Genomic DNA, 72089 nt, shown 5'->3' on the forward strand with positions numbered 1-72089 from the left:
TGCACATCTAGTAGATGCATAAGTGGGCGTGGCGCTGGAACGTCTAGGCAGCATTACGCAGGCCAAACGACATCATTTTCCACTCGAAAAGACCGAACGGCGTGACGATTGCTGTCTTCTGGATGTCCTCTGGTGCCACAGGAATCTGGTGGAACGCCCTGACCAGGTCGATCTTGGAGAAGACTTGCTTCCCGAAGAGCTTGAAGTGGAAGTCTTGGGAGTGCGGGATGGGATAGCGGTCGGCCTTGGTGATGCGATTAATTTGGCGATAGTCACCGCAGGCCCGCCACTGGTTGGGTGGTGGAGGTGGCTTGGGAACCATGTGGAGTGGCGCTGCCCACGCATTCTCCGATGGGCGGATGATGCCTTGGTCAAGGAGGTCTTGGCATTCTTGTTTGGCGGCGACCAAATTCTCTGGGGAGAGGCGTCGAGGCTTGCTGTAGACCGGCGGGCCGGTTGTTTGAATGTGATGCAGAATGTTGTGGGGGCGACTGGTGGTGGCCTTGCATGGAGACGTCAGCTGAGGAAAATCTTGCAGGATGCGTGTGTATTCGCCAGCTGGCTGAAGGGAAGATACTTTAGGAGAAGAGGCGTTGGTGGTGGTTCCTGGTATGCGTCTTGTTGCATGGTACAAGCAGTTATCCTTGGCGCTGACTGTCATTTTGTAGTATTGTAGGAAGTCGTAGCCAAGAATGAGTTGACGGACATCTGCGATAACGAAGGTCCAAGGGAACTTGTCATTCTGGAGGTCCAGGACGCTGTAGTGGCTGCCGTACGAGGCGATGGGTGTACCGTTGGATGCAAACAGGTCGTACGACGGAAGGCTTGTACCTTGGCTCGGGTCTCCCGTCGGAGGCATGATGCTGACGGCTGAGCCAGTGTCCACCAGGAACGATAGGCCAGTATGACTATCGCGCACTGAGAGGAGAGTGTGGGCCTGGTTAGCGGGGGAGGGAATGCTTACCGACCCCCGCGTCTGAAGTTTCCCGACCAGCTACAAGGTTGTGTACACTTGAGCGCCTTGTTGCCGAAACGGGTTTGGTACCAGCAGGGGCCACTATCCTCTCCCGGGACGGTGCTTCGTGGTGTTTGATGGTGTTCCTTCTCATCCAAAAACCGACTCGGCAATTTTTTAATTAATGTCGGTGATTTCTTGCTGTAGTTGATGCACACTTTTATCTTAGGCATTGTGCGATGAAAGCGTGGTTTCGTTCACTGCACTAATGTCTGAGGGACAGCTGGTTGGGGGTTGTAACCGTGAATCCCGCGATCACTAGCATCTGATTTCTCACTGCGCACTTCACTTATATTATGTATGACATCGTCACTGTAAATTATGCTCCTCACAGAGAGCGTGGCGTGTGTCGTAGCTTGTAAGGACCTATGGCGCTGGTACATCCTGTCGGCGATGGAGCAGTAGGCGTCGTCGTCCTTGTCGGCGGCTAGGGCTTCCAGATTTAACTGGAGGGCTTCCGGCATCTTGACGAGGTGTAATGACCGGAGGAGTTCCTTGGGCAACTGCACCTTTGCCCGTGTGTTAAGGGTGGCAATTCTCCTGAAGAGTTGTGATGGTCGGTCGTCTCCGAGTTCGCTGTGCTGGATTTCCTTGTACAGCTCGTTATCGGGCGTGGCGTAGTGTTTCCTCAAGGCAGTCTTGAGGGCTGCACACTTGCCTGTCACCGATGGTGAACTGACGACGTCACGGACGAGAGCAATGACGTCCGTCGGTAGCGCGGCGATGTATGCTCCGAAGGCTTGGTTGTCCGGCACGTCGGTCTGGGTGGCTAAGTATGCTCTCCAAGTCATGGGAGAAACTTGGAAGTTTAACTTGTGAGTTTGCCATCTTCCTGGTTGTCCTCACTCGGGGTCACCACTTTGTTGTGATATGGTTCGGACAAGCCAGGGAAATGAAACTCACGATAACACTACGCACTCTGCTTTTATTTAACTTAAACTCGTAAAAGGGAGAACTTAAGAGCAAAGGGGAACTTGAAGCTTGGAGATAACTGTTGCTTGGAGAGGAGTACTGCTTCAAGAGGAGAGCTGCTTGTAGAGGAGAGCGGTGACTATACATAAGGCCAGCAGAAGACACATTCCAAGAAGCAGCAGGGAAAATACAGCCCCAACTCCGTACCAGAGATAGCTACCATATATAGCTGCCTGTCCTTGAAAAGTCGATGCTTCTTGACCCTTGACGGGTCAAATGAAGCTTGCCATTTTGGAGAGCAGGTTCACTCACTCTTGTGGTTCTCGGGCCTGTGCAGCAGACCCAATACCGACTTTACCAAACCTCGTCACAGTCTGCGGTCTCTGCTGCTGCCTGCCGGTTGCCAAGGTTGGGAGTTACTACTTGGACATCTTTTCAAAGGATTGCAAAGGAAGAGCATGCCGACAGGAGACCATTTGGTCCATAACTAGGTCGGATGCTGGAAAAATGTTAATAAATAATAGATAAGTAAATAGATCAATAAAACTAATAAATAATGATAAATAGTCAACAGAAATAACAATACTCCATAATAAACAATAAATTAATAGATACAAATAAATGCAAATGGTAATTAAAGATAACAATGAATATGTAAATAAAACAAAATGGCAGGCACTACAGCATATTGCTGTGTTTATCTAAATAAATTTTAAAACTACGAATTGTACTACATTGCACTGCCTTTACAGGAATTTTATTCTAGTCTTGATGTTGACCTTAGTAACGATACGGTTGTTCATGAAGAGCTAATAAGTGAACTTGTGGAGTTGGGTATTGGAGGTAATGCACTTGATTGGTTCAAGAGTTACCTGTATTCAAGATCATACGCTGTGACAGTAGACCAAGTTTTATCAAGTAACTTATCATTACTTAGAGGTGTTCCCTAAGGGAACGTGATTGGGCCATTATTTTTTAGATATAACTAAAATTGAAGAGGATATACACAAGATATACTTATGACAGAAATAAAATCATGGGTGACTAGGATGAGGATAAGGCAGAAGTAATGGTTGGATCAAAAGGGAAACTGAAGCATTACGCAACTTTTGAATAAATCGCTATGAACAGAACACGCCTTACTTTTCATAAAAATGACAGAAATCTGGGCATTATCCTAGTTGAGAGTTTGACTATGAAAAAACAAAATAATACAATAAAGACTATCACATCCGCAATATTGCCTTCATAAGCAGACTTGATTATTTTAACTATCATAAAATACCAAACTATTTGCTGAAAATATTGCAGGTGATAATGAACAAAGCATAAAAAGCCACGAGGTAGATCTACTCCTTGCCTAATTTAGCTTCACTGGTTACCAATAAAGGCGAGAATTCAATATAAAATATGTTTATTGACCTACCAAGTAACGAGATTAAACTGTCCTAAATACTCGTATAAGAGACCAACTCACTGATTATGAATGACCAAATACCTCTGACAAAGCACTCAGATAATCCCAGAAGACTTCAGAAACCAAGAGTTAACTTGGGAATTGGAAAAATATTTCTTTGTCGCGGCTCGTGCCGCTTAAATTGTTTTTATCGGCTTAAGAAACCTGCACAGCGAAGCTATAGCGATAATCCCATACCACACTCCTGGTCATATGGCCATTTCCCGAAGGTTGAGTGTGGTTTGAATTTTCCGCCAAAATCATCTGAAATTTAAAATTCCCGGCTCTGTGCAGGCATGCGCCTTGTCGACCCCACCTCCCCCTCCCTACCCCCTCCCTTCTTAGCCGGCTCGCTTGAGTCGTCATTTCAATGAGATATGAAGGCTTCGCCTGTGGGAGGAGGGAGGGACCCTAAATCTGTGCAGGTTTCTTAAGCCGATAAGAACAATTTAAGCGGCACGAGCCGCGACAGAAATATTATCTGCTGAAAGAAACCTGCACAGCGAAGCTATGCATGAGACGAGGACAGGTGGGAGGAGAGGTGAAGCCTGATTCAAACCGTTATTACGTGTGTCTTTCCTATGGGAGACTTATTCATTTTATCACTCAGTAGAGGAGAGAAAAGAAACGTCAAGTACCCACACCGAAGAATGTGACATGCACAACATTGCACTGTTCACACAATGCGTAAATTATACGAAATTCGTATCCTGTTCAGTGGTTCCTGGTCCCTCCCCACTCCTCGGTTGCCCTTTGCCCCCTCCACCCCCTTTTTTTCATGAGATGAGAGGGGTGGAGCCATTTCCATGGCGACACATGGGACAGGGGCGACCGAGTGGTAAAGACACCGTGTCCCCAAGGGAGTCGTCGATGTCCAGCCCCTAGGTCCCGCACCCGCTCCGCAGAGTGGGTGCGGAGAAACGCCAGCGATGCCACGAAGTCCCTGATGCTGTGGGCGTGCGGGGCATAGCCCGGGTCGGCTCTCTCCAAAAAGCGGAAAAGCAGGTGCGCCCGGGACCTCGGGGTTAGGGGAATCCTAAATTTCGAGTTGTAGAAGAGATGATCCTCAGAAATCTCTTCCGTGTGCTCCACGTAGTCTTCGAACGCACGGACAGGGCGCAGCGGATGTGGGCGTCCTCCCTCCCGGAAGGATTGTATTCTGAGAGGGCCAATCATGTCGTCCGCTCGGCCGTTCCTGGCCAGGAATGTTGGTGATGGAGAGAGGGTTAGGGCCGAGCTGTCCTCCTACAGTTTGGAGAAGGACGGGTGGCGGGTGATTGCCGCCAGCTGTGAAGCCCTGTAATCCGTAGTCAAGGCGAGCAGAAAGACGACACGTTGAGGGAAGTATTCTTCCTCCATAATGGCCCTTTCGAACGCCAGGTACTGCAGAACACGATGCAAAGACCAGGCCAGGACCGGTTGATGTCTCGGCTCTCTCGAGGCGCTGATCCCCTTCATTAGGAGGGTTCGCGCCCTCTGTGGCACTCGGATGTTCATACCAAAGCGTAGCTGATCCGTGAGGGCTGTATAGTGAGGCAAGATAGTCGCCGGTGCCCTGTTGGTGGAGGTAGCCAGCCAAGTCAGGAAGTCCGGAACCGTGCTGGCGGAGATGGTCACCATCGCGTGTCTCCGAAGGCAGTTCCGGAATCTCCGTCAGCAGGACCCACACTGCCGCACTGAGGACGGAAGGTGAGCTCTGAGCATCTTGTCTGCTGCCTCTGTAGAGAAGAGTTGGCTGAGAGCTCCCCGTAGAAACTCCAAGTATCAAGTTGGAGTGACGCTTGGAGAGGCGCGGTAAGGCTGTTGGCTAGGCAGGCTGACCCCAGTAGAAGGGGAGAAGGGCCCCATTTCATTAGCTCCCCGAACCACGGCTGGGTTGGCCAGTAGGGAGCTATCAGGAGGACCTGACCCTTGAAGGACCTGAGGGTCTGCATCACCTTCAGGAGGACCGGTGTCGCTGGAGGAGGAAAATGAATACGTATTTCCAGCTCTTCCAGTCCTCCGTGAAGGCGTCTGGGCCTCCTGTGCGTGTCCTTTGGATGCAGGTGAGGTAGAGGGGAGCTGGGTCGAGATTGGGGAGGCAAACAGGTCCATCTCTGGGGTGCCGTAGCGGAGGGAGAGCGACTCGAACACTTGTGGGCGTAGTTGCCACACCACGTAGGTCTCCTGAAACCTGGATAGAGCGACCGGCGTAGGGCCCCCGACCGAAGCCAGGGACGCAACAAGCTGTGGAGTGCTGAGGGTATCGGCCCGGGCAGGTCACGCGGGAGAAGCAGTATGCTCCTGTCGACCTCCCGTACCAGCCGTCGGCGCCCCAAGCGGCTCAGTGGAAGGGCCGGGGTCGCGAAGTTGAGGCACCCCCCCCCCCCCGCCACCGAAGGAGGGAGAACGTGTGAGAGAAGCACGCTCTCTTGGCGCAGGGGAGCACCCGAAGAGCGCTGACTGTGTCCCACTCAATCCCGAGCCAATAAAGTTTCTGTGTGGGAGCGAGGGCAGACCCGTCCCAGTCCACCCCAAACTCCACGTCCGCCAACACTCTCAGAGCTACCGAGATGTCGGCCAATGCACCCTCCCCGGTGGGCAAATGCATCAACTAGCCGTCTAGGTACATGAGTGTGGAGATGCTTGCTTCCGTCCAGCGTACGCCTACCACTCTCACTAGTTTCGTGAAGATCCTCGGGGTAAGTGAGAGTCCGAAAGGGAGTATGCGAGGCCGAGTTCGTTTCCGAGCGACCTCGTCCGTGGGCGTTAGTCAAGAGGCTTCGCCCTGGGTGAAGACGTTCCCTGAGCGTCTCCCGCTAAGACGGGCCTGGACCCTCGGTATGTATCCAACTCACCCCAAGTCTTCCCGCGGGAAGTCCTCGAAGCCCGTGGCGAGCGTCCTCATCCTATAGTGTGCTATGGCAGTTTGTGACGTCTCATCACCCACAAGCGGACTTCCATATGTTTAATACCTAGTGACATCATGTGATTATACTGTGACGTCACCGGATTTAATCATGACGTCATAGGATCGCCTCGTGACTTCACAGGGACACAAACTGACATCATAGGACTACATCGTGACGTCATTTTATCACATAATGACGTCATCTTATCATACCGTGACATCACTAAGTCACAGTGAGCGTTGAAATAAATTTTAACATGGTAAAATTCTCGACCATCATGACTGTAGATTAAATTAAGTTGAATAGGAAAAGTCATGTTCATTTCGACCTGAGTCACAGTGGGCGTTGAAATTAGTTTTAACATGGTAAGATTCTTGACCATCATAACTATAGATTAAATTAAGTTGAATAGGAAAAGTCATGTCCATTTCGACCTGAGTCACAGTGAGCGTTAAAATTAATTTTAACATGATAAAATTCTCGACCATCATGACTGTAGATTAGCTTAAGTTAAATAGGAAAAGTCATTTTTATTTCGCCCTGAGTCATAGTGAGCGTTGAAATTTATTTTAACATGGTAAAATTCTCGACCATCATGACTGTAGATTAGCTCAAGTTGAATAGGAAAAGTCATGTTCACTTCGTCCAGAGTCACAGTGAGCGTTGAAATTAATTAAACATGGTAAAATTCTCGACCATCATGACTATAGTTTAGCTTAAGTTGAATAGGGAAAGTCATCTTCATTTCGACCTGAGTCACAGTGAGCGTCGAAATTAATTTTAACATGGTAAAATTCTCGACCATCATGACTGTAGATTAGCTTAAGTTGTTTATGTCGACCTGAGTCACAGTGGGCGTTGAAATTAGTTTTAACATGGTAAAATTCTTAACCATCATGACTATAGTTTAGCTTAAGTTGAATAGGAAAAGTCATGTCCATTTCGACCTGAGTCACAGTGAGCGTTAAAATTAATCTTAATTAACATGGTAAAATTCTCGACCATCATGACTGTAGATTAGCTTAAGTTGAATAGGAAAAGTCATGTTCATTTCGACCTGAGTCACAGTGAGCGTTGAAATTAATTTTAACATGGTAAAATTCTTGACCATCATGACTATAGATTAGCTTAAGTTGAATAGGAAGTCATGTCCATTTCGACTCAAGCGAGCCGGCTAAGAAGGGAGGGGGTAGGGAGGGGGAGGTGGGGTCGACAAGGCGCATGCCTGCACAGAGCCGGGAATTTTAAATTTCAGATGATTTTGGCGGAAAATTCAAACCACACTCAACCTTCGGGAAATGGCCATATGACCAGGAGTGTGGTATGGGATTATCGCTGTAGCTTCGCTGTGCAGGTTTCTTTCAGCCGATAATATTCCGTGTCGCCCCATTCGATCGACGTAGGAAATATGGCGGCCCGCGTAGAATCAAAACAGACAAGCGATTGTGCGACATGTGGAGAGAAGATATGGTGCATCAATGTTCTACAACAAATGCGAAAAATGGAACCACTACTTTTGCACAGGAATACCATTATATCAACTGATGTTTCTCATAAAAAACAAACAGGGTATACTCCCAAAAACAAATACAAACAAAAACACACAAATTAGATTGAACAGTACCTCGATTTACACGCCCATTAAAATGTTAGTAGTAACAATTTAGTTCAAAAGTTCACGATATAGGGTGCTATCATCCATGTAAGAATAGCCTGATGAATATTCTTACGACTTGTCGTAAAGATAGCCGCTGCCTTTTTTTGTCCGATCGAGTCCGGTGCGGTATTAAGTCGTAATTTTTTTTCGCGCTTTTTTGTTATCTAGTGCTTTTTTTCTCGTTACATATACGATGGGAAGACGTAAAAATAAGATTGTGGCATGGGGTGAAGCTGCCAAGAAAAGAATGCAGGCATGTTGGGATAGAGTAAAGAAGGAACAAAGTGACCTAAAGAAGAAAGCAATAGGCCCAGATGGTATAAAACCAGAACTATACAAAGCACTGGTAAGTAATGACACATGTATGGAAACTGTTAACTAAAGGTGTTTCAAAACAGAGTTAACAGGGAAGGAAAAACCAGAATGGAAAAAAGTAGACATAAGTGTTTGAGAAGAAGAAAGAACCTAAAGATAAGGATGTTAGACTATTATCATTGGCAAATATCTCCTATAAAATCTTCATGTCCTAAAAAAAAAAAAAAAAAAAAAAAATATATATATATATATATATATACATACATATATATATATATATATATATATATATATATATATATATATATACAGAACAACATATAGAAAAGAACAAAGAAAGGAAACACAGGGAGGATTTACAGAGGGAGAGAAGAATATTAGGGGAAGGTGGGGTAAGACGGACCCCTGGGGTGAGATGGTCAAGATTGTTGCCACTAGATGCCCTTCACATCAACTGTAAATCACGCGGGTGCAACCGGAAGCCAGGTCCAGTACCGCATTGGCGCTCGAGGTGGAGGATTGTGTTTTTTGACAGTGATGTTATTTGGAGAAGGTAAGATAATATTTTTTTTTTTTTGCACTGATATACTGGCTGTAACGATTTGGTATTTATGCTGCATATAGCCAATCGTGTGTGCATTATAGGTATGTGCCTAACATGATATATAAAACATAGATGTTTTATTTAAAAAAAAATGCGAATATTTATGTATGGGGTGAGATGGACCCCGAGGGTTCCATCTCTCCCCTTACTCTAAATATTTTACAAACACTTAGCATTTTCTTTCCCTTTTCCTTGTAGATGCCCCGGAAATACGTGAGAATAAGTAATAGAGGGGAATGGAATGCAGAAGCAATGCAGAATGCAATATCTGCAGTTAAAGAAAAAAAAATGGGTTTGAAAAAAGCCTCCAAGGAATTTAATGTCCCCAAGACTACTCTACGTCGCCGCGTTAAAGAGAAAAATATGATAGCAACCGGTTCGACAAAGGTAAGAAACTGTTAATTAAGCATCTTCAAAAATGATCTTGTGTAACATTTCCTGAAAGCACAAGAGAAAGCAAAAAAGCAGAGCAACCATTAATAGTAACAGCAGTTGACTTTCAAAAAGCATATGACGCAGTGAAGAGAGAAGCATTAATAGAAGCCATGATGAAATACAAAATACAGAAATATATAATACAAGCAATAAGAGAAGTATACAATGGTGATGAAACAAAAGTAAAAATAGGAGAGAAAGGGAACAAGGAAATAGAAAAACCGGTCCTAAATAACGCCCGGTTGCTAAGCAACCGGCGATTTCCTAAGGTGCCCGGGCGTTGTGTAAGCCTATTTTTTCCAGTTCCAAAGGTTCATATCATATGAATGATTTATCTACTAGTGAATTCACGAAAAAAAAAATCGTTGAATTTAGCAGGAGAAACGACGCACAAAGCGGAAAATCCTCTGCTGAATTTAGCGCCCGGACCGTGGCGGTGTCGCCATCTTTGTTTATGTTCGGTCGTTGGAAAATGTGGAATGGCTAAATTACCGGTGGGTAAGGTAGGTTAGGTTAGGACCTAACCTAACCTAAACCACTGCCACGGTCCGGGCGCTAAATTCAGCAAAGGATTTTCTGCTTTGTGCGTTGTTTCTCCTCCTGAATTCAGCATTTTTTTTCGGGAATTCACTAGTAGACGAATCATTCATATGATATGAACCATTGGAACTGAAAAAAAAAAAAAACTTGCACAACGCCCGGGCACCATAGGAAATCTCCGGTCGCCACGGGCGTTGCCGGTTGCTGCCGGGCGTTAATTAGTACGACCCGAAATAACTAAAAAGATAAAAGAAGGGTGCGCTGGGTTAACAATATATAAACTAATAGCATATGTAATAATGAAGGAATTAGAGGAAAGAGGAGGAGCATTAAGAAATGACTAATTTAAGATAAATGCACTGTTTTATACATATAATGGATTAATAATGAACACATATAAAAGAAGCAGAAAGAGACAGAAATTCTTGTAGAAGCAAGCAGGAACTGTGGACTGGAAATTAATAGAGAAGAAAGTAACATGTTAATACATATGAGGGAAAAACCAACAGAAATAGTAGGCATCAGGCTGACAAACTAAATAAATGCATTCACGCCGCAAACACCTCCGTCGTCGTCGTCGTCGCGTGACCAAGAAGAAGAGGATTTACGACGATAAAGGAAACCCGTTTTGTATTGAAGGGGTGGGGAGTGATCGTGAGTGTCCGAAATGATATCTCTGCAGTGCTAGTCAATTGTATTAGCATGGAATTAGTGAAAATGAATGAAAATAACGACTCGAAAGCCAGTCACGAACCAGAGCCATCTGGCGTCAGTCGATCGAACCGCGACGTAACCAAACCTTGTACTAACACGTGTGATGGAAAAGGTTTTCCAGGATTTAAGTATGAAAGCAGGAACTTAAGTCGATTATTAGAGATAGAGATATGAAAAAAAATATATATATAGGATTCGGTGGGAAAATGAAATTATGGACTTAAGGAATGATATCATATGATTAATAGACTGCTTAGCACAGCCGAATCACGAAATTTCTGACCTTAGAAAAACCAACTTGGATCTTACAAACGAGATTAAAGAAATGAAAAGGGATTTAAATGAGTTGAAGAATGATAACGAAAAGAAGAAAACTAATAATAACCAACAGCGAAAATTTAAAGATAGAGGTGAACAATAAATTACAAGAGTTGACACAAAAGATCGAAGAGAACCTAGGTGAGGAAAGTATTCAGAAAATGAAGAAGTGGAAGGAAAACATTGAAAACAAGGAAATTGCTTTTAAAGAAATAGACAAGCATCAAATGCAGGATAATGCAAAAGACACAATTATCCAGATGATTAACGAAAAAGCTAACTGGGTCAGGGATACAGTAGATAGGAAAAAATGTATTGTGGTATATGGACTAAAAGAAAAACAGGGATTGGCGAGGTACATGAGAGAAAAAGAAGAAAAAGAGACTGCAGTAGAAATCCTAAATGAAATTCAGGGGGGAGGGGGAGAAAGAGATGCAAGCACAGACCTGGAAGAGACACATAGAATCGGTCGCTATTCTAAGGATAGAAATCGACCTCTAAAGATAAAATTAACCCAGCTGGTACCAATTAGGCCAGTCAATAGGGGGTTCAATAAGGAAAAAAATTAAGGAAAGCTGCAATATGCTTTATTTTCTGCCTAATGTGGTTCTTAATAATGTATTAATTTTGCACCCCTCTACCTTCCCGGATTTAGCCGCCATTTTGAAAAAATGGCGGAAAAAAATATTTTTTCCAAATATCTCGCTTGAAATGCATTTTACAGAGAAAGTAGTCGAAACAAAAATAATCTACATAAAATTTCCTATAATATTTGTCCCTGTCATGTTTTCCATAGGTTGCACCGTTTTTGCGCTAGAGCTGTGGAAAGATTCACATATAATATTTTATACTTTCCATTTCCGAGTTTAGTCTCGAATATCTTCTCCCAAGAGTGTCCTTCCTCCTTGATTCTGGCTTAGGACAGACAGTGATTGTCCAGGTGCAGTTTCCAGTTACCCGAGCGTTCTCCTTCAATGAATTGTTTCACCAATGTTACCATTTCAAAGTACTGTACCCAGAGTTTTGCAGTGGCACCTTTACTCTTCATCGTACCCAAGGTATCATTGAACTTAATCAGTACATTTTGTATAACCTCACTGTCAATGTCTGAATAATCAGTCTCTCGTAAAACTGCTTCTGTTGTTGACTGTTCTTCAGGGGAAATATCGATTTCATTAAAAATTAACATAGACAGTGCAGCATGTGCTAGTGTATGGGCCCTGAGTGCTCTTGCATAAGTATGCCCAGTTAACATTTTTTCAACAGATGTACTTGCATAAACAGTACTAAAAAGTTCTTTTATTCCACTACCATTCATGATGAAACCAATTGCACCCATAAAAGACATCAATAAGTGGAAACCACCAAGACGTACAATAACATTATTTAGGTGTGAGTCTTGACCACATATTTCCACAATGTCTCGGTCCTTGATGTACAAAGGTTGATCAAAGGTAACAAAGCAACTTTGTTGCTTCAGTTCGTTGCATTTCTCTACAGCTTGGTTAAGTACTGTGTATATGGTGTCATAATTGGTAGGTGGAGCATTTGTAAAGGGAAGATATGAGATCTGGGACACATCATATGGGAAGTGTGCTGTACATTTCTCCATGTAACCATTCCAACCTGGGCACTCTGCATTTTTTTGCCATTTTCCAAGTAGCCATAAAAGCTCTGTTGTTGTTATTGATACAGTAGTGGACACTGGATTGATACTTGCCAAATCCCTGACTTTTATATTCAAGAGTCCTTTTACACTTTTACTTTCAAATGTTTTAATAGGATTATGACCAAACTGCCCAACAAACGATGCACTAGGGATCTTCGTTAATCTAGTGATTGGCTGATCTGAAGTAATATTATTCTGAGGAGTAACACACTGAATTCCTCCCATACTGTGGAATGTGTTAAATCCATCAATAGTAGAGATGTTCACATCTGCATTGTCGAATACAAACTGTGCAAATGAATCATTCGGAGGTTCCTTGGCTGGATGTTGCAAAGCAGATACTTGAAAGAGTGCTGCCTCAGCATAGGACGCACATAATCCCAACGCAGAGAGCACGTTCAGTAGATGCTTAGAGCCATACTTCTGACTTAAGTGAACAGCAAGTCCTATTTGTAGAGGAGATATGAAAGAATTTGGTCTAGCTGCTGTAAGGATAGCATGTGAAATTGCTGTACATTTCCTATTCCATTTTCTTTGATTTCCTTTCTTGTTTTTTAAGACTATTGTCTTAACAAGGCACTGGAGAGTTTCTGGAATAAGTGAATCCAATTCTTCTAGGAAATTTTCTGGTGGTGGATACTGATCTGCTTCGTACATCTGCGATCTTATATCTTCAGCAATTATTCTGGCGGCAGTCTTTACAATCCGAAGCCGTTCTTCCTTCTCGTCATGACTTCTATGATTTTCGTACCAAGCGTCAGTCAAAATTTTGTTTCCTGTGTCACGGAAACAGATCACTGGTTTTCTATTTTTGTTCACAGAAACAATAATATGTCCATATCTCTCTATCAATTCAGATTTTATGGTTTTATCAGTTGGTAGCTCACCCTCATATTCTGAAAAAATCTCACTTTCAGAATAGTGGCATTCTTCTCGATTTTCCTCCAAGTAGTTAAAAGCATGACTCATTGCCTCAGAAACCGTAGAGCTTTTGGGACGACCACGTTTCATACCAGAAGATGTTTGGTAGAATTTTTTCATGCAGGCTGAATGGTACCTTGCCTCAGCAGCAACTAAATCCACTACGTTACATATACGAGTACATACTTCTTTGCCCCATTCATCTTTTCTCATTTCACCAGCTTTCAAAATAGTATCCTTAACATGCAGCATCTCTATACAGTGCACAGATTCACGATCACCTAAATATTTTTTGCTTTCTTTTTTCAAAAAGTCACTTGATGCATCTTTTCCACAAAAGAGACAATCATGAAGAAAATCAAACTGTAATTCTTGACTTCTCAGTGACGTTGTCGGCACTTGCGAGGTTTTCTGCCTTGCTTGGAAAGTTTCAGCTCTCCGTTCTTTTGTATACACTTTTCTACATTTTTCATGCACTTTCACACTTTTTAGTCCTTCTAACAGAGAATGTTTTCCGTCTTTCCACTTAATGCTATAATCAATCAGTGTCTTTATTCCTTTCTCTTTAACTTCTCTAGTCTCACCCACAGAAAGCTGTCCATCGCATATTAAACATTTCCCCAATGAAGACATTTTGCACCAACAACTGCCTGGGGTTTCACTGAAGCTTTAACTATCTATTTTAATAGTTCTGAAACAAAAGAAAGACTATAATCAAGTTAGGAACTTAGATATTTTATTCAGTATAGCATACAAAGGAAATTATTATATGATCTTTGTGCACTGTAGGTATCAAATAAAAATAAACACAATCTTTTCGCACATTTCGCGCAAAAATAGTGAGGTATATCACAAAATTGAATAAAATAACTTTTGTAGAAAATTTTATGTAGAATAAATTTTGTTTCGATACATTTTTCGTTAAAATTAGTTTCTAGTGAGATATTTGGAAAAAAAAAACTTTTTGGTCGCCATTTTTTCAAGATGGCGGCCAAATCCGGGGGGGGGGGGGGTAGAGGGGTGCAAAATTAATATGTTATTAAGTAAGGTATTATAAACACATTAAAGCTTATTGCAGCTTTCCCTGATTTTTTTCCTTATTCGCCTTTTTTTACTCCTCTATTGATTGGCCTAAATGTGCTTTATTATGTTTTGATTTTTGATCAACTTAATTCCTGAAGAGTTTTTGATATATTTGATTACCTGTTATTGGATTTTTTTTTATTATATGTATTTTCATGGAATATACAGGTGTGACTCCCTAGGGAGTCAATGGGACTTAAGGGTATAAGAAGTAAATGAAAATGGTCAGTTTCATACTTACTTTATTTGAATGCTTTTTATGCAGCATGCTATCGATATAAGAGTGACAAATAAGTAAGTCTCTTTGAATTATTAGCATATGAACACATGTTTGTACAATCATGAGTGGAAGCACAACTAATGCAAAGAAAGCAAGTCAACAAATGGGAATAAACAAAAATACAAAGTTCCTGTGCTGAGTAAATACTACAGGAAACATTTCATATAGAATACATAAATTATACATAAAATTTAAGAACATGATAAAGGATTTGTGCATAACTGTACAGCAGAAAAGGGTATGCATACAGCAAAATTCTATTTTTCGTGAAATATTTGCCAGCATGACTTCAGATGAAGGGTGACCTTACATTTTGTGCACTGAATTTTCCCATTCTTCTTACACACAAAGCATCTTCTTGAAGTTAGTAGAGATTCAGTATGATATTTAGTGTTGTCTGTCCTTACTTCCCTTGGTGGGAGAGGTTTGCATCCTTTTGGGCCTGACCTTAAGGCTTTTGAATGCATCCTTTCAGGCTTTGTTCTTTTGACAAGGATCTGAGCAATAGACCGTCGATATTCTTTGTTGGGCATTGTCGTTCCTGTGCTGATTTCATAAAGTCGCCAGCAAAATACGATCCCTGTGTTCAGAGCAGCAATGACAAGAGGAAAATACTACTTTTTACCTCTGATTGCAGGAAGAAAATCTGACAAACCTCAGTCGAATAAGTCGACAACGCCCATGCCTTTATTATATGCTTTTACTATGAAAGGTTGTTCAATGTTCACTCTTCCTACACCTTTTTGCCACCGTTTTGCCATGCCAATCAGATTTAGACCCTCACAGTTACTGCAAAGAGTAACAACAGCATTATCATTCCAAGTAACGATTTCAACATTTCCTTCTGATCGATAGTCATAGGATCCTCTTGGCTTCTTTTTCATATCTTTTGCAGTAGTAGGTATTGGACAGTGCTTTGTTCTGTTTGATCGGATTGTACCAGTGGCATTTATTTCCTTTTCTTTCAGATCTATGACTATGTCATACGAGGTAAAAAAAAAAATCAAAATAAAACCTGTGCTTATTAGGTTCAGTGCAAGCAGAAATGCATTCCAGGATTACTCTACTTCCTAAAGATTCCTTGGACGACTGGTTTTCTGATTTACCTTCATAGATCTTTACATAATAGGGCATCCCAGTTGAACTGGCCATGATCCATGATTTGAATACAAATCTTATTCGCTTTTGTCTGATGAATTGCTTGCAGGAATGACGTCCATGATAAGGCATCATAGATTCGTCAATACTCAGAATTTCATGAAGAATTCCATATTGCCTAATGTTTTCATTCAAAAAATCATATTAAGGTTTCACTTTAGCCATTTTCTCATTACCAAGGTTTGCATTATCAGCACAATGAGGAAACTTTTTGATTTCCTGTAACCTATTTCTGCTCATAGATGCAGCAAAGATAGGGCATTCAAGATCTTGTGCCTTGCTCCAATAATCCTTCTCACTTGATCTGATATTATATCCTGATAAGAACAAGAGTCCTATAAAATTCATCATTTCTTCTAATGTGTATTTACCTAGTTGTATTTACCTAGTTGTATTTTACGGGAAGGGGAGCTATGCTCGTGGGGTCCCGTCTTCATATCTCATTTTATCTAAACTATTTTTAAATTCATGTATTGTTTTTGCACACACCACTTTCTCATCTAACTTGTTCCAACTGTCTATTACTCTGTGAGGAAAGCTGTTCTTTTTCAAATCTCTTCTATAACTGTCTTTTTTTATTTTCTTTCCGTGTCCTCTTGTATTTCTGTCATCCCATTTTATCAGATTCTCTCTATCAGTAATTTCTATGCCTTTCATGATTCTGTAAATAGCTATCAAATCTCCTCTCTCTCTTCTTTGCTCTAGTGTCTATAGTTCAAGTTTTGCTAGTCTATCTTCATATGATAGTTTTGAGAGTGTTGGTGCCAATTTTGTAATTGCTCTTTGTATTCTTTCATTTTTTTTATACATTTTTTTGTACTTGGTGACCACATCGTTGCTGCATATTTCAATCTTGATCTTATCAGGGTGATTAGTATTTTCTTCACCATTTCTTCATCCAGGTATGTAAATGCCACTTTGACTGTTCTTATTAAATTATAAGTTTCTCCAAAAATCATATTTATTTGTTTCTCAGGTGACATATTATTCATAACAATGACTCCCAGGTCCTTATGATTTTCTAATCTTTTATTCTTTCTTCTCCCTATTTATATGCTCCTGTTTTTCTGTTTTTGCTTTTTCCAAATTCCATTATACTACACTTTTTTGTATTGAACTCCATCTGCCACTTCCTACTCCATTCCTGTACTTTATTTAGATCTCTCTGTAGAGAAACACAATCTTCTTCAGTTTTCACTCTTTTCAGTAGTTTTGCATCATCTGCAAAGAATCACATATAGCTTTCAATTCCTTCATCCATATCATTAATATATATAGCAAACATTATTGGGGCCAGAACTGTTCCCTGCGGAACACCGCTTATTACTTCATCCCATTTTGAGTGCTGGTTTCTTATCACTACTCTCATTTTTCTTTCTTGCAAAAAGTCTTCCATCCAATTTAGTAGTTTGCCCTGTATTCCTCCTTCAGTTTCTAATTTCTTAAGCAACTTCTTATGTGGTACTTTGTCAAAAGCTTTCTTTAGATCTAAAAATGCACAGTCCGCCCATCCATCTCTTTCTTGTATTATATCTATTAGCCTTGAATAGAAACATATTAAATTGGTGATGCATGATCGTCCTTGTCTGAATCCAAATTGCCTTGGATTTAACACTTTGTTTTTTTCTAAATATTTTACCCATCTACTTTTGATAATTCTTTCACAAATTTTTGCTATTGTACTTGTTAGAGAGACTGGTCTATAGTTGGTAGGTTCTTCTTTATTTCCTCCTTTATATATAGGTACTATATTTGCTTTTTTCCAATCTTCTGGAACTTTTCCTTCTTTCAAGGAACTATTTAGTATGCTATGTATTTTGTCTGCCAGTTCATTCCTGCATTCTTTCAGTATCCAGTTTGCTATATCATCTGGTCCATGCGATTTTCTGACATCAAGATTACTCAAGTGTGTTAATATTTCATTCTTTGTTACTTCTATTTCTTCCATAGGGGGGACTTTCTCTTTCCATTCGTTCTCTTCAGGTTGTATGTTCTCCCTTGTAAACACTGATTTAAAATGTTTGTTCATAATTTCCGCCATTTCCATTTCCTCAGTGTATTCAACTCCCTCCTGTCTTAATTTCTCCAAGTCTTGTTTGTTTTTCAGTTTATTGTTTACAAATCTGTAGAATAGTTTTGGTTGATCTTTACACTTTTCTATTATATCTTTTTCATATTTTCTCTTTTCCTCTCTGCACATTTGTACATATTCATTTCTATAACAGGTATATATTTTCCATTTTTCAGGTCTTCTGTCTTTTTTCCATCTGGTCCAGGCTTTGTCTCTTTTGTCTTTTAACTCCCTACAGCTTTTGTTGTACCAGCATTTTACATATTCTTTTTCTTGTTTTTGTCTTGGGACATACTTTTCCACTCCTTTTTTGTAAATTTTTGTCAAAATATTCTATTTCTCTTCTACTGTTGTTTCTTCTTTGTATATTTCTTCCCAGTTTTCCTTTTGAAAGAATTCTCTTATTTTATCAAAGTTTGTTTTTTCATACATTCTTCCTTTTCTATATTGTTCATTTCTTTTCATATATTTTTCTTCATTAAGTTCCAGTTCAATCAATATGTGGTCACTTTTACTTATTGGTGTTTTATATTCAATTTTGTCCACTATTCTAGGTTCGGATGTAATTATTAGGTCTAGTCTCGATGGCTCTTCTTCATTTCTATACCTAGTGTTCTCCTGTATCCATTGTGTCATTGTATGGTCAGTAACCATCTCAAGTAGAGCGTTTCCCCATGAGCCGTCTCCACCCTTTACTGTCATTTCTTCCCAGCAGATTTCTTTGCAATCAAAGTCGCCCATCATAACTATTTTTCCTCCCTCTTCCATTATCTTGTTTAATGTTATCTTTGTGTCCTCTAACATACTTTTATGTTCACTCTCTTCCCATGAGGCTGTTTTTGGGGGCACATAATTTATCACAAACTTTCTGCTCTTCTTATCTCTGTCTTCTACTTCCATCATTATCATTTCTACTGTATTCTTTCCATATGTGACCCACTTCACGTTTATATCCTTCTTAGTCAGGAACATAACTCCACCCCCTTCCTTTTTCACTCTGTTTCTAATCCAATAATTATATGCATCATGTCCTACACTGTTGGGTGGTAGTGGACCTTTTAATTTTGTTTCTACAATTCCCATTATGTCTGGTTCTTTTTCTTTCAAATAATCATTCAGCTCATTCAATCCTGTTATTAATCCATCTATATTTGTGTAAGACACTCTTAGTTTTCTGCCACTTCCATTGTGTTCTCTGTTTCCCTTTTGTTTTTCTCTTGTATGTCGACTTTCTTTAGTTTCATATTCACTACTCTCCAATAGAATCTCTCTTTTTCTGACTCCGTTCTTATCTCGTTTTTTTTTCCTTAGCTTCAAGTCTTTTCTGTTTTTCTTCCTCTCTTTCCTCTTTATTCATTTCCTTTTTTATCCATACCTTTTTATATTGTTCACTTGTTGCTAGTTTCCCTGTTTTGGATAAGATATTCTCAGCCGTAGTTTGTGACCTGAATTTAATCTTAATTGGTCTGGTTTTGTCTGTACTATATTTCCCGAGCCTGAATTTCTCTTCGATTTGTTTCATTATTTCTGGTTCATCTTCCTGAACTAATTCTAGTAAATTTCTTACTTTTTCATTTTCCTCTTTGATTCTTGTGGTTCTATCTGGGTTATGTTTCTCTTCCATTCCTAATATAATTATACATTTCTTTCTGTCTGCTAAGTCTCTTACTATATTCTCCTTCTGTCTCATCACTTTAATAACTGAGTTTTCAGTTTGTTCATTCATTTGCTGTCTGATTATGTCAGTGAATGCAACTTTGCTATTTTCTTGATTTTTTTTCCAACCCTCCTTGTTCTCCTTATTATTCTCTATTAAGACTTTATTCTCATCTTTTACTTCTTTTAACTGTTTTTTTAATTCTTCAATTTCCTTAGTTAAGTTTTTGTTCGCCTTCTCTAGTTCTTCCAATTTTTCAACCCTCCGTATAATGTTGTTAACATGACCGAACCTACGCTCCAAGTCCTCGATCATCTTATCGACCTTCTCTTCTAGTCTTGTCAGTCGGGGGGGTGGGGGTGTGTGTTTGTGTCCCCCCCACCCTCTTTAAATCCCTGGAAAATATTCTCATCACTTTCTACTGTATTGCTCTTATCTATACTTCTAATCTTTACATTTTTATTAGACATTTCATCGTCGCTCAGCTGGTCGGGGGGTCGTTTGTTTACCTTTCACCTGTCTGCCTGGGCCAAGTCCTCTCCTTCCTCATTTCCTTCCATTTCCCTCAGCAATCCCTCCCCTTCTCCTCTTTCCCTACTTTCCCACTACCCCACGAGCAATTTCCCCCCACCCTGTAAATACAATAGGCACTTCTCTTTGCGTTGGGATCCACGAAACTTCAATTTTCTTCAGAACGTCTTCTAAGCCGTCCGTTCGTTGAAGTGTGTGTGTGCGCGTGTGTGCACCCAATCTACATACGGTAGAGCAAAGGTGAAATTATAATTTCCCCCATTGAAATTCGGAGTATGTTGTTATTGTTGATGCTTTTATTTCTTTATGTCAATAATCAACAATATATTGTATACATCTATACCCCTAAGTCCCATTGACTCCATCGGGAGTCACTAGGAAAAAATAATTTGAATAAAATCAGCTTTTAAGAAAACAATTTAACACAAGTTTTTTTTGAAGGGGAATATAGGTTATTTTTAATTTAGAGGGTAATGAATGTGTAAGGTGACATTTACTATTTTCTAAAAATTAAATAGTGTGTAAGGGTGAATTGCGCAAAATCACTGAAAATTCAAATCAAAAGAAAAGTTATGAAATTTTAGAGAATCATCATTTTGCTTCATAGACAAGTAGTATCTACTGATATCTGTATCTTAAGACAATTTAAAGTTAAAATAATCATGTAGATAGATTATAAAGAATATTTCAAAACATGACTCCTCAGGGAGTCAATGGTACTGCCTGGGTTAAGGTCACAGATGGTAGTAGAAGACATATTTGAAAAAATAGGCAACTTGGCAAAGAGTGAAAAATACAATAAGATATGGATAAAAAAGAGAAATGAGTAATGAGGAATTAGAAAAAGAAAAGTCACTAAGAGAAGCAAAGGAAAAAAACTTGATGAGAACGGAGACAGAATGCAAAGAATCCCATTGGAGAGTAATCAACATGAGATTGAGACAATGGCACATCAAAACGAAAAAACCAAGGACAGAAAAAATAATGGAGAAGGAAGAAAACTAAAAGTGGCCTATACTAACATTGACGGATTAATTTCAGGTCTGAATGAACTCAATGATTATCTGTTAGAAGAAAAACCAGACATAATGGGAATTGTAGAGACTAAACTAAGAGGTGAAATACCATCCATCGTTATTGGACAAGGCCTATACAATTACTGGATAAAAAACAGGGAGGGGGAATCATGTTCTTGGCCAAGAAAGACCTAAACGTGACAAAAATTGCAGAGGGCAAAGGTAATGTTGAACTGATCATGATAAAAGTCGAAGGCAAGAATATGAAAAGTAGAAAGTTTGTGGTGACCTATGTGCCCCCAAAAACGAATGCTTGGAAAGAGAACAAACATACAAAAATGCTAGAAGATACAAGAAAATCACTAAATGAGACACTAATGGGTAAGGGTAACCTGGTAATTATGGGGGACTTCAATTGCAAAGAAATTTGTTGGGACAACATGACAGTGCGAGGAGATGACTTGTGGGGTAACGTACTGCTAGACATGACCATGGAGTACACAATGACCCAATGGGTCAGTGAAAACACAAGGTACAGAAACAATGAAGAGCCATCGAAACTAGATCTAATATTTACAACAGAATCTGAAATAGTGGACAAAGTCCACTACAAGACACCAATTGGAAAGAGTGACCATGTACTCATCATAACTGTACTAAAGGAAGAAATAGACATGGAGAGGAATGAGAAGCATAGGAAAGGAAGATTGATGTACAACAAAACAGACTTTGCAAAACTAAAGACATTCTTCCGGAATGCAAACTGGGAAAAATTCTATATGGAAGAGACAACAGTGGAAGAGATATGGAATATATTGATGGATAATTACAATGAAGGGGTAAACAGGCATGTACCAAGACAAAAGCAAGAGAGTACATTAAATGTTGGTTCAACAAAAGATGCAGTGAGGCAAAAGACAGAAGGGACAAAGCTTGGAAAAAGTGGAGAAAGGACAAAAAACAAAGCAAATGGCAAATTTATATAAACTATAGAAATGAGTATGTTAATGTGAGAAGAGAGGAAAAAAGGAACCATGAGAAGGATATTATAGATAAGTGCAAAGATCAACCCAAGCTATTCTATCGGTATGTGAATGGTAAACTTAAAACCAAACAGGAAATGGTGAAACTACGCCAAGGAAATATAGAATACACAGAAGAATTAGAGATGGCCAAAGTCATGAACAACCACTTTAAATCTGTCTTCACCAAAGAGAAAATACAAAATTGGGACGTAGATAATAATAAGCAATCTCCCCACATGAGTGAGTTTACAATATCACAAAAAGAAATATCAGAACATCTATCAAAACTGGACGTCAGAAAATCACATGGCCCAGATGGTATTGCAAATTGGATTCTAAAGGAATGCAAAGAAGAACTAACAGACAAAATACACATTATAATAAATAGCTCACTCAAAGAGGGAAAGATACCTAATGACTGGAAAAATGCTAACATTGTACCAATATATAAAGGAGGAAACAAGGAAGAACCCACCAACTATAGGCCAGTATCACTGACAAGCACTATAGCCAAAATTTGTGAGAAAATCATCAAGAATAGATGGGTAAAACATCTGGAAGACAACAACATATTAAACCCAAGACAATTCGGGTTCAGACAAGGAAGATCATGCACCACAAACTTATTATGCTTCTACTCAAGGCTAATAGACATAGTGCAAGAAATGGATGGGCTGATTGTGCATTCCTAGACTTGCAAAAAGCCTTTGACAAAGTACCACACAGAAAATTACTAAAAAAACTGGAACACATAGGAGGAATACAAGGGAACCTACTAAAATGGATGGAGGACTTCCTAACTGGTAGAAAGATGAAAGTAGTGCTCAGAGAAAAATATTCAGATTGGAAAGAGGTGATCAGTGGAGTACAGCAAGGATCTGTACTGGCACCAATAATGTTTGCTATCTATATGAATGACATGGATGAAGACGTGAACTGTTACATGAGCTTCTTTGCTGACGACGCCAAACTGTTAAGGAAAGTAGAAACTGATAAGGACTGAAGCACTGCAAGAAGACCTGAATAGGGTATGGAATTGGAGTCAGAAATGGGAAGTGGACTTTAATACTAAGAAGTGTAGCATAATGGAGTTTGGAAAAAACAAAAACAGAATATCAGGAAAATATACAATTGGAACCAAGGAAGTAAAGAAAGTAGGATCCGAAAAAGACTTGGGAGTAATTATCACAAACGACTTGTCCTATGATAAACAGATTAACAAAATTGTCGGGGAGACTTACAACTTGCTAAGATAAATAAAAGTGGCATTTGCATACTTGGACGAAGACATGATAAAAAAAAATATTGGTTACATTGATAAGGCCTAGACTAGAGTATGCGGCGACATTGTGGTCCCCCATTACCAAAAAGAATATAAAGAAAATAGAAAGAATCCAAAGAGCAGCTACAAAAATGGCACCTGCACTTGCAAACCTATCATACAAGGAGAGATTGGCTAAACTGGAGTTACCGACACTGGAGCAAAGAAGAGAGAGAGGTGACCTATTGACCATCTACAGAATCATGAAAAGCAGAGATACTTGATAGAGAGGACTTTACTGGGACAAGAGAAACACAAGAGGACATGGAAAGAAAATAAAAAAACATAACTATAGAAGAGAACTGAAGAAAAACAGTTTTCCACATAGAGTGGTGGACACTTGGAACAAACTGGATAATGAAATAGTATGCACAAAAACCATTCATGAGTTTAAAAGTAAACTAGACACTGCAAGATACAATGGCAGCACACCATGAGCATAGCTCCCCTTCCCACAAAATACAACTAGGTAAATACAACTAGGTAATAAATAAATACTTAGGTGTGACAACAAAAGACAAAAATTACTTGATACACAACAAAGAAGTGATAGAAAACATGCAAAAGCTAGTGAATATAACTCACTTGATGATAATGAAAAGTTGTAACAAAATGCTCATAGGTAAATCATACTGGAAGAGCATGGTACTGCCAGCAGTACTGTATGGCAGCAATGTAATACACTTCACAGAAAGAGAAATAGAGCAAATGAAAAAAAAAAAAATGAAAATGGAATGTACAGAAAGATCTTGGGAGCACCTTAAATATGCAGCATTATAAATACTATGAGGAGAAATATGAATATATACTATGAAAACGAGGATAGCAGAAGGGACTAGAATTTGTAAAAAACATAAGAGAGAGACAGTCACAATGGTCTATTAAAGAAAATAAGGGAGGATGTAAGGGAAGACACTAACTAGAAATGGAACAAAATAACACAAAAATGTATGATTGAAAATTATATGCCAACACAAGGGGTAAAAATCATGAAAGTGAAAGAAATAACAAACACAATAAAGGAAGAGACCATGAATATAGAAAGTGGAAAAGAAGACTGGAGATATATAAAGAATGGAAAGTAGAAATAAAGGACAAAGATTGCTATTATATTAGACCAGTCAGTAATATGGTATAGACCAAGAAGTAACAGCTTTCCATTAAGGAAAAGAATAATTCACCAGAAGGAAAAGAGATTATGCAAACTGTGCAACAGTGAGGAGGAGGAGTAAGACCTAATACACTGAGTCTGAGAGGAACTAGGGCAACAAAGGAGTAGAAATAGAAATTTAAATAAAAACAAAAACAACAATGAATTAGGAGTAGGGGAATTAATATTTGAGAGAACAAATGTAGAACGTAAAAAAGAAGATTGATATTATAACTATGGAAAATAATAGAAAGGAAGATGAAGGGAACGGAAGATTTCTTGATTGAAGAAGAAATTTAAAGGGATGAACATCACCAATGGCAGTGAAAGTGATTATGAGGCTGTAGGTCTGCAAGTCAGCAGTACAATAATAAAAGACAATTGTCTGACAGTTGTCAGAATAATCTTTATAAAGTAGGGCTACCATTTTCATTAGTTTCAGTAGGTGATTAGTATTATTTTTAGAGAAAATGTAATTGTATTATTTTAGTTATGCACACCTATGCAATATAGCATTAAAGATTAAATATTAATTGTGTAAATTATAATACATGAACATAATGATTTTCTTGGCAGAAATAAATAACAAAAAACCTTGCTACCAACAAATCTACTGAGAATAAACACCTTGTGAGATCGAAACCTTTATTAGTACTATGTTTCGCTTGTTACAGCTTTTTCAAGTACAGACATGACACACACTCTGAGCACATATAAGCCAACAGGGAAGGAACTGGGAGAGGTTATCAGGGAGGGGTGGGTGGTAGGTGGAGGGGGAGGAGGGGGACGGGTGGGACTTGGTGGAGACAAAGGAGGACATTTCGGACAGTTTGTTGAAGTGGACTAAGGGGGACATTTCATACATTTATTTAATGCGGGTAACAGATGGATTATAGGAGGGGCGATGTTAAACATGCCTCTGTTCTGCTCAATGGTTTTGAAGCTTTGAATGGCGGCCGCTTCGAGGCATTTTCTCCTCATCCTATCTGGTTCACTAAACAGAAGTTCTGCGTTATCCCAATCCATCAGGTGGTCGTTGGTGTTCCGGTGGATAACACAGGCGTTGGTGGTGATGTTGTTCCGGGAATCGTAGCGATGCTCCCGGATCCGGGTCTTCAGGTCACGGGAAGTCTCGCCGATGTATACTTTATCACATCCAGCACAGGGTATGCGGTAGACACCAGCGTTTTTTCCCCACATCTCGTCCTGGCTGTCATTCCTTCTTGAAAGCTCTTTGATAGTTCTGCTGGACTGGCCCACTACCTGAATGTTGCAACGCCCAAGTGTCCGGGTGAGGGTGGCGGTGACGCTGCTGGCTGGAAGGATAAGCCTCCTAGCTGGATCTTTTGTTGGTTCCCGCCCTTCCATTATTTTGAGTGCCTTTTTCTTACACTGGTGGATGATGCACTCTGGATATTTTAATTTATGAAAAACCTCCTTTATGTGCCTAAACTCGTCCTCTAAGAATTCAGGGCTACAAATTCTGAGAGCTCTGAGGTAGAAACCTATGACTACACCTTTTTTAATACTGAGGTCATGGTGGGATAGGAAGTGAGTCAAATCGTCCCCCTTAGTCCACTTCAACAAACTGTCCGAAATGTCCTCCTTTGTCTCCACCAAGTCCCACCCGTCCCCCTCCTCCCCCTCCACCTACCACCCACCCCTCCCTGATAACCTCTCCCAGTTCCTTCCCTGTTGGCTTATATGTGCTCAGAGTGTGTGTCATGTCTGTACTTGAAAAAGCTGTAACAAGCGAAACGTAGTACTAATAAAGGTTTCGATCTCACAAGGTGTTTATTCTCACAGTCTTGTCGGCTTTTGCCATTGTGATTCAACAAATCTACTAACGAACAAAGCCGCTAGGGTACGGTCCAAAATGCCATGTTGGTCTGTCCAGTCTAGTCACTGCCAGTTAGATCAGAGGTTCTCAAAGTGGGGGTCCTGACCCCCAGAGGGGTCGCGAAATAATTTTAAGGGGTCGCGATCAAAATCGTGCAACCCCTCCTCCTCCTCTTCCTCCCACTACTCATCCTAATGCATCATAGTACTTGTCAGTAGTGGTCGATGTGCCCGATGTTCGATCATAAAACCACGTTATGTATGCATGCTTTCTTATGCATGCCTCACTAATAATATTGTAATATTGATAATAGTTACCACTTTGTAATGTGCATCCTCACTTCAGAAAGTTTTACTTTAGAATTATTCGTGTAGTTACAGGTGGCATATGCACTCAGTAAAGGCGTGTATTTTGTGAGAAGGCCGTTAGTATCGTTTTGAAAGGTTCGTGTAACTCTACTCTCTTGACATCGTTACTCTTTAGCCAGCGCCATGGAACGGTGGCTAATTTATAGATCTACAAGCAAGGACACATCAACAGATATCACTGAAGCATCTGATGATGTTAATTCTGAGCAACCAAGCACTTCAAGTGGAATAAAGTCCATGACAGTCATAATGCAAAAACATACCAGTGTGATCGACCATCCAAGCGCCAAAAATATCAGAAAGAATTCATACAGTATGGATTTACTTGCTGTACAGTTAATGATATTCATCATCCTCAGTGTATTCTGTGTTTTGAGGTTCTTGCACACGAAAGCCTGAAACCATCAAAAATGAAAAGACACTTGCAAACCAAACATCCAGATCATGCTCAAAAAACAAAAGACTTTTTCCAATGAAAGGAAAAATATCTACAAGGACAAAAGCAGGTGATAACACAGGGAACTACAACTCCTGCCAAAGCTCAAACGGCATCATATGCGGTTGCATACCTAATTGCACAGAGGAAAGAGGCACACACAATTGGTGAAGACCTCAAAGGCTGCTGCAGTGGCAATGTGTCGAGCTATGCATGGAGAAAAAGTGGCCAGTGACCTTGATACCATCCCTCTGTCAAACGACACCATTGCAGATGATATTCGGTGTCAACTGATTGAAAGAGTGAAGAATGTGAGGTATGCTTTGCAGATTGATGAGTCAATTGACATCTCAAATTCTGCTCAGTTACTCGTAGTCATAAGATACAGTTTTGATGGAAGACTCCATGAAGACATACTGTTTTGCTCTACTCTGGAAGGAACATGCACTGGGGATGCTATTTTCACAGAGTTAGACAGCAAGCTACGTGAGATGGGATTGCCGTGGGACCAATGTGTCAGTGTATGCACAGACGGGGCTGGGGAAATGCTAGGTAAAAGGAAAGGATTAAGAGGAAAAATCATGCAGATGGCTCCTAATGTGAATTTCACTCATTGTAATATTCATCGGGAAGCTCTTGCCAGTAAGGCTCTTGTTCCAGAGCTAAACAGTGTTCTTGAAACTGCAATTAAAATAGTCAATTTCATAAAGTCACGGCCACTGAACGCCAGATTGTTTGCCATACTTTGTAAGGACATGGGTTTGGACTATAAGGCTTTATTGCTCCACACAGAGGCCAGGTGGCTCTCCCGAGGCAAAGTTCTCACATGCCTGTATCAGGTGAGGGATGAAGTTTGTCTCTTTCTTCTTGAATGTGGGTCCACACTCAGTGTTCATTTGTGTGACTCCATATGGCTAGCAAAACTTGCATATCTTGCAAGCATATATGAAAAACTGAATGAGCTGAACTTGTCAATACAAGGCCCAGACACAAACATTTTGACAATGTCCAACAAAGTAAATACATTCAGAAGGAAGCTAGAACAATGGGCTGTGAGATCTGAAGAGGGAAATGTTGAAAGGTTTCCCTTGCTGGAAGAATTTGTTGAAGAGAATGAATTACACGCATGTTTGGATAACATGAGAGGAGCAATCACCACTCACCTTCGAAGCCTCTTTGACCACTTCAAAAAGTACTTCAAGGAAGAGACAACTCTACGACAACATGACTGGATTTGACAGCCATTCACTGCTACCGGGAGTCACTTACCATCAGATCTGGAGGATGCTCTGCTTGAACTTTCGAGTGATGGAACCTTACGGATGAAGTTTGAGTCGACAACACTGGACAAGTTTTGGATATCAGTGGCAGAAGAATATCCAGGATTATCCAAGACCGCAATGAATGTACTGACGCCTTTCGGATTGACCTACCTTTGTGAAATTACATTTTCCGCGCTAACATACATAAAAACAAGTACCGATCACGACTGTGTTGAGGATGATCTCCGTGTGACGGTTTCCAGCATTGCCCCACAGGCTGGAAATGTTGTGCTCCAAGAAGTAAGCCCATACTTCCCATTGTAAGTTGTTCAGCCTTTAAAGATGGTGAGAGAGAGAGAGAGAGATAGAGATATACAAGCTTACATACGTACATGCATATATACATACATACGTGTGCACGTACATAGGCTACATGCATGCATACATACATACATACATACATACATACATACATACATGCATCCATACATAGACAGGCAAGCAGATACACGGAGACAGGGAAATGTGTTATAGTGATTGTCAGAAATTCATTGTTGTTGGGGAAGTGGGTCGCGACTCTATCGAAGTAATTTGTAGGCAGTTGCAACCAAAAAAATTTGAGAACCCCTGAGTTAGATGATGGCCTTCACATTGTAGACTGGGTGTTCTCCAACGCCAGCTGATGTTAATAAGCGCTGTTACAAAGATAATAGGGCCTCCTTGGACTTTATGAGAGAACACAGGGTTCTGCCATCGTCAGTTAATTACCCAAGATACAATAATAATCAGTCCATCAACATCCGTGACGACGACGACCTGGATGATCTTTAGAATTTGAGGTACCTAATTACTAAATATAGGATAAGGTTATGTAGGTTAGTTACATTAGGTAGGTTAGGTTAGAATTGACGAATTTATCATCCTTTCATTTCTTCAACCTCGGTATCTATCAAAACAAACATGGCATATCATTCAACTGCCGCAACTTCATTCTACACAGTTTCTCACATTAACACATGGTTAAAGGTACCTCTATTTACACGGAAAATTTCTATTTACACAGGCACATTGGTGTCCATTACTGTGTGGAGAATCAAATCCCGCACTGCCATCTTGTTGACGTCACCATTCACGCGCTGTGTTGTGTGCACAACTGGTCCTTCTTTCAGTGCCTACCCCTTGGTATTGTACTGTTTGTACCTTTAAAATGTCTCCAAAACAGGTGAGAAGTCCTACTGAAGCTGTTGCTCATAAGAAAACCAGCATCATGAATGAGAAAAAGATGGAAGTGATTCCCAAAGCTGCTCAAGGTTTTTGTGTGTGTAAGCTGGTGAGAGAGTTTGGTATGCCTGAGTCAACAATAAGAACCATTCTTTTAAATGAAAATAAAATTCTGTCAGCTAATGTGTCTAAGGGTATAAGGTATGTAAGCACACATAAGAGGCCAGCATTGTTGGATGAGGTGGAAAGGTTATTGCTTGTGTGAATAGGGGAGAAGCAGCATAAGAGTGACAGCTTGAGTGAGGAAATGATATGTTCAAGGGCTCACCAAGTTTATGCCGACCTGCAGTTGTAACAGGCTGGTACCAATGGCTAGCTTACACCACCTTCAGTGCCCTTTACAGCCAGTAGGGGGTGGTTTGAGAAGTTTTGGCAACGTACGGGTATCCTCCTTCGGGGGGGGGGGGGCAGTAAGCCTCCATTACTGCACCACCTTCTCACTCCCATCCCCCTACACCAGCTGCAAGCCTTACCATCATTAGGTACAAAAGATGGCTTTTTTTCAATATATTTTTTACCTTGTAAGTGGTCTTTAACATTGATTTTTGGTGTTGCAGGAACATCATAATTGTACCTATTTAGGTCTGTTTGGTGACAGGCTTCATCATATCAGAGGGAAAAAAGTAGACTTTTTGGAGGTTGGAAATTGATTCATTGAATTAACATTGATTTCAATGGGAAATAGCATTTCCATTTACGCAAATTTCTATTTACGCAGAGGTGTATAGAATGGATGAATTGCATAAACATAGGTACCACTGTAGTCCGTCAGATCATGTATCCATCCTCACCCGATCCATTCTCATTTTAGCTCCTTGTGGATGAAGGGTCATTCCTGTCTCCCGCCGGCAGCCCTGGTCATAAGTAATACAGCTTATGACCTGGGCTGCTGGTGGGAGACAGGGAAGACCCTTCATCCACAAGGAGCTAAAATGAGAATGGAATGGGTGGGGGTGGATACATGCTTTGACGGACTACAATGGTACCTCTATTTATACAGGGCTGCTTAACTGACTACCTCACTTTTAAGAGGGAAAAAGCCCTTGGTATATGGAAAAGTCATGGTATTTCCATTCAAACACCTACACTGCTACTTGGCAGGAATATTGCTCTATATGGAGAAATTTAATCTACATGCAATTTCCATTTACATAAGGTTTTTTAGTAACACATCCCTCACATAACTGGCAAGTTTCCTGTATGATTGTTCAAATGCTATTTTCTTTTCCAGGATCAAATAGCTGATGCAGACATGGATGACCCATTGAAAATTGCTGCACCAACATTAAAGGAAGAAATTGTAATCAAGGAGGAACCACTTGATGAAAGTGAAATGTTCATTGATCCTGGTGCATTCTGTGTACCAACAGAAAAAGTAGGGGTCAAAAGAGAGAGAGATTCAAATGATGAAACAGAAACAGCAACAGAAGGTTTGTGTCAGAGTAGGTAATAAAAAAAATTATAGGCATCAGATTGACCCATTGAAGTAGCAAATGTTTTGGTATTTAGAGTACTCTGTACAATCAGTTTAGATATTTTCATATGTTAATTTTGTTTTAGTTTAGTAATTTATTATGCTAAATTTAGAGGGACATCACCCCTCGTTTCTTTAATAATAGTAATAATAATAATTTTATTTGGCATTGAATCAATATACATGAATTGCAGATAATGAAAAGAACACATAGTTCGGAAAAACAATTACAAATGCCGAGGATAACACAAAAAAGCATGTAAGCTTATTTCCATTGTGGTCCTCAATCGACTGATTTTCTACACTAAGTTACACAGACAAGATGCATAGGGGTTAAGGGGACCAGAGACAGTCATGAGTAATGCCAATCAGTACACATATGACACAAACATTATTAGATTTGCTAATACTACTAAAATGTTCGTAACACAGGATATTGCGACCAAAACTTGAGCACCATCACAATAAGAACATTGCATTATATGACACATAAACATTATTATAGATTTCCTAATACTACAAAAATGTTTGTAACACGTAAGATATTGAGACCAAAACTTGAGCACCATCATAGACAAAGACATAGACATAGAAGGGTCCCGGAAGAGGCTATTGAGCCTGTGACTCTGGCTCTAAATGACTAAAACTTAGGTCACCTGGGGTCTAGTGGTCACTGTGGTTTAGGTGTTTGTTATTTATTTGAGCTGTGTAATTGAATATTTGATCTTGATGTTTCCATACACTATCCAATCTCTTTTCAAAACTCACAACTGAATTTGCATTCACAACATGATCAGGAAGACTATTCCAGTTGTTCACAACACGACTGCAGAAAGTGAATTTCCTGATGTCCAATCTTGGGCGCTGCTTGTAGATCCTCTTGGTGTGTCCTCGAGTCACTGAACCGGCAAGTTCAATAAATAATCCCCTGCTCACTTCACTATTATATAAATTGTTCACAATTTTAAAGGTTTCTATCATGTCCCCTCTTGATCTACGGTATGATAGTGTAGGAAGATCTAATTTCCTCAATCGTTCAGGGTAAGGCAAATCCTTCAGGCTAGGGACCAACTTTGTTGCTCTTCTTTGAACTGCTTCCACAGCCTCAATGTCCTTTTTCTTGTATGGACACCATACCTGATTAGCATATTCCAAATGTGGTCAGACTAGTGCAGTGTATAATGACTTGAATATGGTCTCGTTCAATGTTACGAAAGTTCTTATTAGCCCAACTAGTCTATTTGCCTTATTGATTTTCTCAGCCAAGTGTGCTGTGAACTTCAGCTCGTCATCAATTACAACTCCCAGATCCTTCTCTACTTTGATTCCTGTCAATTCTTCTTCCATAGAATATTTCCTATTGTCCACATTTGATTTCCCGATTCTCATCACACAGCACTTCTTGGGATGAAATCTCATCAGCCACTTCTCTGACCAGCTTCTCATCCTCACGAGATCTTCTTGCAATTTCTCACAGTCCTGGCTTTCATGAATCCTCCTGAATACTTTAGTGTCGTCTGCATATAAGAATAATTCGCTGTCGATTACAGAATCTGGCAAGTCATTAATATATAAAACAAACAGTAGCGGACCCAACACAGATCCCTGAGGTACACCGCTGACCACGTCCTTCCATTCTGACTCAACTCCATTGACAATCACTCTTTGTTTTCTATCATTGAGAAAGTCTGCTATCCATGACAAAATGTTTCCTCTGATGTTATAACTCTTGATCTTCTCAACTAGCCTTAACATCACAATAAGGAACATTGCATTATGCATCAGGAACAACAAAATAATGCTAAAAGGTACCAAAACAGTATGTGTGAGACCATATTAGTGTAGTACCATTAATGATATACAGTACTACATTATTCTACAGCTGTATCAGCAAGTGTAGGACAATAAAGGGGGAGTCCATCCCAGGGTAAGAGTAAATATTAAATTTTCATGAAAGCAGCAGTTGCCGACAAGACTGACGAGTTAAACACCATATGAGGACAGAGCCTTTATTTGTACGACATTTCGTTTATTATAGCTTTTTCAAGTATAAATTGAGATACACATGCTTGAGGTTAAATAAGAGGAATGGAGGGAACAGGGAAAGAAAGAAGTAGGAGGGAAGGAAGAGGAGGAGGAGAGGAGGGGGAGAAGGGGGATTGAATACTGGGAGAGATTGAGAAGGCTGGCCCAAACGTTCATGGGCATATAGCTCACAAAGGGTGGTTTAAAATTTAAAAAAAAATTCAAATAGGGGCATGTTCAACATCTCACCCCACATAATTTCTCTAATACCCATGGCCAACAAAATTTTAAACCACCCTTTGTGAGCAATTTGCCCTTGGATGTTTGGGCCAGCCTTCTCAACCTCTGGCAGTATTCAATCCCCCTGCTCCTCCTCTCCTCCTCCTCCTCCTCTTCCTTCCCCCCTACTTCTTTCTTTCCCTGTTCCCTCCATTCCTCTTATTTAATCTCAAGTATGTGTATCTCAACTTGTACTTGAAAAAGCTGTATTAAGCGAAACTTCATACAAATAAAGGCTCTGTCCTCATATGGTGTTTAAATATCAAATACCATGGGATAGAAGATAGCAGGCCATCAACATGTTATAGTGAATGCTATATTGCAGCTATTAATTAATTCCAAATTTTACCTGTACCTCAGGACTGAGTGGGCAATTACACATTAGTATGAGACATATACCATACTATGACAAGCAAAACAAAGGTGGAAACCAGTTTTGAACATCAAACATTGTTATACTAAGCTAAACCTCAGAAGGACAAAAGGGGAGGTCAGAACAGTTGAGTGAACACAGATTTGGATGGCATTACTCATGGAGTCTGGTACTAGTAGTACATAAAATCAAAGCTGTTCTTGGTCCATATCAGAGACATAGTAGTCCTTGACTTTTTTCTTAAAAGTAACCTTGCTATTTGACTGCTTAATGGACACAGGTAGTGAGTTCCATAGTTGAACACCTGTGAAGTGAAAGCTGTTTTTGGTGAAGGAACCTGCATTAGTTACAATAAAAGATCCTTTACTGTTCCGGGTTCGGTTTTCAGCAGATATTTGGTCTTAAAACTGCTGATGATAACATATGAAATAGGAAGACAGAGTTCTGTAAGAAGTTTGTATCAGAATTGCATATTACAGGATGGGGCAAAGAGGACAGAGGTTTTTAAAATGGCTGTTACTCAGCCCCAAGAGGAGGGACATATGTCAGGCAGGTACCATCTGATCCATTGAGTCTTAACTTTTTTTTTTTTTTTTTTCAGATGAAGACATGGCACTGTGGACAATAGAGCATCGAGTGTTTGCCTATGACAGTTATGTGAAGAATAACGAGTCTGTCACAGCAGTTCAGTGTGAGTTCGGGCGCCACTTCAACATTCATCAAAATGAGGCTGTTCCAACCCATAACACAATCTTATGTTGGGTGAATGCACTTCGTACACGAGGCACACTAATGGTAAGGACCCTGGAAAATGTACATGTATACACCTAGATCTTTTAATCCAACACTCACCAACTGCCACTTGTGCGGACATTTGGCCTAGGACATAAACTCACTTTAGGAATTGGCCCAGGATATAAAACACCAATTCCCAAAGTGGGTTTATGTCCTGGCCCCAAACATATGAACAAATGGTAGTTGGTGAATATTGGATTAAGAGACCTTGGTGTAAATGTGTAAACAAAAATCTTTGAGTGATTTGGTAGTACAGTACTGAAGGTTGTATAGTGTCTTCACACTGAATTTCACAAGTTCCCTACACCAAAATCTCAGTATAACTTCAAAGCTCACACATATGTAAGGAAACTAATAGTAATAGTCCAATAATACAATTACAAAAAATAGCCAAAAACATAAACTCATCTCAATAAGAGGGAGCTATGGAAAGGATTGTTTGCATTCTTCATTGACATTGAATACCATTGACTACTATGAATCTAAGAAGTGCCCAATAGCTAGATTGATTAGCCTCCCCCATTGAATAGAAACCCTAAAATACTTGGCCTTACATATGATAAGTGGGAGATAAGCCAGTTTTTGTTTGCTGATAACACTGCACTTGTAGCAGGATCAGAGAAGGGATTGAGGAAATTAGTGACAGAGTTTGGGAGGGTGTGCAAAAGAAGGAAGTTGAAGATAAATGTGGATAAAAGTAAGGTGATGACATGTACAAGGGGAGAAAGTGGCAGCAGACTGGAAGTGAATATTAAGTGAGAGACTGGAAGAAGTAGATAGTTTTAGATACTTGGGAGCGAATGTGGTGGGAAAGGGAGGAGTGGAGGTAGAGGTAGAATGTAGACTGAGAGAAGCAAGTAAATGCCTTGGGGGATTGAAAAGTGTAATAAGAAATAGACATTTGGGAATGGATGCTAAGAGGAGATAGCAGGAGGAATTTTGCCAACAGCATTGTGTGGGGCAGAAACATGGAACATTAGAGAGGAAGAGAGGAAAAGTTTGAATGTGTTTGAAATGATGTGCCTGTGTTGGATGCCCATTTCAGGATGGCTAAAGTCAGAATAACTAATTCTTTCACATTTTCAGGTGTCTTGGCATCCTGAATTACTTTTACCTTGTCTTGGGTCTTGTGTATAACCTATCCATCTATGATAAATCCCAAGTACTCTACTGATGGTACTTGCAATTGACACTTATTTTTGTGTACCTTCAGACCATTTTCCTGCATATGCTGTAGCACAGCTTTCATCCAGGTCTGGTGTTCATGGATATCTTTACCAGCTATTAAAATATCATCTACGATAAAGAAAACTCCTGGCATACAGGTGAATATTTTGTCCATGGTTTGCTGCCATAATGCAGGACTACTAGCTGCTTCATAAAGCAGTCTCTGAGAATGAAAGTCTTTAGTGTGTACTAACAGTGCATACTTCTTGTGATTTCTCATCCATATATAACCACTTGCTGAAAAACATGCTTTAAGTCTATTTTGGAAAATACCTTGCAATATCCTAAACAAGAGAACATTTCTGTCAGGTTTGGCAGTGGATGCTGTGCTACTTGGAGCTGAGGGTTCATTGTTACCTTGTAATCAACATAAAATTTTACTCCTCCATCATTTTTTGCTATTGGAACTAGAGGTGTACCCCAATCTGAGTATGTTGCTCTTACCCATTTTCCTGTAGCTTCTAATCTGTATCTCTTGTTCTACAACTGCCCTCAACAAAAAAGGTATTTGCCTAGGAGGACAAAATTTTGGCTCTGCATCTGGCTTCAGTGACAGGAAAGCTTTTACATTCTTTATTGTACCTTCACTTGTGAAAACTTCTTTGAACTATGCTAACAAATTTGTCAGTGAAGTATAGTCCTTCTCTAGTATATTAACCTTAAGAATATTTGGCCAATCTAGTTTAATTTTACTCAGCCAGTCAGTGCCCATTAAAGTCTGTACTGCACCCCTTACAATGATAAGTGGTAATCCTTTCACAAACTGGGACTGATACTCAACGTCTACATTTACTGAGCCAATTACATCGTTAGAATGATTGCTATATTCTTTAGGTACCTAGCTACTAGGTGTTGTTTCTATGTTAGGTAGTATTTTTGGTTACTTTTGCTGGTGCAATAGATACATCTCCTGCTGTATCTATCTGCATAACTACCAGCTTGTTGTTTATGCATACTGTTATCAATATCTTATTTCCATCCCTACTGATGGAATTGACTTGAAAAGCAAATTCTACTTCTCTTTCCTGGTCATGTGACCTGGTCAAACTATCACTGGTGTATGAGGGATAGTTTGGATATGATTCTTGTGTACTGTACATTTTTTTGTATTTATAATGCCCTTTCTTGGGTCTACATAATGTGCCAAAGTTCCCTATTTTACCAAACATGTAACATATTTGCCCACTGGTTAGACGTTTATTATACTCACTTGGGTAATGACCCTCTATACCACAATGGGGGGGATAATGACCCTCTGTACCATAATGGGGGGAGGATAATGACCCTCTATACTGTGTAGAGAACCGAACCCGGAACAGTCAAGAGTCTCTTATTGTACCTCATGCAGGACCCTTCACCAAAAACAGTTTTCACTTCACAGGTGCTCAGCTATGGAACTCACTACCTGTGTCCATTAAGGAGTCAAATAGCAAGGTTACCTTCAAGAAAAAAGTCAAGGGTTACTATATGTCTCAGCTATGGACAGAGAACAGCCTTGATTTTGTGTACTACTAGCTTAGTGAGGGATACCTGATTCCATGAGTAATACCATCCATATCTGCGTTCACTCATAACTGTTCTGACCTCCCCCTCTTTTTCTTGTTCTTCAGAAGTTTAGTTTAGTATAACAATGATTGATGTTTACAATTTGGTTTCCACCTTTGTTTTGCCAGTCTTAATATGGTATATGTCTCATGTAGGGTCCGAGAACAGTTATGATCTGACCTTTTTCCTCGTTCTCCTTGTTTTACTCATTCGAGTACTGGTCCCCTGTACCCTACCTCTGGTGCTTCAGGTTATATTGTACTACTCCCTAGTGCTCATACTAATTGCCCACTCCGTCCTGAGATTCAGGTTAAATGTTAGACTTAATTAATAGGTGACCCTAGCTGCAGTGTAGCATTCACTATAACTACATATTGTTACGGATGTAGAATATTGTAGTATATCATTAATGGTACTACTCTGATATAGTACTCACTCATACATGTTGATACAACTGTAGAATAATGCAGTATATCATTAATGGTACTACTCTGATATAGTACTCACTCATAATGTTTTGTTGTTCCTTTGCTTAATGCAATGTTCCTTTTTGTGATGGTGCTCAAATTTTTGGTCTCAATATTCCTATGTGTACAAACATTTTAGTAATATTAGCAAAACTATAACAATGTTTATGTGTCATATGTGTACTGACTGGTATTACTCATGATTGTCTCTGGTCCCCTTAACCCCCTACGTATATTGTCAGTGTGACTTAGTGTAGAATAACAATCTGATGAGGACCACAATGGAAATAAGCGTACATGCTTTTTGTGTTATCCACGGCAATTTGCTTTTATTTATTCTGAACTATGTGTTCTTGTCATTATTTGCACTTCATGTACATTGATTCATTGCCAAATAAAGTCTATCTATCTATCTATCTAATGACCCTATGTACCACAGCAGCTACACACCTATCCTACTTGACTGTCTATTTCCCTGAACCTGGTTAGGTTGTCTGTGTGCAACATTCTGGAACTGTGGTTTCTTTTTTGGTTGTACCATTGCTACCTTGCTTAACTGCTGCTTGATTAGGTTAGGTTTTTCCTTCTATACTACAGGCTTGCATATTTGCAGCTTCTAATGCTCTAGCTATCTCTTGTGCCTTACTTAGCATTAGATTAATTTCCTGCAGCATTCTCTCCCTGAATTCTTAGAAGTTGCATTTGGCAATGATTTGATCTATAATTATATCATTATCATCATGGAATTCACATGTAGATGCTTATTCATGCAATTTAGTGACAAATGCATCTATTGACTTGTCTTGCTCCTGTCTGTGTTCCCCAAATAGGAACCTTTCATACCTTTTGTTAACTTGTGGAGCAAAGTATTAATTTAGGCACTTTTTGGCTGCCTCTAGGCTATTGTTTAATGGTTTTAGTGTTGCAAAAATATCTTGCACTTTTTCACCCACAACATGCAAAAAAAACAACTTGCAAAAACAACATGCAAAAAAACAACTTGCCTATGGTGGCAAGATATTACTCAATCTTGGTGAGCTATTTCTTCCATCGATGTGCCACTGTAACTCCTTCTGTCTTGACCACAAATGGCTGAGGAATTGGTGAGCTTGCTAAGCCTCCTTGGTGCCAGTCTCATGCCTTGTATTCTTGTGGTGATCATGCCTATGGGGTTTGTCTTCACTCTACCTCATGGGGTTGTTGCTCTGCCTCGTGGGGTCATTGTTCCACCTCATGGGGTCGTTGCTCAGCTTCATAGGGTCATGCATATCACAACTTCCTTACCTGTGTGTAAGGGTAAGAATATTAGATGAGCCTGTGTGTATTAAGCCCATTCTCATTGACAGAATGTTGAATATGGGGACATGCATATCTCAATTCCCTTACCTATGTGTATGGGGAAGAATATTACATGAGCCTTTGTGTATTAATCCCGTTCTTGTCGCAGATGTGTGGGGATCTTGAAAGACATGCTTGTCTTCAGTGGGCTTTATTTACACCAATGTGTGGGCCATAGGTACAAAGGTAAAAAAATGTACAAATGTGCCATGTAGCACATGAGAATCGCAGCCATCAAATGCGATCCTATTTAAGATGGATTGAATAGCTATACATAAATATCAAATAAATAACACTAATGTTTTTTGCTTTATTTTGTGAAAAATTGAGTTTTAAATGTGTAAATGGCTGTGTTTCATAAATGATACATTTAACAAGGACTAATCAAACGTATAATTTTCACGTTCTTTTCAGGAAAGCAGATTTTGAAGAAATGGAGAAATGTGAAGGATTGTTGGTTGAAGGCAAAAAGGAAGTGATGGAAGAAAAATCATCTGGCTCAGGTGCAAAAACTGAAATAGTATATATATATAGAGACCATTTAGAATCTTTAAAGAAATATACAATTCACAGTGAGACAGTGGAGTGTTTCATTCTCCAAGAGACTGAAAACTGTGATTGTTGTAGCAAACAGGTTAATCATTCAGGGCTGATAAGAGCAAAGAAGAGTGCAGTGACTGGCAAAGAAGTTGCAAGTAAGAAATGAAAGGTTGATGAAGTTGAGAAATGAATATTGAAGAGTTCAGAGACTCCAGAAGACTGCCACCTTTCATTTTTAAAGGTATTCCTTCTCTGCATCAGCTGAATGAAGAGATTTTACAGTTTCAAATAGGTGTTCTAAATTTACTGCAAAACATAGGTTAGTTTTGATCTCATGAACATTCGCATTCCTACCCACATACATGATAATACCCTACTTGTGGTCAAAATCCTCGCATCATATTTTATTCATCATCAGCACCAACACCAATTTATTTTATTTTATTTTATTCTATTTTTTCAATGAGGCTATTGCATTCATTTTTGAGCCAGTGTATATCTGATAAGTTTCTTGAAATTTATAAAGCATACTGCTACTAGAAAATAAATAAAACTTTGTTGAATGATTATGATAACTGTTGCCTATATTGTCCTGCTATACTGCCACTGTACTGTACTGTTTAGCTTACTTCCATACATTGCTGTATGGTTACTACCAGTCTTTGTATAGGTGGAATAGAGTCCCTGAATTGTGTTATCTCCATGCCTCAGCTCATCATGAAGGTGTTGCAGGTCATCAAATGTTGCTTGTGATATTCTGATGTAATTGAAGAATTTGTCATTATCCTTCCTTAATTCTTTAAAGTGTTACAAATGCTCCCACCACACTTTGTTGCATGTTTAGTGTGTGCACCCAGTGAATTAATTTTTCTCTTTCTTTTTCTTTTGTGTAGTAGATATGCACATAAGGCAGAAATAGATGGAGTGAACTTGAGATGAATGAGGATAAAATGGATAGATGGGTTGAAAAGGGTTTTTAACAAGAGGGGAATGTCTGTTGATCAAGGGAGGGAGAAGGCAGGAGATAGAATGGCTAGAATGGCTGTGTATAGATGATGCTGTGATGCAAGGATGGGGGGATTAGGGGGTGGATATGCATGATATTTTGACATAGCCCAAAGAGATTTCTCTTCATCTTCTCTATTTTCAGTATGAGGGATGGAGAGGGTGGAGGGTTCACCAGTTAAGTGAAGTGGCCTTGCTGTGGATGTATTGTGTCTTACTTCATTGCTTCTGACCCAGGGCAGTGGGTGGGATACAGGGATGACCTGTCATCCATGAGGAGCTAAAATGAGAAGGAGGAAAGGCTGGTTGATGGGAGTGAAATGGGTGATAGTGGGTGTATGCCTTTTGACTTGGTTACCTCCTTCACATGGGGGAAAAAAGCCCCTGATATGTAGATAGAAATATGCACACAGTAATCCACAATCCTTCTTATAGTACTTGTTGCTGCAGAAGAAAGATGGGTTTCAGTATGTTTGGTAGCAATTGCAAGCATTTCTAATCAAGCAGCTGGACCAAAACATGGCAGCAAGCCACATACTTGTAGAAGGAAAGGGGCCAAAATTAATTAGTTGATCAATCCTTTGCACCAGGTGTTTTGTGCTTAGGAAATTTTTCCTTAAAGCAACCTGGGAAAAATTCTACAATGAAGAAACACAAGTGGAAGAAAAATGGATGATTCTAATGAAAATCTAGAGAGGAGTGGATAAATATGTCCCAAAGCAAAAACAGGAAAAGGTGTATATTAAATGCTGGTTTAACAGAAGGTGCAGCGAAGTGAAAGATAGAAGAGATAAAGCTTGGAAAAAATGAAGAAAAGACAAAAAACCTACAAAGTGACAAATGTATGTTAATCAAAGGAATGAATATGTAAAAATATGCAGGGAAAAAGAAAGAAACTATGAAAAAGACATAATAGAAAAATGTAAGGATCATCCAAAACTATTCTATAGATATGTAAATACATACATACATATACCAAAGGCTTTTTTTCCCACTTACATGGGAAGTAGCCAAAAAGAAAAAGGCATAGGAACCACTCCCACCCATTCCATCCCCTACATACTCCACTACCCTCCACCCTCTTCCCTCCCTTGCATCTTGGCACCTCCTGTAAATGGTACACTAAAAAACAAACAGGATATTGTGAAACTATGCCAAGGAAATATGGAATACACAGAAGATACAGAAATGGCTGAAGTCATAAACAAACACTTCATCATTTTTCACTAGAGAAAATGTAGAACATCGGGATGAAAGGAGATAAATGACACCCCCCCCCATGAGGGAAATAAATAATGAATCTTGACGTCAAGAAATTGCAATGCCCAGATGGAATAGCAAACTGGATACTTAAATAATGTAAAGAAGAAACTAATAGAGAAAATATATAACATAACAAGTTGCTCACTCAAAGAAGGAAAAATACCAGAAGACTGGAAAAATGCTATCATGCCAATTTATAAATGAGGAAACAAGGAAGACCCAACAAATTACAGACTGGTTTCCCTGACAAGTATGGTAGCCAAAATTTGTGAAAATGTTATAAAAAGTAGATGGATGAGACATCTGGAGGAGAACAATGTACTAAATCAGAGACAATTCTGATTTAGACAGGGAAGATCATGTACCACAAATTTGATCTGTTTTTACTCAAGACTACTACATATAATACAGGAAAGGGATATACGTGCTGATTGTACTTTCCAAGATCTACAAAATGCTTTTGAGAAAGCCCCACACAAAAAACTATTAAGAAAACTGGGAACCATAAAAGGGATACAAGGTAAACTACTAAAATGAATGGAGGACTTTTTGCATGAAAAAAAAAAAAAAAAAAAAAATGAGGGTAGTGCTCAAAGAGAAGAGTTCTACTTGGGAAGAGGCAAATAGTGGAGTTCCACAAGGATCAGTATTGGATCCAATAATGTTTGCTATTTATGTGAATGACATGGATGAGGGTGTGAAATGTTACATGAGCTTCTTTGCAGATGATGCTATGATAATTACAGTTTAACAATACATTAGGAAGTCTGAGAACTTACTTGGTAGTGCTCTCAAACTTGTAGGTTTGAAATAAGGTTGAACTTGAAGGCTTCTGATGTGAAGACGTAAAAAAGTCCTTTGCCGATAGGTTTTAACCAGGAACCAGAGCTCTGGGTGACCTGTTCTTTGACCCGACGATAGTGGCCGTATTTGGCAGGACTCTTATATGTTCGAAAAAAGCTTGAAGCCACGGGTTAACTTTCACTTTAAATAATTTCTCAAAGTTTCCCAATTTATCAAACCAAAATGACTTCATAGATATAACAAATAAAAGGGAGGGGAGTTTAATTGTATCTTATTTAAAGTTATGATAGGCATGGTTTGAAGTTTCAGGGTAGGCTCCTGAATCGAAAGAAAACAACACCTCGAGGGAAAGTTTCCCGAACCGAGGTAAGCACTAATATTCCCAATAATAATTACCACAACCTCCCCGACAACAAAAAGAAAGTGTTTAATGAATACAACACTTTTGAGGAAAATTTACAATAACTTTTTAAGTGCTAGAGACCTTACTCGGTCTCTAGAGGCTGGCATAGTCTTACGAGAAGGTCTCAAAGAGGAAGGTTCTGGAGCGACACAATCATTTTCCAAAGAAATAACCTCCTCCAAGTTAGAGGCCTCTTCAATGGGCTCTAACTCGCTAGCCTGCAAAATAGGATCCTTAGGGGATTCATCCTCATGATGGGAATGTAACTCAGCATGGAGTTCTAGAGGGATTAAAAGTCTAACGTTGACTTTGATAGAGTTTCCATCGGGCTTAATGACAGACTGTACGTATCACATGGTCTTGGTCAGGAAAAGTCTCAACAACACGAACTAAGAGCTAGAAGGGTCTGGTCTTAAAAGGCAGTTTTAGAAAAGCAATATCACCTTTTTCCCAGCTTCTAGAACTGTGGTACGCAGCTCTATCCCTTTCCCTTAAACTAACCAAGTACTCTGTCATCCATTGTTTCTTAAACTCTTCATAAAAATAATCCCTACAGTCCATGACTAAGTTGAGAAGAGAAGGATAGTCTTCTCCTGATTCCCATTCAGGGAATTGTTCCAAATTGCCAAACATCAAGGAAGGAATGATCCTTCCTATAAGAAAATGATTTGGGGTAATGACATCCACCTCATTTTCACAGGAACTATATACAAGTCGTCTATTTTTCAAAAAATTTTGAACATCCGACAAGAGTGGTAATCTCAGCCAGGGAAGGAACAGACCTACCCAATACCTTATAGAGACATTGTTTCACTGTCTGAATTAACCTTTCCCAAGTGGCACCATACCATGCAGTATAAACAGTAATGGTTCTATGCTGAACAGGGGAAGTTTTAAACTTCTCTTCAAATTCAGAAGATGACAAAAGTTGTTCAATAACATTTCCCGCTTGTACGAATGATTTTGCATTATCAGAATAAACTACTGAAGGAATTCCATATCTGTTAGCAAACCTAACAAAAGCCAAAATGAACTCAGCAGTGGACATAGAATTCGCAATTTCTAAATGGACAGCTCTAGTATTGAAACAAGTAAATATTAAAATATAAGCTTTTACCTTATCTCCATTCCTGTCTCTAACCCATAAATGCCCCATGTAATCCACACCAGTATGGGCAAAGGACACACTTAGATTCACTCTAGAGGCAAGTAAAGAGGAAGGAGAAGGATAGTTAACTGCATGGGAATTATATTTCTTACAAACTATACAACCTTTCAAAATGTTTAAAACAGCTTGTCTGGCTTTAAAGATCCAGAATCCATGCATGCGAAGGAAATTAACTGTAGCTTGCAGAAACCCCTTTTATCATTCTCCTTAAGTATAAAGGTTTCTCACTAGGAGGGTCATATTGAACCCTGGTCCCGTATGGAATGAAACCATCAGCAAGTTTAATAACCTTGCAATATGGGCTACCATATAAGGGGGGCTCTCTTTATTGAAAACTGTTGAAAGTTTTGAAGAATGTCATTTCCAATAATGCCTAAAACCTTCAGTTGATCTCCCTTCACCTTGGGAAAACTAGGGGAAACAAATATTCATGATCGTTCATAATTTGGAGTATAGAGGATAATGAAGGAATTTATATGGACAAATTGAATCCTATTGCAAAAAACAGTCTAAACAGATTCATCCTGGAAGGGAGTTTTAAGTTTGCAGTGTAATTAAAACCTCTTTTATTCATTTGAGGTAAACCAAATGAAGAAACCAACTTGTCCATAGGAGGACTTAAACAAGGTCCTATCCTGTCCTCCACCAATTACTTGTTAATAATGGAAAACTGGGCTCCAGTGTCTAATAGGAAGAGACATTGGGCAGTTCTCTTGCCTCTGCTAACAGGAAGGGAAACCAAAGGAACAATTGAATCTGATAAAGAATGGAAATTATACATTTTCCCTTCAGAAATAGGTAACTTATTAGCCATAGGACACATGGGTCCATGGTGCTCGGGTTTGTTACACACAAAACATTTATAAGGCAGAGCGACCTTTAACCCGGGGCATTCCAAAGAGCCACGTCCATGATTCAAACATCTGTTACAGAGTCCTAATTGAACTGCTCTAGGTTTCCTGTGTTCAACGGAAATATAGGAAGAACACTTTGAACTTGCAAGGTCAGAAGTGGGGCAAAATCAACATCTGTAAATAGACATCTTAATGGAATCTGGATTGACCTTAAAGAAGTGACTAACTCCCTTGCTAGAATCAACAGGTTTTTTCAAGGAATTTTCCTTGAAGGCAAGTGTAGTGTATTCACATTAAAGAAATGTTTAGGTTAATGGCAATATGCGCCTTTTTTGTTTTGTTGAATGTTGAATTCGCGCGCTTCCCGGAGCGCCATGATGTAAACAGTATGAAAATATACACCGTGCCGAAATCACATGAAACTAGAAGCATTAACATCTTCAACACTCCTAGAACGCATTCTGTTGCTTGAAAAAGCTCACATGGGGGAAGGAGAGACAGGTAATCCCAGTTCATCGGATAGAGTACAAAAAGTGCATAGCAAGACTGTGTCAAAGTGTAAGCATTGTGGTTTCCTGCATCCAAGTTCTGCTTGTAGGTTTAAAGACTCGAAAAGCCACTATTGTGGTCGACAGGGTCATTTAGAAAAAATTTGTAGATTTAAGCAAAAGGATGCATACAAGCAAAATAGCTCTAAAAGTTTTAAGAATAAAAACGTAAAATCAGTTTCTGAACAGGAACCAGTGCATGAAGAACACCAGTGTAGTGCTAATGTTGATAAAAGCATGTTGCTGAAAGTTTCTTGTAATTGTCTAAAATCTGTTAAACCAGAAATGTACAATTTTGTGTTAAATGATAAATCTATACCTTTAGAGATAGATTCTGGTTCATGTGTTTCACTGATAGGTGAAAATTGGATAAAAGTACTAAATGTTAAAATGACTCCATCTTCCAAAGAATTGGCTGCTTATGGAGGTCATCAAATAAAGGTAAAAGGTCAAGTTGGTCTTGTAGTAAGGTTTAATAACTATAGTACAAATATATTTTTTGTTACCGATTCACATTGTAATGATTTATGTGGAAGAGATTTAATGAACAAAGTAGGCATAAAGATCACTGGTTTAGATGAAGCTTTGAAAGTGAACTTAGTAAATGACATGGATGTTTCTGATAATCCTAAACAACTTTTGGATAGTTATAAAGTAAATGACAATTTACTTATTAAAGGAGTTGAAGCTAGAATACATGTGAAAAAAGATGCTACTCCTAAATTCATCAAAGCAAGGCTAGTGCCCTTAGCACACAAAGAGTTAGTTGATATTACTATACAGGAGCGTGTAGAAAATAAAGTCATAGAACCTGTAGCTTATAGTGATTGGGCTTCACCCATTGTACCCGTCTTGAAAGATTCAGGAAAAATGAGAATTTGTGTTGATTTTAAGGATTTAAATGGTCAAATTAATATTGAGAAATACCCACTACCTAAGCTTGATGAAATGTTGGCTACAGTTGGAGATAATAAAGTGTTCTGTAAGCTTGACTTGTGTAATGCATATTTGCAAATGAAGGTTTCTGAAGGAGACCAGAAATACCTTGTTATCTCAACTGAAAAGGAATTGTTTAAATACAAAAGACTACCTTTTGGCCTGGCATCAGTGCTGGGAATTTTTCAAAGGTACATATCACAGTTATTAAGTGATATTGATGGTTTAATTGTTTATTTAGATACATATACCAAGGCTTTTTCCCCCTTACAAGGGAGATAGCCAAAAAGGAAAAGGCATAAAATCCTTTCCATCCATTCCATCCCTGAATACACTCCACACCCCTCCACCCTCCCTCTTATCTGAGCACCTCCTGGATGACGGGTCATCCCTGCACTTTGTCCACTGCCCTGGGTCAGAAGCAGTGCCGCAAGACATCCACAGCAAGGCCGTTTCATTAAATCGGCGACCCCCCCTCTCCGTCCCCCCATTGCATAAAAGGGGAGGACGGGGAGAAATCCCTTCGGGCTGTGTCAAATTTTGCTCACACATACAACCTCACCCCCCACCCCCTGCCCATTCCACCTCATGCAATCACAACATCCATATACAACCATTCTCCATTCACCCGTCTTCTGTCCTCTCCTGTCCTTCCTCAACAGACATTCCCCTCTTCCCCAAAGCCCCCTTCACCCCATCCATCCACCTCAACCTAGGACGTCCCCTCATGTTAACTCTCTCCACATCTGCCTTCCATACCTCTTTTACTAGTCTTTCTTCACTCATTCTTTTCATGTGTCCAACCCATCCAAATATTCTTTCATCAACCCTATCTCCCAGCTCCTTTTCCACCCCTGTTCTCCTCCTCACCTCCTCATTTCTCACTCTATCTAGTCTAGTAACCCCCATCATACTTCTCAGACACCTCATCTCAAACACATTCAAACTCCTTCTCTCTTCCTCTCTTACGTTCCATGTTTCTTCCCCATACAGTGCTGTTGGCACAATCACTCCCTCATACAGTCTCCTCTTGGCATCCATTCCCAAATGTCTATTCCTCATTACACTCTTTAATCCACCAAGGCATTTACTCGCTTCTCTCAATCTACATTCTACCTCCACCTTCACTCCACCTTTTCCTGCCACATTTGCACCCAAGTATCTAAAACTATCCACTTCCTCCAGTCGCTCTCCCTTAATGCTCACTTCCAGTCTACTGCCACTTTCACCCCTTGTACATCTCATCACCTTACTTTTACCCACATTTATCTTTAGCTTTCTTCTATCACATACTCTCCCAAACTCTGTCACCAACTTCCTCAATCCCTCCTCCGATCCTGCCACAAGTGTAGTGTCGTCCGCAAACAACAGCTGGCTCACCTCCCACTTTTCTCCATTTTCTTTAACCATCTCCAATCCCTGACCCACTACCCTTGCATTTACCTCTCACACTACCCCATCCATGTATAAGTTGAACAACCAGGGCGACATAACGCATCCTTGACGAAGTCCCACCTTTACCTTGAACCACTCACTCTCTCCATTTCCAATCCTGACACAAGCTCTACTACTCTCATAAAAACTCTTGACAGCTCCCAGAAGCTTTCCTCCTATCCCGTATATCTGCATAACCTCCCACAGTGCCTTTCTGTCTACCCTATCATAAGCCTTTTCCAGATCCATAAAAGCCCAAAAACATCCTTCCCCTTTCCTATAGCTTTCTCACATATCTGTCTTACCACAAAGGTCTGATCTACACAACCTCTACCTGTCCTAAATCCACACTGTTCCTCACCAATTACTCCTGTTCCTCTCCTAATCCTCTCAATCAAGATCCTCCCATAAGCCTTCCCAACTACACTTAACAAGCTAATCCCTCTGAAACTACTACATTCACACTTGTCCCCTTTTCCCTTGTAAAGAGGAACTATACAGGCACTCCTCCAGTCCTCCGGCACTCTACCCTCTCTCCAGCAAACATTAAATAACCTCACCAACCAGTCCACCATCACTGTAATTCCCTTTTTCAGACATTCTGCATGGCATCCATCCAGACCAGGTGCCTTACCTGCTCTCATCATCTTAACAACTGCCTTCGCTTCATCCTTCCATATTTCTCCTCCATTCTCCTCCCTCATCACTCTCATTTTCTTAGCATTTCCCACTGCAGCTATCTTTCCCTCCCTATCCTCCTTCACATTTAGCAACTCCCTAAAATATTCTGCCCATCTTCCCCTTACTGCCTTCTCCATTATCATCTCTCCATCTACACCTTTTACCTTTTCTTCTCTACTTGATTCGCCTCCTCTTCCTCTCTTAATTTCTTTCCAAAACATCTTTTTATTACTTTCAAAATGTTCTGTCATACTCTTACCCCATTTCACATCTGCTCTCCTCTTTGCCTCCTTTACCTTTTGCTTTACTTCTCTTTTCTTTGTACCTCTCATATGACTCCCTCGTCCTATTTTGTAACCAATCCGTGAAAGCTCGCTTCTTCTCTTCTACAACCTTCTTTGTTTCCTCATCCCACCATTCACTACCCTTTCTTCTATTTCCTCCTGTCCTTCTTGTTCCACACACCATCTTTGCACACTTTATGACTCCCTCCTTGAACCATCCCCATTCCTCCTCCACACCCAGCTGTACTCTATCCTTTACTCCCTCCCACTCCTCCTTCAGCTTCTTTCCGTACTCCTTCTCCTTTTCTTTTTTATTCAAAGAGTTCACTCTAAGAACCTCCCTACCTTTTGTCCCTTTCCTCTTTCTCCATCTATCCTCCACTCTCAACTTACCTTCCACCAAAAAATGATCTGATATTCCCCCACCCTCTCCCCTTAGCACATGTACATCCTTAACTCTTCCTATCATAATCCTATTTACCACTATATAATCCATTAGCGCTCTATCTACCACCCTTCCCTCCACCACCCTCTCCCATGTGTACTTATGCTTGACTTTCTTCCGAAACACTGTATTTGCTATCATCAACTCTCTCTCTAGACACATTTCCACCATCAACTCTCCACTACGATTCTTTCCTGGAACTCCACATTTCCCAACCACTCCATCGATTGGACCATTTCCTACCCTAGCATTAAGGTCTCCCAGTACTATTACATTGACATTTCTTCCTAAATCATCTATGCACTCATTTAAATCTATCCAAAAGGCCTCCCTTTCTTCTACACTCTTCTCACTGCCAGGCCCATATGCACTTACAAAGACCCACATCTCCTTTCCCAGTTTCACCTTCATCCACATTATCCTTGGAGAAACCTCCTTCCACTCCACTACCCGTTTACCTATCTCTTCACTCACTAGAATAGCCACCCCTTCCCTCCCTCGCCCTCTCTTCACTCCTGATAACCTCCCACTTACACTCCCAAACTTACACTCATCCTTCCCTTTCAACTTAGTTTCACTCAAAGCCAACACATCCATCTTTCTTCTTACAAACATACTACCTATCTCTTCCCTTTTACTCTCATCTGTACCACATCCACGCACATTAAAAGACCCAAACCTTAGGGTGCTGGTCCGAGAACTTCCAGACCCTCTTATGCCTTCTCTTTTTTGTTTAGGAATGTCCCCTGTGGGGCTACAAGGAGAAGGATACCTAGTCCCAATCCTCATCCCTTTCTTCTCGCCTCTTACGATCCAAGTGGGAATACTTGGTGGCAGTATTCTTTTCCCCCACCACAAGGAATTCCCCCATCACAGAAAAAGAATACTCAGAGAAATGGTACAGGACAGCAACAAAGGGGTTGGGGGACAGCATAACCGAGGGACAGTCGTAGTATAAAAGTGTCATCATTTTTCTATGAACAGTTTTCCTCTATCATAGACAAAATGATGTGTGGCTCTGGTCACTACTACTACTACTATACTACTACTACTACTACTATACTACTACTACTATACTACTACTACTACCTCTATACTACTACTACTACTATATTACTACTACTATTATTATACTTTTTTTTTTTTTTTTTTTAATACGACCTCCATCCTCGTGGAACTGTGTGGTGGAAGCAGCAGGGTCTGTCGACGACCCTTTTATTTATCTATTTATTTATTTAATTATTTTTAATAATGCCTAATACAAAAGTTCATTTATCCTACTGTCAACCACCGTCTGCTCAAAATCTAGGTTTTGTATATGTGCTGATTTGGGCGGTGGGGACCTGGTACCTCTCAGGCATAGGAGGGCTGATCTTAGGAGTGAGAATGACAGTCTACATCTCATCCATGAAACAATGCTGCTTTTTGGTTGTTGTTTCTTTTCAGCCATTACCTCAGCCAGCCGAACGTAGAATGCCTTTGCTCTAGGACCCATCCCACCTGAAGTCGTAAAGGTTATAGGAGTGAATGAGCCCTGGTCTACATTCTGTATGCGCTCTTCGTACATCCTGATCTTCTCATACTCGTTCCGGGAGTGGGATGCCTCAATAGTTAGGTTGTAACAGGGGGCCATCGGATCAAATATTCGCATGTCAAAGAAAGCCAATTGTCCCCGTGTCCAGAAACCTCTTGCGTTAACATCCATTCTTGCTTCATCTGATGTGTTGGACGTGCGGAATCTGAAGTTCTCCCCTCCTAGTGGGAGTAATGTTGGTTCGATAGTCCCATCCTTGCACACCTCCTGAAGCATTTGGGCAGTGAGATCTCTTACCCCATCGTGTCGCATGCAAATGAAACCACCCTGTTTGCATATCATCGCATGGTCTGGAGTAAATTGTACACCACAGGAGCATCTGTTAGGCAGCCCTCCCAATGGCCATCCATACCTCAGGGCAATCGCATCCGTGAATTCTCTTTTGTTTAAGGTGAATCCCTTTTCCCTGATTGGTAGTGCTGTCAGCCAATTGGACGCCCCAACTTCCTGCGCCATTGTTATCTTTCTTTTTATATAATTCGATAGCCGGGCTAGAAGTGCTTGAAGTTCCTCCTTCTGCCTCTCCTCCCTTCCCTTTGAAATATTTATTCTAGTTTCTCTAATTTCCTCCATGATAGTCTCCTTACGTTGATCTTGTGACACGATGTTGTTTGTCAATGAGGACGTGAGTTTCATGGAGTTTTGGTGTTCTGTGTCGGCAAGGTTTAGAGGGTTGGAGATGCCTGGCCCTCCCATTGTAGGTGGAAATTCCATAAGTTTTCTTTCCTCTTCATTTATTGTCCGTCCGTTGGTGATGGCCGGTATTAGCTCGTTTCTGATGGTTTCTTCAAGGGGTCTTAGTAGGTCGGTGATGTTCGGTACCGTCCTTAATATGTAGTTCCACTTATGTTTCACACCATATATGAATGCGGCATATGCCGCCTGCGGTTCGGTCTTTGCAAAGTTGGCTAGAAGCCTAACTTCCGCCACCCATTTGTTAACTTTCTTTTCAACATATTGCTTTTTAAAGGATTCTGAGCCGATCACTGTACCGAGATGTCTTTCCCCCTCTTTTGTTACATTCACTCCACTGTTCTCAAAGAGGATTTTGGCATTGTTAAAGTACTCTGGCTTCACTATGAGGACAGATTTCTTTGCATTCGGAATGTAACCTAAGCCCGGGCCGTGTGCCAACACCAGATCCCACCACTTTTTTAGGTCAGCTACTTTTCCTGCCCCCGTGAGATCATCTGCATATGCTACCTGTTTGACCCTGGTGTCCTCATATTGTATCTTCTGCTGCAGGTGCATAAGCCCGAGTGCATACATTGCCATGGCCACTGGGTCTCCCTGAGTGGTGCCTTCCGCGGATTTGGTGATCTCCACTTTCGTTTCTTTCTTCTCAGCCCTGTTGGTGACAAATAGGTTTGCAGGTTCTCTGTATGTGTTCTCCACATACCTGGCCAATAGTGGGCATTTAATTTTGATGTGTATGGTAGCCTCTCTATTCAAGTTGTTGAATGCGTTTGATACATCGACTAATAGGATTGCTTCGCAGTGTGGTTCCTCGAATATCTTTCTCATGGCGTGGACTGCAGCCTCGGAACCCGCCTGTTGCCCTGCGCACACCTGCAGGTTGCCAGCAGCTACTCGTACCTCATCCTTCGCGACTTCCATAATGGCTTTTCCTATTATTATTCTCAGCACCTCGCCTATACCAATCGGGCGACAGCCAGGTTTCTTATCTAGCGGGATAAGTCTGCACGCTGTGTATGCCTCCAGGTGCTGACAGTCTTCAGTCGCCAGTTTCTTCGCCAAGCCAGCGATGGCCTCCTGCAGTCCCACCGCTGCCGTTCCAAATAGGCTGGTGCTAAGGAGACATTTCCATCCAGACGCATCTAATCCCGATGGTCCCGCCGCTCCTTGGGTGTGTAGAGCAAGGTTCCAGATCCTTTCTCTTGTGATGCTGTCAAAAACTACCTCGTGGGGTGGGAGGTAGTCACCATTGAATTTAGAGTCCAGGTTCGCTGGTCTTGCTATTGGATGTTTTTCTTTCAGGATCTTTAGCGTTTCCTCGTTTAGGGATAGAACTCCAGGATCTTCATTCTCCACTGCGAGTGTTCTCATGGCAGCTGCAACCTTTCCCTGCCTCATCTTGTTAGCAAAATTCCTGGCTTTGTCTTCTGGACTTTTCTTTCTGTTGATGCCCTTGTTGAGTCTATCTTGGATAGCCTCCGCTTCGATCAACAGTTGCTCTACTTCTCCCTTTTCCCACTTTTCCATCCTCCGTTGCAATGCCTGGACATTCTCTGAGTGCTTAGATTTCCTGTGGGTCCTCTGGCATGTAAGGTGTGGAAGGATAGCTAGCGTTTTGAATACCATCGGGGCATAGGGAGATGAATTTATATATGCCCTTGATAGATGGGTCATCTCCTCTATTAGGCGTTTGGATGCATTGCATTTAGGTGGGGTGAAGAGGTTTCCTGGAGAGAAGGCAATTATCCTGTTGTAGGTGTCGCCCAGCCACTCTTTAGCCCTGGACTGCTGCCATGTCTACCAGAATCTGCTCTCCTCTCTCTCACCCTGCCGCTCTTGATGAGGTGGTCTTTCGTCCTCTGGCCTCAAGTTCGTGAAATCTCTTCCCTCTTGTAATTCTCATTCACAAGATCACTATCCACGTTCATCTCCATCGCATCACTCCCATCCTCCTCACTCTCCACATCTCCCAGTTGATCACTCTCCGCCTCCGGCGGTTGTTGGTTCCCTTGATTTCTGCATTCTCCTCCTCTTCTGCAGTTTGTGCATTTCTTTCCACTTTTGGCGCATGTGCATTGCCTGCAATTTTGCTGCGCAGAGGCACAAACGCAGCATGTTTTGCCGACCATCTCGGGTGGGATTTCTAGAGCTTGGGTGACTTAGATGGACAGTGCTAGACTCCCCAGTCCTCACCTGTGCCTGCCCTAGATCACGGCCTCTGTGGTAATTTAATTACATTCAATTAACATACTCTGTTCGTTCCCTGCCTTGCCAGTGTCCAGCTCTCACATGATAGATCGCAGTTTCCCCTCGTGTTGGTCTGAGAGAACGCATGCAGGTCTGGGAGAGAGCGTGGGATACATACATCTATATGTACATGTACACACACACACACACACACACACATACATACATACATACATATACATATATATGCATACATATATATACATACACAAACTCACACACATATATTTATATATCAATCACTTGGAAAGGAGGGATGAGAGAGGTAGGGGTGCCCGCAACTGCAATAGCGCATATATAATGCGAGGGGCAGCTATGGAAAGGAAACCAGGACGTGAGATTCGATGGTAGTTACCAAGATCTATATATATATATATACCAGGTCTAACCACTTCCGACTGAATTTCGAGGGTGTTGGCGCAGCGGGTCCGTGACGTCACCTGGCTGCTCAAAGTGGGGTTCGCGCGTCCCAACGCTGTCAGTTGTAGCTGGTGCGTCGATCGGGTATGTTGCTGCCTCCGCTCGCACCGCTCCACGCAATTAGTTATATTCTGACAATGAAGATCTATATATACCGGTATATATAGATCTTGACAATATGGCTTATTGTGACATTAAGGGTTGTGGCTCAAACCAAAGAGGAAGTAAGCCAAATGTTAATTTTCATCGTTTCCTTGCAAACACACGCACACGCACACAGACGTGTACACACACGTGTACACATATAAGCACACACGACGATATCTCCCCTTCCCGTAAAATACAAGTATATAAACGCACACACACGTGAACGTGTACACATACTGTATAAACACACACGACAATATCTCCCCTTCCCGTAAAATAAAAGTATATAAATACACACACGCACAAGCATATAAGTGACTCGGTGGTGCGGTTGGTAGAGACTCAGATTTCTGAGACAGCTATAGCAGCAGTACCTAGTTCGAATCCCGCCCGTATATGAAAATTTTCATAGTTTCCCTGCAAATAAACACACACACACAGACAAGTGTACACATACTGTATAAGCACACACACACACACACACTTTCAACGAACGGACGGCTTGACGAACGCTCTGAAGAAAAGTGCAGATTGTGGATACCAACGCAAAGAGAAGTGCCTTTTTGTATTTGCAGGGGGGGGGGAATTGCTCGTGAGGTAGTGGGAAAGTAAGGAAAGAGGAGAGGGGGAGGGATTACTGGGGAAATGGAAGGTAATGAGGAGGTGGAGGAAATGGCCCTGACGGGCCGCCGGGTAGACAAAAGACCCCAAGACGAGTTGGATGATAACATGTCTAATAGGAATGTGAAGATTAGAGGTATAGATAGGAGCAATATAGCAGAAAGTGATGAGAATATTTTCAAGGGATTTAAAGAGAGTGGGGGGGACTCAAACCCCCCCCGACTGACAAGACTAGAGATGAAGGTTGATAAGGTGATCGAGGACTTGGAGAGTAGGTTAGGTCATATGAACACCATTTTAAAAAGGGTTGAAAGATTGGAAGAACTGGAAAAGGCGAATAAAAACTTAACTGATGAAATAGAAGAACTAAAAAGACAGTTAAGAGAGGTAAAGGGGGAGAATGAGGAATTGAAGAAGAATAGTAAAGAAAACAGAGAAACAATAGCTAAAGAAAGTAAAAATTGGAAGCAAACCCAAGAAGGAAATAAGATTTCATTCACTGACATAGTCAAACAGCAATTGAAAGAACATACTGAAGACTCAGTTATTAAAGTGATGAGACAAAAGGAGAATATAGTAAGGGATTTAGCAGACAAGAAGAAATGTATAATTATATTAGGAATGGAAGAGAAACACAACACAGATAGAACCACAAGAATCAAAGAGGAAAATGAAAAAGTAAACCAATTACTAGAATCAGTTCAGGAAGATGAACCAGGAATTATGAAACAAATCGAAGAGAAATTTAGACTCGGAAAGTATAGCACAGACAAGACCAGACCAATTAAGATTAAATTCAAGTCACAAACAACGGCAGAGAATATCTTATCCAAAACAGGGAAACTAGCAACAAGTGAACAACACAAAAAGATATGGATAAAAAGAGAAATGAATAAAGAGGAAAGAGAGGAAGAAAAGCAGAAAAGACTGGAAGCTAAGACAAAAAACGAGAACAGAACGGAGTCAGAGAAAGAGAGATTCTATTGGAGAGTAGTGAACATGAAACTAAGGAAGTTCGACATACAAGAGAAAAACATAAGGGAAACAGAGAACACAATGGAAGTGGCAGAAAACTAAGAGTGTCTTACACAAATATAGATGGATTAATAACAGGATTGAATGAGCTGAATGATTATTTGAAAGAAAAAGAACCGGACATAATGGGAATTGTAGAAACAAAATTAAAAGGCCCACTACCACCCAACAGTGTAGGACATGATGCATACAATTATTGGATTAGAAACAGAGAGAAAAAGCAAGGGGGTGGAGTTATGTTCCTGACTAAGAAGGATATAAACGTGAAAGGTGTCATATATGGAAAGAATACAGTAGAGATGATTATGATAGAAGTGGAAGACAGAGATAAGAAGAGCAGAAAATTTGTGATCAATTATGTGCCTCCGAAAACAGCCTCATGGGAGGAGAGTGAATATAAAAGTATGTTAGAGGACACAAAGATAGCATTAACTAAAATAATGGAAGACGGAGGAAGAATAGTTATGATGGGCGACTTTAATTGCAAAGAAATCTGCTGGGAAGAAATGACAGCAAAGAGTGGTGATGACTCATGGGGACATGCTCTACTTGAGATGATTACTGACCATTCAATGACACAATGGATACAAGAGAACACTAGGTATAGAAATGAAGAAGAACCATCGAGGCTAGACTTAATAATTACATCTGAACCTAGAATAGTGGACAAGATTGAATATAAAACACCAATAGGTAAAAGTGACCACATATTGATTGAACTGGAACTTAATGAAGAAAAATATATGAAAAGAAATGAACAATATAGAAAAGGAAGAATGATGTATGAAAAAACAAACTTTGATAAAATAAGAGAATTCTTCCAACAAGAAAACTGGGAAGAAATATACAAAGAGGAAACATCAGTGGAAGAGAAATGGAATATTTTGACAAAAATTTACAAAAAAGGAGTGGAAAAGTATGTCCCAAGACAAAAACAAGAAAAAGAATATGTAAAATGCTGGTACAACAAAAGTTGTAGGGAGTTAAAAGACAAAAGAGACAAAGCCTGGACCAGATGGAAAAAAGACAGAAGACCTGAAAAATGGAAAATATATACTGGTTATAGAAATGAATATGTACAAAAGTGCAGAGAGAAAAAAAGAAAATATGAAAAAGATGTTATAGAAAAGTGTAAAGATCAACCAAAACTATTCTACAGATTTGTAAACAATAAACTGAAAAACAAACAAGACTTGGAGAAATTGAGACAAGGAGGAGTTGAATACACTGAGGAAATGGAAATGGCAGAAATTATGAACAAACATTTTAAATCAGTGTTTACAAGGGAAAATATACAACCTGAAGAGATTGAGTGGAAAGAAAAAGTCCCCCCTATGGAAGAAATAGAAGTAACAAAGAATGAAATATTGACACACTTGGGTAATTTTGATGTCAGAAAATCGCATGGGCCAGATGAAATAGCAAACTGGATTCTGAAAGAATGCAGGAATGAACTGGCAGACAAAATACATAGCATAATAAGCAGTTCCTTAAAAGAAGGAAAAGTTCCAGAAGATTGGAAAAAAGCAAATATAGTACCTATATATAAAGGAGGAAATAAAGAAGAACCTACCAATTATAGACCAGTCTCTCTAACAAGTACAATAGCAAAAATTTGTGAAAGAATTATCAAAAGTAGATGGGTAAAATACTTGGAAAAAAACAACGTACTAAATCCAAGGCAATTTGGATTCAGACAAGGACGGTCATGCGTCACCAATTTAATATGTTTCTATTCAAGGCTAATAGATATAATACAAGAAAGAGATGGATGGGCTGATTGTGCATTTCTAGACCTAAAAAAAGCTTTTGACAAAGTACCACATAAGAAGTTGCTTAAGAAATTAGAATATGAAGGAGGAATACAAGGTAAATTGCTAAATTGGATGGAAGACTTTTTGCAAGAAAGAAAAATGAGAGTAGTGATAAGAGATCAGCACTCAAAATGGAATGAAGTAATAAGCGGTGTCCCGCAGGGAACAGTTCTGGCCCCAATAATGTTTGCTATATATATTAATGATATGGATGAAGGAATTGAAAGCTATATGAGCTTCTTTGCAGATGATGCAAAAATACTGAAAAGAGTGAAAACTGAAGAAGATTGTGAATCACTACAGAGGGATCTAATTAAAGTACAAGAATGGAGTAGGAAGTGGGAGATGGAGTTCAATACAAAAAAGTGTAGTATAATGGAATTTGGAAAAAGCAAAAACAGAATAGCAGGATCATATAATTTGGGAGAAGAAGGAATAAAAAAAGTAGAAAATGAGAAGGACCTGGGAGTCATTGTTATGAATAATATGTCACCTGAGAAACATATAAATAAGATTTTTGGAGAAACTTATAATTTAATAAGAACAATCAAAGTGGCATTTACATACCTGGATGAAGAAATGGTGAGGAAAATCCTAATCACCCTGATAAGACCAAGATTGGAATATGCAGCAACGATATGGTCACCAAGTACAAAAAAATGTATAAAAAAACTTGAAAGGATACAAAGAGCAATTACAAAACTGGCACCAACACTCTCAAAACTATCATATGAAGAGAGACTACAAAAACTTAAACTACAGACACTAGAGCAAAGAAGAGAGAGAGGAGATTTGATAGCTATATACAGAATCATGAAAGGCATAGAAATTACTGATAGAGAGAATCTGATAAAATGGGATGACAGAAATACAAGAGGACACGGAAAGAAAATAAAAAAAGACAGCTATAGAAGAGATTTTAAAAAGAACAGCTTTCCTCACAGAGCAATAGACAGTTGGAACAAGTTAGATGAGAAAGTGGTGTGTGCAAAAACAATACATGAATTTAAAAATAGTTTAGATAAAATGAGATATGAAGACGGGACCCCACGAGCATAGCTCCCCTTCCCGTAAAATACAACTAGGTAAATACAACTAGGTAAATACACATGTGAACGTGTACACATATAAGCACACACGACGATATCTCCCCTTCCCGTAAAATACATGTATATAAACACACACACACACACACACACACACACACACACACACACACACACACACACACACTTTCAACGAACGGACGGCTTGAAGAACGTTCTGAAGAAAAGTGCAGATTGTGGATCCCAACGCAAAGAGAAGTGCCTTTTTGTATTTGCAGGGGGGGGGGGATTGCTCGTGGGGTAGTGGGAAAGTAAGGAAAGAGGAGAGGGGGAGGGATTGCTGGGGAAATGGAAGGTAATGAGGAGGTGGAGGAATTGGCCCTAACGGGCCGCCGAAAGGTGGACAAGCGACCGCAAGACGAGCTGGAGGATGACGACATGTCTAATAGGAATGTGAAGATTAGAAGTATAGATAGGAGCAATACAGCAGAAAGTGATGAGAATATTTTCAAGGGATTTAAAGAGGGTGGGGGGACACAACCCCCCCCCCCCCCCCGACTGACAAGACTAGAAGAGAAGGTCGATAAGATGAACGAGGACTTGGAGCGTAGGTTCGGTAATGTTGACAGTATGATACGAAGAATTGAAAAATTGGAAGAACTAGAGAGGGCCAACAAAAACTTAACTAAGGAAATTGAAGAATTAAAACAACAGTTAAAAGAAGTAAAAGATGAGAATAAAGTCTTAAAGGAGAATAATATGGAGAACAAGGAGGGTTGGAAAAAAATTCATGAAAATAGCAAGGTTGCATTCACTGACATAATCAGACAGCAAATGAATGAACAAACTGAAAACTCAGTTATTAAAGTGATGAGACAGAAGGAGAATATAGTAAGAGACTTAGCAGACAAAAAGAAATGTATAATTATATTAGGAATGGAAGAGAAACATAACCCAGATAGAACCACAAGAATCAAAGAGGAATATGAAAAAAGTAAGAAATTTACTAGAATTAGTTCAGGAAGATGAACCAGAAATAATGAAACAAATCGAAGAGAAATTCAGGCTAGGGAAATATAGTACAGACAAGACCAGACCAATCAAGATTAAATTCAGGTCACAAACTACGGCTGAGAATATCTTATCCAAAACAGGGAAACTAGCAACAAGTGAACAATATAAAAAGGTATGGATAAAAAGGGAAATGAATCAAGAGGAAAGAGAGGAAGAAAAACAGAAAAGACTTGAAGCAAAGGAAAAAAACGAGATAAGAACGGAGTCAGAAAAAGAGAGATTCTATTGGAGAGTAGTGAATATGAAACTGAAGAAAGTCGACATACAAGAGAAAAACAAAAGAGAAACAGAGAACACAATGGAAGTGGCAGAAAACTAAGAGTGTCTTACACAAATATAGATGGATTAATAACAGGATTGAATGAACTGAATGATTACTTGAAAGAAAAAGAACCAGACATAATGGGAATTGTAGAAACAAAATTAAAAGGTCCACTACCACCCAACAGTGTAGGACATGATGCATATAATTATTGGATTAGAAACAGAGTGAAAAAGGAAGGGGGTGGAGTTATGTTCCTAACTAAGAAGGATATAAACGTGAAGGGTGTCACATATGGAAAGAATACAGTAGAAATGATAATGATGGAAGTAGAAGACAGAGATAAGAAGAACAGAAAGTTTGTGATAAATTATGTGCCCCCAAAAACAGCCTCATGGGAAGAGAGTGAACATAAAATTATGTTAGAGGACACAAAGATAACATTAAACAAGATAATGGAAGAGGGAGGAAAAATAGTTATGATGGGCGACTTTAATTGCAAAGAAATCTGCTGGGAAGAAATGACAGTAAAGGGTGGAGACGGCTCATGGGGTAACGCTCTACTCGAGATGGTTACTGACCATACAATGACACAATGGATACAGGAGAACACTAGGTATAGAAATGAAGAAGAGCCATCGAAACTAGACCTAGTAATTACATCCGAACCTAGAATAGTGGACAAAATTGAATATAAAACACCAATAAGTAAAAGTGACCACATATTGATTGAACTGGAACTTAATGAAGAAAAATATATGAAAAGAAATGAACAATACAGAAAAGGAAGAATGATGTATGAAAAAACAAACTTTGATAAAATAAGAGAATTCTTTCAAAAGGAAAAATGGGAAGATATATACAAAGAAGAAACAACAGTAGAAGAGAAATGGAATATTTTGACAAAAATTTACAAAAAAGGAGTGGAAAAGTATGTCCCAAGACAAAAACAAGAAAAAGAATATGTAAAATGCTGGTACAACAAAAGCTGTAGGGAGTTAAAAGACAAAAGAGACAAAGCCTGGACCAGATGGAAAAAAGACAGAAGACCTGAAAAATGGAAAATATATACCTGCTATAGAAATGAATATGTACAAATGTGCAGAGAAGAAAAGAGAAAATATGAAAAAGATATCATAGAAAAGTGTAAAGATCAACCGAAACTATTCTACAGATTTGTAAACAATAAACTGAAAAACAAACAAGACTTGGAGAAATTAAGACAGGAGGGAGTTGAATACACTGAGGAAATGGAAATGGCGGAAATTATGAACAAACGTTTTAAATCAGTGTTTACAAGGGAGAACATACAACCTGAAGAGAACGAATGGAAAGAGAAAGTCCCCCCTATGGAAGAAATAGAAGTAACAAAGAATGAAATATTAACACACTTGAGTAATCTTGATGTCAGAAAATCGCATGGCCCAGATGAAATAGCAAACTGGATACTAAAAGAATGCAGGAATGAACTGGCAGACAAAATACATAGCATACTAAATAGTTCCTTGAAAGAAGGAAAAGTTCCAGAAGATTGGAAAAAAGCAAACATAGTACCTATATACAAAGGAGGAAATAAAGAAGAACCTACCAACTATAGACCAGTCTCTCTAACAAGTACAATAGCAAAACTTTGTGAAAGAATTATCAAAAGTAGATGGGTAAAATATTTAGAAAAAAACAAAGTGTTAAATCCAAGGCAATTTGGATTCAGACAAGGACGATCATGCGTCACCAATTTAATATGTTTCTATTCAAGACTAATAGATATAATACAAGAAAGAGATGGATGGGCAGACTGTGCATTTTTAGATCTAAAGAAAGCTTTTGACAAAGTACCACATAAGAAGTTGCTTAAGAAATTAGAAACTGAAGGAGGAATACAGGGCAAGCTACTAAATTGGATGGAGGACTTTTTGCAAGAAAGAAAAATGAGAGTAGTGATAAGAAACCAGCACTCAAAATGGAATGAAGTAATAAGCGGTGTTCCGCAGGGAACAGTTCTGGCCCCAATAATGTTTGCTATATATATTAATGATATGGATGAAGGAATAGAAAGCTATATGAGCTTCTTTGCAGATGATGCAAAACTACTGAAAAGAGTGAAAACTGAAGAGGATTGTGAATCACTACAGAGAGATCTAAATAAAGTACAAGAATGGAGTAGGAAATGGGAGATGGAGTTCAATACAAAAAAGTGTAGTATAATGGAATTTGGAAAAAGCAAAAACAGAATAACAGGAGCATATAAATTGGGAGAAGAAGGAATAAAAAAAGTAGAAAATGAGAAGGACCTGGGAGTAATTGTTATGAATAATATGTCACCTGAGAAACATATAAATAAGATTTTCGGAGAGACTTATAATCTAATAAGAACGATCAAAGTTGCATTTACATACCTGGATGAAGAAATGGTGAAGAAAATCCTAATCACCCTGATAAGACCAAGATTGGAATATGCAGCAACGATATGGTCACCAAGTACAAAAAAATGTATAAAAAAAACTTGAAAGAATACAAAGAGCAATTACAAAACTGGCACCAACACTCGCAAAACTATCATATGAAGAGAGACTAGAAAAACTTGAACTACAGACACTAGAGCAAAGAAGAGAGAGAGGAGATTTGATAGCTATTTATAGAATCATGAAAGGCATAGAAATTACTGATAGAGAGAATCTGATAAAATGGGATGACAGAAATATAAGAGGACACGGAAAGGGAAAAAGAAAAAAAAAAGACAGCTATAGAAGAGATTTGAAAAAGAACAACTTTCCTCACAGAGTAATAGACAGTTGGAACAAGTTAGATGAGAAAGTGGTGTGTGCAAAAACAATACATGAATTTAAAAATAGTTTAGATAAAATGAGATATGAAGACGGGACCCCACGAGCATAGCTCCCCTTCCCGTAAAATACAACTAGGTAAATACAACTAGGTAAATACACTTCAACGAATGGACGGCTTAGAAGACGTTCTGAAGAAAATTGAAGTTTTGTGGATCCCAACGCAAAGAGAAGTGCCTATTGTATTTACAGGGTGGGGAGAAATTGCTCATGGGGTAGTAGGGAAAGAGGAGAAGGGGAGGGATTACTGAGGGAAATGGAAGGAAATGAGGAAGGAGTAGACTTGGCCCAGGCAGACAGGCGAAAGGTAAACAAACGGCCCCCCGACGACGATGAAATGTCTAATAAAAATGTAAAGATTAGAAGTATAGATAAGAGCAATACAGTAGAAAGTGATGAGAATATTTTCCAGGGATTTAAAGAGGGTGGGGGGGACACAACCCCCCCCCCCCCCGACTGACAAGACTAGAAGAGAAGGTCGATAAGATGATCGAGGACTTGGAGCGTAGGTTCGGTCATGTTAACAATATTATACGGAGAGTTGAAAAATTGGAAGAACTAGAGAAGGCGAACAAAAACTTAACTGATGAAATAGAAAACCTGAAAAGACAGTTAAAAGAAGTAAAGGTGGAGAATGAGGAATTGAAGAGGAATAGTAAAGAAAACAGAGAGGGATGGAAGTCGATAAAAGAAAACAGTAAAGTTGCATTTACTGATATAATTAAACAGCAAATGAGAGAACAAACTGAAGACTCAGTTATTAAAGTGATGAGACAGAAGGAGAATATAGTAAGAGACTTAGCTGACAATAAAAAAAAAAAAGAAAAACAAATGTATAATTATATTAGGAATGGAAGAGAAACATAACCCAGATAGAACCTCAAGAACCAATGAGGAAAATGAAAAAGTAAGCAGTTTACTAAAATTAGTTCAGGAAGATGAACCAGAAATTATGAAGGAAATTGAGGAAAAATTCAGGCTCGAAAAGTATAGTACAGATAAGACCAGACCAATTAAGATTAAATTCAGGTCACAAACGACGGCAGAGAATATCTTATCCAAAACAGGGAAACTAGCAACAAGTGAACAATATAAAAAGGTATGGATAAAAAGGGAAATGAATAAAGAGGAAAGAGAGGAAGAAAAGCAGAAAAGACTTGAAGCTAAGACAAAAAACGAGAACAGAACAGAGTCAGAGAAAGAGAGATTCTATTGGAGAGTAGTGAATATGAAACTAAGGCAGTTCGACATACAAGAGAAAAACATAAGGGAAACAGAGAACACAATGGAAGTGGCAGAAAACTAAGAGTGTCTTACACAAATATAGATGGATTAATAACAGGATTGAATGAGCTGAATGATTATTTGAAAGAAAAAGAACCGGACATAATGGGAATTGTAGAAACAAAATTAAAAGGCCCACTACCACCCAACAGTGTAGGACATGATGCATATAATTATTGGATTAAAAGCAGAGTGAAAAAGGAAGGGGGTGGAGTTATGTTCCTGACTAAGAAGGATATAAACGTGAAGGGTGTCATATATGGAAAGAATACAGTAGAGATGATTATGATAGAAGTGGAAGACAGAGATAAGAAGAGCAGAAAATTTGTGATAAATTATGTGCCTCCGAAAACAGCCTCATGGGAGGAGAGTGAACATAAAAATATGTTAGAGGACACAAAGATAACATTAAATAAAATAATGGAAGATGGAGGAAGAATAGTTATAATGGGCGACTTTAATTGCAAAGAAATTTGCTGGGAAGAAATGACAGTAAAGGGTGGAGACGGCTCATGGGGAAACGCTCTACTTGAGATGATTACTGACCATACAATGACACAATGGATACAGGAGAACACCAGGTATAGAAATGAAGAAGAACCATCGAGACTAGACTTAATAATTACATCTGAACCTAGAATAGTGGACAAGATTGAATATAAAACACCAATAAGTAAAAGTGACCACATATTGATTGAACTGGAACTTAATGAAGAAAAATATAGGAAAAGAAATGAGCAATACAAAAACAAGAAAAAGAATATGTAAAATGCTGGTACAACAAAAGTTGTAGGGAGCTAAAAGACTGTGGTAAATTGAGATTAATTGTCTTATTATTATTTTTATATACATGAAAATGGTGTTAAAGAATTGTATACTGGTGCTGTAGATTCCTTATATATGTGATTCTCATATGTTTTATACTTTGTAATAGGTTTAGATCCTATACAGCACTTTTAGTCGTGTGTATCTAATTGAATCCTATGTAGACATCTTTTGTTTTTGTTAAGTTACTGATACGAAGACGTTCTAGACGTCGCTTGTTTGTTGACATCCGCTTGCAATTAAACTTCGTAAGCGAAACCCCGTTTTTCAACTTTCCTCACCGACACACTGCTACAGTGGCGACGAGGATTTGTGGATTTAGTGAGCCAAAGGACTGATTTCAGTTTTAGAAGACAGAAATAGCTGCCTTTCCCTCTGATGGTGGAGAAATCGAAGGATGAAGATATACTCACCCATTCACCCCATCGGAACCGTCCTGGCCACTCTGGATTCGTAAATAGCCTTTGTGTAGCAGGCTACGAATCAATTGTTTCAATAGGAAACTGGATTTAATACAAGTAGAATTACAATGGCAAATAACTCAGGTAAGATTGACTGTTTTGACCCCAATAAGATTAAGTGGGAGATATGGCTTAGTATGCTGCAAGCTCATTTTGCATACAATGGAGTCACTGATGATAACAAGAAGAAAAATTCTTTATTAGTATCATTAGGAAGTGAAACGTACAGCATGCTAGCTTCGCTCACTTCACCTAATTTGCCACATGAGAAAGACTATAATGATTTAGTGAAGCTTTTAGAAGCACATTACAAGGTTAAACCGAGCTATCATCGGAGTTTGATTAAATTTCAAAACAGAAAGAAAAAATCTGTTGAAAGTTTAAGAGACTTGTATGCAGACTTGAAAAGTCTAGCCAAAGATTGCAACTTTGGGACCTTATTCGACGCCCGAGTGAGAGACCAACTGTTTATGGCTATTGAAACTGAAGTGTATTTCCCGAACTTAGTTGCAGAGAATTTGGATTTACAAACTATGTCTTCAACGGACACCTTAGAGAAAATTTTAAATTTGGAAAAAGCTTTCGTTGGAGAAAAGCTCCCGACCACTGAAGTGAGGAAAGTGGGGATTAGTTCTGAATATTCTAATAGTCAGAAAAAAGAAAGTTGCAAGCATTGCGGGTATCCACATAAAAGTGAGAACTGTAGGTTTAAGCACCTAACTTGTTCAGTTTGTAACACGAGAGGACACCTAAAACGAGTGTGCCGTTTTGATAAGACTGTGTCTGGTAAGCCACACAGTGCCCAGAAAGGATCTTTTGGAAAATTTACCAACAAGAAGACGTTTGGAAAAAAGAAAACTAATATGGTTTTCGAGGGAATTTCTCAGGAAGAGAGAGATACTGGTAGTGATGATAACCAATTGTTACATTTAGTGGATCGACCTAGCCTTCCAGAAGTGGTTAGTGTTGATATTTCTCATGAACCTATACACAGTGTTGTAGGTAAGGTTTTGCCAGTGAGAAACAAGGTTGATATAAATATTGAAGGTCATAATTTGCCGTATGAAATCGACTGTGGTGCCAGTGTGTCGACTCTAACCTTACATTGGGTTAAGAAATTAAATTTATCTCTAGAGCCTAGTGATAAAATTTTGAAGGCTTATGGTAATAATGATTTGCATGTTTTGGGTAAGGTTTATGCAAATATATTTTATAATGGTCACAATGTAATTCAAAGTTTGTATGTAGTTGAATCTAATAACTCTAACTTATGTGGAAGAGATTTAATGCCTAAAATTGGTATTGCACTCACAGGTATAGAGGAAGGAGTTAATGTTTTGGATTCCAAGGTACAATTAGATAATTTTTCAGCTGATTCTAGATTGCCAATTTCATGTGTTGTAGCAAAGGTACACCTAAAGAGCGGTGCTGTACCTAGTTGGAAAAAAGCAAGGCCTGTGCCCTACCACTACAGAAAATTGGTAGAAGATGCTTTAGAAGAGTTAGTTGATAACAATATCATTGAACCAGTACATTCTAGTACTTGGGCAGCTCCAATTGTACCAGTGTTAAAAGCTGACAAAAAGCCAAGGAGTTAAACAAAAGTATTTCATGTGACCAGTACCCTTTGCCTAAAGTTGATGAAATCCTTGCTGTTGTTGGGAAAAGCAAGATATTCTCAAAGATTGATTTAAAAGATGCTTACTTACAGGTGCCAGTAGATGATGAGAGTCAAGAATTGCTAGTAATTAATACTCATAAAGGTCTTTTTAAATATAAAAGATTACCCTTTGGACTTGCATCATCTCCTGCCATCTTCCAAAGATTGATATCCCAATTATTGATGAATATAGATGGAGTAGTTGCCTTCTTAGATGACATATTAGTCGGAGGAGAGACTAAAGAGGAACATGATATGAGATTAGATAAAGTGTTGAAGGTATTTCAGAAACATAATGTTGCTATTAACAAAAAGAAAACTGTTCTGAATACCAATTCCTTAGAATACTTAGGATATGTCATTTCAGGTGATGGCATAAAACCTTCACCAAGGAAACTTGCTGCTATTTTAGATGCACCTATACCAAAGTCAGTAGGTGAAGTTCAATCATTTTTGGGTCTAGTAACATATTATTGTAGGTTTGTAAGAAATTTTTCAAGTGTATTAGCACCTCTGTATGATTTACTGAAGAAAAATGCAAAATTTAAGTGGTCTTCTGTTGAAGCAAAAGCATTTATGACTGTTAAGGAAGAGTTAGCCAACTCTGATTTACTAGCCAATTTTGATGGTGAACATGATGTTATTGTTGAAGTAGATGCTTCACCAGTAGATGTGTGTTAATTCAAGAAATGAATGGTAGTCCAAGACCAGTTTACTTTGCAAGTAAAAAGCTGTCTGCTGCTGAGCTAAATTATTCTCAGTTGGACAAAGAAGCTCTAGCGTTAGTATACGCTGTAACTAAGTTTAAATATTTTTGCTTGGACGTAAGTTTGTGCTCCGTACAGATCACAAACCTCTACTTGGTTTATTTGGTAGTGAGAAACAGATTCCTGTCAATGCAAACGCAAGAGTACAGCGTTGGGCATTATTGTTATCCCAGTATGATTACCAATTGTGTTTTAAATCAGGCAAACAAAACATTGTAGCAGATACCCTGAGCCGTTTGCCTGTATCAGATTCTGTTTTAGACTCACATACACCTGCTGAATATGTGAATTTAGTTGAAAATTTGGAAGATCAAAATATTTCCTATGAAAGGGTTAAGGTTATGACAAAGAGTGACCCTGTTTTGAGGAAGGTTTTCCAATGTGTTAAATTTGGGTGGATTGATAATCCTGTTATTTCTGAATATGCAGCAGTTAAAGCAGATTTAAGTATATATGAAGATGTGTTGCTATTTAGGAATAGAGTAGTTATACCAGCTGAATTAAGAAGTAGTGTACTTTCACAGCTGCATGTAGGTCATAATGGTATCAGTGCTATGAAGGCTGAAGCCAGGAATTGGATATGGTGGCCTAAGTTAGATCAAGATATATCTGAGGTTACTAAAGCTTGTTCAATTTGTTTTAAAAATTTTCAAGGTTCTCAGGAAGTTACCTTATCATGGCCTGAGACGGGTAAGTCTTGGTGTAGACTCCATATGGACTATGCAGGTCCAATCAATGAAAGTTATTTCTTAGTGATTGTGGATTCACACTCAAAATTTATGGATGTTCATGTAACAAAGTCAACAACATCTACAGTAACAATTTCTATGCTGAGAAAAACTTTTTGTAATTTTGGGTTACCTGACATTGTAGTTTCAGATAATGCCTCATCATTTGTATCTGAGGAAATGGAGACTTTCTTTGAAAGGAATGGAATAAAACATATGACACCAGCCCCATATAACCCATCATCTAATGGTTTAGCTGAGAGAGCTGTAAAAACTTTCAAGGAAGGATTAAGTAAATTTAAGGAAGGTGATATCAGAACCAGAATTTGTAGATTTTTGTATAACTACAGACGTTCAATTCATTGTTCCACAGGTAAAGCTCCAGCTGAGCTAATGTTTAACAGAAACTTCAGAGGTATAATTGAGAAAATTAAACCACAAAATAAGAAGGAAAAAGTTTTGGAAAAAGAGTGTAAGTTTGAGAAGTCTGAATATAAGATTGATGATGCTGTTTTTGTAAAGAATTATGGCAAAGGTCATTCATGGTTGGAAGGGAAAGTAATTGAAGTTCTAGGTGTGAGAAACTACAAAGTGATGTTAAAAGATTTTGGAAACATTGTTTGGAAAAGACATTCTTTTGTGACTATGTATTCTTCAGGTCAAGGACACTGTCATGATAGTTCAGAAGTAATGGATAAGGCTTATAAAAATTCCTCTGTAAATGTTGATGATGATGATAATGCAGTGAATGTACCAAGTCCACAACCAGTTAGAAGATCTAGCAGAGTTGTGAAACCACCTGATAGATTGAATCTATAATTGTGGTGTTATAAAGATAAATGTTTCAGTTATGTTCATATGGATACTCCTTTTTCAATAAGGGAAAAGGGATGTGGTAATTGAGATTAATTGTCTTATTATTATTTTTATATACATGAAAATGGTGTTAAAGAATTGTATACTGGTGCTGTAGATTCCTTATATATGTGATTCTCATATGTTTTATACTTTGTAATAGGTTTAGATCCTATACAGCACTTTTAGTCGTGTGTATCTAATTGAATCCTATGTAGACATCTTTTGTTTTTGTTAAGTTACTGATACGAAGACGTTCTAGACGTCGCTTGTTTGTTGACATCCGCTTGCAATTAAACTTCGTAAGCGAAACCCCTGTTTTTAAACTTTCCTCACCGACACACTGCTACAAAGACAAAAGAGACAAAACCTGGACCAGATGGAAAAAAGACAGAAGACCTGAAAAATGGAAAATATATACCGGTTATAGAAATGAATATGTACAAACGTGCAGAGAGGAAAAGAGAAAATATGAAAAAGATGTCATAGAAAAGTGTAAAGATCAACCAAATCTATTCTACAGATTTGTAAACAATAAACTGAAAAACAAACAAGACTTGGAAAAATTAAGACAAGAGGGAGTTGAATACACTGAGGAAATGGAAATGGCGGAAATTATGAACAAACATTTTAAATCAGTGTTTACAAGGGAGAACATACAACCTGAAGAGAACGAATGGAAAGAGAAAGTCCCCCCTATGGAAGAAATAGAAGTAACAAAGAATGAAATATTAACACACTTGAGTAATCTTGATGTCAGAAAATCGCATGGACCAGATGATATAGCAAACTGGATTCTGAAAGAATGCAGGAATGAACTGGCAGACAAAATACATAGCATACTAAACAGTTCCTTGAAAGAAGGAAAAGTTCCAGAAGATTGGAAAAAAGCAAATATAGTACCTATATATAAAGGAGGAAATAAAGAAGAACCTACCAACTATAGACCAGTCTCTCTAACAAGTACAATAGCAAAACTTTGTGAAAGAATTATCAAAAGTAGATGGGTAAAATATTTAGAAAAAAACAAAGTGTTAAATCCAAGACAATTTGGATTCAGACAAGGACGATCATGCGTCACCAATTTAATATGTTTCTATTCAAGGCTAATAGATATAATACAAGAAAGAGATGGATGGGCGGACTGTGCATTTCTAGACCTAAAAAAGCTTTTGACAAAATACCACATAAGAAGTTGCTTAAGAAATTAGAAACTGAAGGAGGAATACAGGGCAAACTACTAAATTGGATGAAAGACTTTTTGCAAGAAAGAAAAATGAGAGTAGTGATAAGAAAGCAGCACTCAAAATGGGATGAAGTAATAAGCGGTGTTCCGCAGGGAACAGTTCTGGCCCCAATAATGTTTGCTATATATATTAATGATATGGATGAAGGAATAGAAAGCTATATGAGCTTCTTTGCAGATGATGCAAAACTACTGAAAAGAGTGGAAACTGAAGAAGATTGTGAATCACTACAGAGAGATCTAAATATAGTACAGGAATGGAGTAGGAAGTGGGAGATGGAGTTCAATACAAAAAAGTGTAGTATAATGGAATTTGGAAAAAGCAAAAACAGATTAACAGGAGCATATAAATTGGGAGAAGAAGGAATAAAAAAGTAGAAAATGAGAAGGACCTGGGAGTCATTGTTATGAATAATATGTCACCTGAGAAACATATAAATAAGATTTTTGGAGAAACTTATAATTTAATAAGAACAATCAAAGTTGCATTTACATACCTGGATGAAGAAATGGTGAAGAAAATCCTAATCACCCTGATAAGACCAAGATTGGAATATGCAGCAACGATATGGTCACCAAGTACAAAAAAATGTATAAAAAAACTTGAAAGAATACAAAGAGCAATTACAAAACTGGCACCAACGCTCTCA

At 39.3% G+C, this 72089-nt stretch overlaps 2 protein-coding genes across 4 annotated transcripts; one reads left to right on the forward strand and one right to left on the reverse strand.

The window, feature by feature from the left end:
• Nucleotides 1-7891: 7891 nt before the first annotated feature.
• On the forward strand, nt 7892-45887 carry LOC143026680 (uncharacterized). 3 transcript variants are annotated; one of them, XM_076187485.1, is made up of 6 exons: nt 7892-8277; nt 9049-9237; nt 31158-31356; nt 34679-34872; nt 36086-36197; nt 39864-45887. In XM_076187485.1, exons 1-5 carry the CDS (start codon nt 8125-8127, stop codon nt 36107-36109), a joined length of 759 nt encoding a protein of 252 aa, XP_076043600.1. In that variant the 5' UTR covers nt 7892-8124; the 3' UTR covers nt 36110-36197; nt 39864-45887. The 3 variants fall into 3 exon arrangements, with proteins under 3 accessions (XP_076043600.1, XP_076043601.1, XP_076043602.1); XM_076187487.1 differs by lacking the exon at nt 7892-8277 and adding an exon at nt 8628-8799; XM_076187486.1 differs by lacking the exon at nt 36086-36197 and having other exon boundaries at nt 7898-8277.
• Nucleotides 45888-51062: 5175 nt separating this feature from the next.
• On the reverse strand, nt 51063-53502 carry LOC143026133 (uncharacterized). The gene has a single exon (XM_076186136.1). It carries the CDS (start codon nt 53500-53502, stop codon nt 51070-51072), a length of 2433 nt encoding a protein of 810 aa, XP_076042251.1. The 3' UTR covers nt 51063-51069.
• Nucleotides 53503-72089: the final 18587 nt, after the last annotated feature.

This window comes from Oratosquilla oratoria, chromosome 6, assembly GCF_046742065.1.
Source record: "Oratosquilla oratoria isolate Oo_2021 chromosome 6, ASM4674206v1, whole genome shotgun sequence".
Classification (NCBI taxonomy): Eukaryota; Metazoa; Arthropoda; class Malacostraca; order Stomatopoda; family Squillidae; genus Oratosquilla; species Oratosquilla oratoria.

Bases quoted from the DNA above. Each gene is read 5' to 3' on its own strand.
- LOC143026680 (XM_076187485.1), top strand. From the start codon at position 8,125: ATGGGAAGACGTAAAAATAAGATTGTGGCATGGGGTGAAGCTGCCAAG. The intron at 8,278-9,048 runs GTAAGTAATGAC...TTTTCCTTGTAG, and splicing joins CAGAACTATACAAAGCACTG to ATGCCCCGGAAATACGTGAG. The intron at 31,357-34,678 runs GTTTGTGTCAGA...TTTTTTTTTCAG, and splicing joins AACAGAAACAGCAACAGAAG to ATGAAGACATGGCACTGTGG.
- LOC143026133 (XM_076186136.1), bottom strand. From the start codon at position 53,502: ATGAGGCAGGGAAAGGTTGCAGCTGCCATGAGAACACTCGCAGTGGAG.